Source organism: Elaeis guineensis, chromosome 8 (genome assembly GCF_000442705.2).
Source record: "Elaeis guineensis isolate ETL-2024a chromosome 8, EG11, whole genome shotgun sequence".
NCBI classification, from domain to species: domain Eukaryota; kingdom Viridiplantae; phylum Streptophyta; class Magnoliopsida; order Arecales; family Arecaceae; genus Elaeis; species Elaeis guineensis.
This window is the reverse complement of record NC_026000.2, coordinates 133,738,812-133,799,759: the sequence shown is the minus strand read 5'-3', so window position 1 is coordinate 133,799,759 and position 60,948 is coordinate 133,738,812. Positions and strand designations below refer to the sequence as shown.

Sequence of the window (60,948 nt, the reverse complement as noted above, 5' to 3'; positions counted from 1 at the left end):
AAGAAATCAAAAAGTTTGAGGGCCTTTAAATAGATTATAAAAGAAAGTATTCTAGTTTGATTTTTATTCGGGTTTCTGAGTGATTTTGGGACTTTGAATCGAAGAAGGAATAGAACTCTTTCAGGATTCTTTCCATATTTTTTTTTTGATCTTTTGACTACTCGGAGATTTGTGCGATTAAGGATTAGGTTGTTACATCTACCCTTCTTTTATTTCTTCCTTCTCTTAAACAAATCCATGTTCCAGACCGAGCCTGAACTCGGCCCGAAGTCGGCTCGGCTTGATGGGCCTCAGCGCCCAAGCCCCATTTAAATATAGGTTGGTGGCTACTTTTTTTCTTTCTTCGGAGATCATCTGCCTCTTTCCTCGCTTGCGTTCTCCTCGTTGCGGCAAGAAATGGATCGGCCCTCCTCCAGTGGAGAAAACGGGCTACTACGACCGCCTCTCGTCGTGGCTCCGCCCACGCCTCCCCGAGCCTAAGACCATCCACCTCCGCAGCAGCCGCCGCTGGCGCCTCCACAGGTCGGGAGGCAGCGGAAAGCTGCATAAAAAAAAAAAAGCACCGTCCGCTGGCCCAGAAGCCCGCGCCCAGCGGCAACGGACTGATCTTATGCCCAGAGAACCGTCGCCCCACCTTCAAGAACCGTCGCCATCGCCTGCCCGCTCCGCCGCATCCTGCTCCGCCACCGATCCCGTCTGCAGTCTCCGCCGCCGCCGTCTCGGCTGCCCTAACTCCGCCGCCGCCATCGTCTGCAGTACTGCCCCTGACTCCGCCGCCGCCCTCGTCTGCAGTCCTGCCCCTGACTATTTTGGAATCCGGGAGTCGGATTACTAAAGGGATGTTAGGTCTGCTAGTTAAAACTCCTCAAGATTGTGAAGCTCTAGCCATCCAGATCGTCGTCACCATTTCGTCCACAAAAAGATCGTCGTCACCGTTCTTTACGGAGAGAATTGAGGACTATGGAGGAGGAATCTCAGAGATTTCTGATAAGCAATCCCCAAGTCCTCAATTCTCTCCGTAAAGAACGGGATTTCCACTTCTGAGATCGTTGGTCTTCCTGTGCAAGATGAATACGATTGTTGTATCTCTCTTGGGAAGATGAAGAGGATTGCTGAGATCGATGAAGACGATTCCCCTCCACCGGGGAGGATCGGATGTGCATTTGAATTTGGTGCAACCGAGAGCAATTTGTCATGACTTGTGAGCTAGTTTACCAAGATTTTTTTTCAAAAAAACTTGTACCAAAACCTATCTACTTTGTTTCTTTTAGCATATATTCAAAACTATCCTTTTTCCTCAATTACTTTTTTTTTTTTATATACTAAATTTTTGGAAATATTGGTCAAATTATTTGCTACAGATTAGCCGGGCCACCTTCCGATCTAGTAATTACTGGTTCTAGTAGTTCACATTTTTCTAGCCAATCATTCCAACTGTCCACCGTAATTTTTGTTCAAAGATTTGAGAGACACATTTATCCTCTTACGTGAATGGACTAGTAAATGTAATTCGTTAATCATTTTTTGGAAAATTTTGGTCATCTATGACTTAATTACAGATGGTTCTTGGATTTGATGTGGTACCTTCTAGGCCAATATTCCTTCATGGCCTGTATCATATAGAATCTTGAATCTCATATTCGTGCATCATAAAATTTTCAGTGTTTCTAATCATACAGACTTGTTGATGATGAGTTCAGATTGGAAAAGTATTTGCTTTCTAGCATATAATCTGTAGAATTTTTGTTTCAAAAATTTTTGTGACTTATTTTTTATAACTTGGCTTTCTTCAATTTGAGGATCGTTCTTCTTTTTTTGGTTTATGTAAGCCTTATTTTGATACGAGAGATCGTTTATTGAAGCACTTTTGATCATATAATACAAACCTCCTAACCTCCATTTTCTATTTGTGCCTCAAACCAACTAGATATAACAAAACAGTAATTGGTTTTGCTTTATTAGCATCGTTCTATTTCAAAAGGAAAAATTCATTAATTACTTTGTAATCAAAGCATGTTAGCAGATGCAAGTTCAGATTATTGTTTTAGTAACTTGGTTACTTATAAGATTATTTTCTGTAATTTCAACTGTCAGTGATCATTAAGTTATATGTAATGGATGATTTAGTCATACCAAACAATTATTCTTTTCTTAGAATTCCTCAAATAATATTCTTTGGTTTCCATTAGAGTCCATCTCTTCGAATATTGTTTAATAAAATTGTCCACACTGGGGTGGCCTTCCATTCTTTACGAACAGGAAATCAACAATTTCCAAATGCATACGGCCAAAGTGTACATATATCTCTCATATATCATTGCTATTTATTTACCTCCATTCATGTGGAGGTAATCCATTCATGGTGTTAAATGGAATATTCTGCTTGCTCAGCCTGAGACGCAGAAGGATTATCTCATTTGAGATGGTAATGATGATCCAGCTTTCAATTTTTTGGAATGATAGTATGATACATAGAATGGTTGCTTTTAACTGTTAGCAAGTACCTGGTTTTGGAACATCTGCATGGTGACTTATCTCTGAATGCTAGCTTCTTCACTTCTTTGTGCTCTTGATATTACTGCACTGGCAAAGGCACTGGATTTTCATGAAGGGTTTTTGATTGTTCATTGTAAAGGTTCTGCTGGAACTCCATGTGCTAACTTGTTGTGTGACAAATTTGACATGTAATGGTAGTGCAACCTTTTTGATGAATGCATGGTGGTCGTTATTGTCAATTCTCAATTGGTAAGTGTGTGCTGCATTGCAAAGGGGAAGATTTCTTTTGCCACTTGCTTTGTCCAAGATGCAAGTGTTTGCCAGCTCCACTTTCTTAGATAAACTTTCTGCACAAATTAGGGCGGCATGATCAAAATTTAGCATCAAAGAAGGAATTTCTAAAGCTACTGAAATTCTACTTGTCTAGACTAAAGGAACGAAACTAAAAAAGAAAATAAGAATAAAAAATCTTTCAACTAAGGACTGATTATTGAACCCTAGCTCGTAGCATCCTTCATGATTTTCTTTCTATCATAAGATTAAAAATGCATAAAAACTTACATTCTAAAATCAATGATTCTACATTGCATCATATGTTCCGTGTATGTGTTAGTCTCACAAAGGCTTATCATGTTGCTTTTTTTAATTCAATGAGCAATTGATGACAAAGTCCCATTTCTAGTCATATGTCTTTGCCAATATTTTTTCTTACAAGTTGTAGGACAGTTCCATATAGATGTGTTTTAGACCCTAATCTTGCTTTAGACATATATTCAAGTCCAAGGTTTGCTATCTCGGTACTGAATCCTATATCGATACAATCCTATTATAATATCGGTATGCAGTTTGGTACAGTACCATAGTGTTGGTATAGTACAAGATGCTGTACCAGTATGGTACGGTATGCCCCATATTTGGTGGTACTAGGTTGGTACGGCAGACCTTGTTGAAGTCCATGATGGATGCTGTAAAATGATGAGCTTTAGTTAAGGATCCTAAGATATGAATAAAATTCATGCATATTGCATGAATCACAGCTATGTTATTCTCTTTTTATATAGAGAGATCCTCATAAACAACTTCTAGGACATCATTTTTTTGGTAACCATGGTTGATTTCGATTTTTCTAATGGAGGTTGAACCTTCTTATTAGAAGTTCATCTTCTTGGAATATTCCCCCCCAACTTTGTTAGGTTTCTTGCATATGTTTCATTCCTGAGCTGGATATCTGATCTCATGTGGTTTCAGATGAATCACTACGACTAAAGTGAATTTTTGTGTTAGATAACATCGGTCTTGCATCATGTACTATGCATAGATAATGAATTAGAAATCACCTTTGACATGCTAAACATCTAATCATGCTGGGAGCATAAATTTGTTTTTATTACATTATAGAGTTTTAGATTTCACCTAGATAAGTTTGATCATGTGATCCTTGATGTTGCAGCAAAAAATGTGCCATTTTACCTGATGATGATCATTGATATGTATCAATTGTTATAAGTGCCTCTCTATGTACTTTTGATGGTTCAGTCTTCCATTACATTCACTTCTTTTCATGACCAAATCCTCTATGATCAAATTTCCATCTATTAGTTCTGTAACAATTAGATAGTCTTCTCTTAGTTTAGTCACAATTTAGTCATACATTTGTATCGTCAGCTGTCCACTTCTTTCCCATTGCTTGGCCTAAAAGGTCTGTCTTTCTCGATTGCATGCATGCCTCCATGATGTAGATAGCTTCGCTATGATTTTAGTTTGATGAAAGGATCAAAGTACACTGAGTACAAGTTGGGGATTGGGTCAATACAGTAACAGTACAATACCATGCTACCACTTGGCATTTTTGTGGTGCCATTTGCAGTATCAGTACCCAAGTTTTTCTCCTTTTCCAGTTTTCATGCTGTTCTGGGGCTGTTATTAGGGCTAAGGTTAGTTTAGGGTCTAAAAGTGCAGTACATTGAATTTATGGTGTTGATATAGGGACGGGCACTGTTTTTCTGAGGTTCTTTACCCATAAATCATAAGCATATAAAAAACCGAAAGCACACTCAAAAAATACAGCATGTTGTATGTTGATGCATAATCTACAAGAATTCAAAATTCATGCCGCACTTGGAGAATTTGGTAAGGGCTTCTCTTTAATTTGGTGATTTTTAGCCACCTTTTCATGGGAAGGAAATTACAGTCATGAGCATTTTTCCTTGATCATGACCTCTTCTAGGCCTGGAGTCAACTGGATCCACATTGAATTGGCCAAATTTGAGCTCTTCTAATCTTTCTTTACTCTTTCTCCCTGTTTGAATGCATAATGCAAAAACCAAAAACAGAAAACAAGAGTAAAAAGTAGAAAAAGAAGCTGAGGTTCTTTTGAATCGATATGGGTTGGTATCTAGTGGAACTTGCAGGTGCCAGTCTGTATTGTACAGTTTGGGATGGGCCAATTCGATTAGGAACTAAGTACCATTGTCATTCCATGGCTCGTTCCCTACTGGTTTGGTACAGTTATCCAGTATGAACCAGATTTGCAATCATCTTTGATGACAATCGATCATTTAGATCAAACCTGAAAAGGGCTTGCATTTGATTTTGTCCCATACTAGAAACGGTTGGTTGGGGAATTTGATCAAATCTATCATCGGACATTAGAAAGAGGAGTTAGGCCCTTAAACCTATTCTATGCATGAACATCAAAATCCACCGTACTTTGATGTAAAAGAGAATATTATAATTTTTTCATTACATTCATTAGATCTTTAGATGGCTTTACATCTACATATATTAACCATAATGATTTGAAGCACACAAAACCAGAACGTCATCTAAACCATTTAGTTAGCTTAGTCGTAGTCCTTCAACTGAATGATGACTATGGAAGGCAAAAAGGAGAAGATATTTATATATCTTCTCTCTTGGCAAAACTTAAAGGATTTCATAAGTTGCTTTAAGCATGATGCTTTTAATACAACATGAAAGGTATATTTTATCGAGGCACTTCATGTACGTATATACATATACATGTATATATATGTGTGTGTACACATATAATAAAGAAGATGAATAAATTTTTGAATCTTGTTAGTCATCAAGCTCGAAGTTACAGTTACATCTGCTCGTAGAGGATTTGTTTGAATATAAATGCAAACATATAGACTCACTAATTCAGTCATTGATATACTTATTCTTGTAGTTATTAAATCTGCTAAATCTTATGTTTCACTAAGCACTAAAATATATATATATGCTGAAGTTCTAGCTACCATGGGTACCATTCGCAGATGGATGCTGATGATCACTTCGTGAAAGAAAAAAAAAACAGTTATCATTCTTTCAAAAATTATCCTTTTAAATTTTGTCTCTGATAGTTGTTTATTTTATTTGTCTCTGTTTTGCCACGTACTATACAATAAGTTCTGCAGATTATAAAGCCTCTACCAGATTCATCTGCTAAACATGGTGATTCCATACCAAATGGAACGATCATATGAATGCAACATATGAGAACTCGAAAATGGCTGCATAGCCACTTGCATGCATCACCCATAACTGGTAATTTGGAGGTGAGTGAAGTTTTGAATCTTTTTTTTATGTCTTCCTTTGCGACTTGAGGAATATATGCTTATCATGATCTTCATATCAGTTTAATTTGATTGAGACAATTGTTATGAATGTAATTATTCCAGTTTCCCTATATCATTATCAATTGATAACGGTTCTCATCTTGTCCTACACCATTCTTCATGGTCTAAAATGTCCAAAGTGGCAATGATTAAGGTTTTTCAGATGTTTTGGAGGCTAATTACGTGCATATGGAATGATCACTCAAGAAATGATCTTCACAAATTGAAGAAGAGTTTGTTTCATCTATGGTCAGGAACTATCTGAAGTTCTGAACCGCTTGAATTTTAGTCCACATGTATTTTAAAATATATAGAACTTGATGAATGGTGCAGATTATCAATTTGGATGGTTCACCATGTTGTCCATTTTCCTCCTTGTTGATGTAAGTTGGCATACTTAGAAATATCAACCAAAATGTTCCTATATATTGGTTGAGATGTTTGCAAATGCTGGCAAATCAAATATAAGTCAAGATCAATTTGACATGCTGATAAACTTAACCTTTATTTTGGCAATATAAATATTTTCTATATGACAAATTTTTAATTGTATAAGTTGTTGGCAATATCTTGGTGATTCTGGTTTTTTAACTAAGATAGAAGCAAACTTTACCATTTCTCTTATATCACTGATTTAATGAGAACAAGAACTATGATCTGATTATATCCAAGAAGCTTTGGATCATAAAATTGTAAAAAGGACTATGTTATGAAATTCAATGAAAATGATTTAATAAAACAAGGTGATATAACTATGTTTGACCTCCATTTTCTAATTTTCTAATCAGATGAATGAAATGGACTTGAACATTTAGAACATAGTGTAAAATGATGAAAGTCATCCGCTTTAAATACAAGTGATCTTGGGTTTTTTTGATTCAGTTGGCCAATGTGGATTGCCAAGACTTGGACTTCAACAACCTTGCAACAGACAGGAATGCTCAGATCTCTTGCCTTTTCATTTTTCTTTTTCCCCCAATATATTGTGAAGCTTTTCGCTTTATCAACAAACTTCCTTAATTTGATTCTTTCTAGTAAATACATCAGTGCACCATAGCTACCATTTGCACCAGCTTAATAAATGATTTGGATGCCAAAGGAAACTATTGTGCTGTGGCTCTTGTTTTTCAGAAGTCTTGCTTGTAAAGCAACAATGGCTCTTTTGACTTTTGAATGATTAGTTGACTTCTTTAAATATGGAGAGGAGGGCTGCGAACACGATCTCAAACTTTGACTTTAAAAACTAGGTTATATTAGATCGTACCTTGCAATTTGAAGCTTCTTGGATGCTTAATAGTTTAGATGTATCAACATTGAGCTGCTTGTGGTTCATAATACCATATACAGTTAAGATACAGATTTAGTCAATCAAATCATACCTTGCTAACAGCTTGGGTGCTGATCTGACTTGTAAGAAAGACCATGCTGATTAGTCCCAGTGAACTCAGTAATATGGAACATCACAAGGACTTGATGTAATGTAAGTCGATCCAACATTTCATGCATTGAATGACTACATATAACAAGTGCCTCATATATCAGTTTGGCTTTTTGCTATTTCAGATACAGGCCACTATATGATTTTATTAACTATGTTGGTTTTGTGCAACCTTGATTCATATTCTTTTCAGTTCAAGCAGAGCGGATGCTTTTCCAGCACCACCTTTTTGTCTTAATTGAGACCATTGATATGCTATAAGTGAATCCTTTGATTTTGTAGACATATGTTTATGTTGCACCATTAGCATTCGTTCGATGCTCATTCATGTGATTGCTGTGATGAATTATCAAGTACACCTACATTATCCGAAGAAGTTTAAATTAATCGAGAATGGTCAACTGCTCAGGGGTGTATTTGGTGTTGGTGATAGAACCAGTTATTTCATTTGTATAATGGAGTTCATGTTTATGTTGATTCATGTTAGTTCTGATGATGATGTTAATATTGATGTGGTACCACTTATCATGCTTGAACCTATCAAGTCATATCATATTGTTATGATTAACTATTTCATTAGATTGGTCTTGCATTTCTTTCCAATTGAGTTGAAATGTTGTTCTTGAACTTATTGAACATTGGTAAACAATCACACGTATTTCTAGATACATGCAAGTACTCATTTTTCCATTTACGTGCTTGTTTACTAGAATTGGGAGTGGATGCAGGTGTGTGGAAGCCAATCTTTTAAAAAGTTTCGAAGTGCAGAAGAGCTTAGAAAATGGGTGCAATAGCAAGTTTCAAGAGAGGTCCTATAGTGGGTACAATGTCCTAGATCGAAGTTTTTTGGCTCCTAGATATGTCTAATCACTCTACAGAAAGAATTGGCAATTGCTGTCAAATCCTGTTTCTGTTTGTCCATGCGATGCCATGAAGCTTGAATGTATCAGTGCGAACTGGGTGATCGACTGTTCCTAGTGCTAATTGTATGTATCAAAGGAATTACTGCACTAGAGATTTTGTTTTATTCATAGTTATATATAAATGAAAAGACACCAGCTAATATGTAGAAGACTTGAGAATAAAGAAAAATCTTAGACTTGAGAATAAAGAAAAATCTTTCTCAAAGATTCCAAAGTTAAGGATGTCAATAAACAGGAAGGCATGGAAGTAAGTCTGTTTACTGGGAAAGATTCATAAACAACAGACGTTATTCCATCTGTTTGTGATTGGGTGGGTGCTTCTTAAAGAAAATATATTTGGAAGCATGGTATTCCAGCCTACAGATCAGATGGTTGACAATAATGTTTACAGTGTAGGGTTTGTGGGTCCAGTTCCTGCTTGGAAGGTGGATTCTACCTGCAGAGCTGACATGGTAGGACTAAAATTTTGTCTGCAGATGGTCGAGGATGTCATTCCTAAATTTGGTCTGAGAACGTTACAGATTCAGTTGTTGAGCTAACAACAGGCGCTTAGAACTCACCAATCTTGACATTTCTTAAATATATGCCTTTATTTTCTTACTGGAACAGCATATAGAATTTTAAAATTTTTTTAACAAAACTAACCTTAGATAATTGATAATTGCTCTTCTGATGAAAACTCCATGGCATGTTGATGCTGTGCTTTCCATTCTGGATTTGTATGTTTTCAGTTTTCTGTATTCCTATCATTCCCTTTCAAATCCTGCACCTTTTGGATTGTCACAACTCATAATTCCAGGAACTAATTTTCCTGACACTTATTTTACCATACCTGTAGGTTAGCTGTTTTGGAGGTGATAGAGAGTCAGATACTGGAGATTACCGGCGGTGAGAAACTGCTTTTGACCTAAAAGGATTTGACTAGCATTTAACTCATGCATCAAAATGGCTTATCCTGTTTGGTCCTGGCCTTCTCCTTTCAGGCTTGAAATTGAGGGGAATGGGAAAACATGGAGGCAAGACCAGAAAATAAGACTGCAACATGTTGATACTGGTGGTTATCTACACAGTCATAACAAGAAATACTCTCGTATAGCCGGTGGGCAGCAGGAGGTAAAGTGATATTTTAGGTTTCTTTGTCATCATGTCTTTTAAATCCTATTTGTGTCTGCATGGCCAGACAGCCCAGTAGGATCCGATTAAGTACATTGGTGGCTCCGTCGACACACATATTATAGCAGATAGCTTGATAAAAATTTTAAACTTATATTAATCTCATATTTAGTTGATTATATATATATTTTTATTAACTTAATTTTATTATCTACTTATTATAGACACGGTAGTTGGATCATATATCAGGATAGCTGTAGTTTTGAGAGGCCATACACCAATCTAGGAGGATCGATGATTACCTAGATTCTAGGTCCGAATGAATCATGATAATTTAAAATATTATTTATTAAGTTTTTATATATACTGATATATATATAACGGCATTAATAATTTTTTAAACTATATAGGTGGATCATGTGGAGTATGTTGTAGCACGGCACTATGAGGACTAGTCCTCTAAGTCCCTCCTTGATCTCAAAGGATGGCTCAGGGCCATTGAAGGAGTGAGTAGGAGCCGAATCATAGGATTCAGATATAGCTTCGACTCTCTAACAACTTGCTGGTCTTCGACATCTTCTTTTCAAAACTCGATGACCCAGATATGGGATGATGTACATATTGAAGAGGTCATGTAGAGGCTTTTTTATCAGCGATCTTAGAGTTTTCGAGATGTCGTTTGCGAGACCATTGTTGAGATTTTACAATATCCACATCTGTATAATCAGTTAAGCTCGTTGTTATAACTATCATAGTAGGTAAGTCAAGTAGTATTAATAAAATTTTTTACTTATTTTAAATTTTTATATTTAGAAACTTCACATAGTTAGGCTTGAGTTGGAAAAAGAGGACTTAGGGGTCAAAAATCAATCTATCCATTCAATGGATAGAATGAATATATAGATATATCCGTATCATCGAATGGGATATGTAGGAATAATTCGTTTGAGAATTGGAGGAGCATATCGAAATATATCTCTCCGTACCGATTTAAGCTTCAAGCAGAAGAAAAGAGATATCTAGAGGGTTAAAATTTTATTTAACCATTCGATAGATGGATTGAAGATGTTTATAGTTATAAAATCGAATGAAATATGTAGGAATAATCCGTTCGAGAATCGAAAGAGTATATCGGAATATATCTATCCGTGTCTGTTTATACTTCAAGTAGGAGGGAGGGGGTATTCAGAAGATCAAAATTCAATCCAACCATTTGATGGACTGGTTGAAGGTGTTTATAGTTCGTATGATCGAATAGAATGTGTAGAAATAATTCGTTCAAAAAAATTGAAGGAGTATATCAAAACATAACCCTCTATAAAAGGTTTAAGCTTAAAGTGCATCAATTACTTTAATTTTATGATTTCAATTAATTTAGTTTTAAGATTATTAATAATATTTTATTTTTTTATTACAGGATGTTGGGACATCTGACTCTCATCCACTTACTGCCGATGATGTACAGGAGGAGGAAGAGAATCTTTGTGGATTTTTTTTTAGTTTTGATATAATATATTTAATTTTGATGTTTGAATAATGTTATCTTGTAGAATTAGATAATTTATATTTTTTATATAATATTAGTTTTTTTATTTATGATGATGATAGTTGATTATTAGTTGTTATGGTATCTGTAAATATATGTTGGTTGCTAATTTAATTATAGTAAATTTTAATAAGTATATTTTTTATAATTTTTTAAAAAAATATTATCAGCGACGGCTAAATCCATCACTAATACTGTTACTAAATATTAGCGATGGCTGCAGCTTATTAGTGATGGCTTCAGCAATCACTAATATATTTTTTTAATTTAAATTATAAAAAAATTTAAAAATTATTATAAGTAATGAACATGACGTCGCTAATTATTATCACTAATACTTTATTAGCGATGATTTTTTCTACTATCACTAATAATAATCTTCAGTTCAAATTTTTTTTTTTATGGCTTATTGGCAATGGTGTGCCATCACTAATACTTTTTTGCAATTAGCGATGGCATTTAGCCTTAACTAATAAGTAATTTTCTTGTAGTGCTAGGGCTTTCAAGGAATTATGGGTGCCAGGTGATCGAGAGGAATGCGGTTCGAGAGAGAATGGAAAGATAATGGGTCTGGTTGGTTCTGACCCATTAACCTGTAATCCATATCGGGATAAATATGTCATTTCATGATTTTTGTTGGTTTTAATTTAAATAAATATATTTTTAGTTAATGGTGTTAGCGATACCATTATGTGGAGGGTATTTATGTAAAAATAGAGTTTTATAAGAGTATATATGTTAATATGAATTTTAAGAAGATATTCATATAAATTTGAATATTTGATAGGGTTTGCACATAAAAAATCTCTTAAAAAACTGATCATTTTCCTTAAAAAAATTGGTCTTTTATAGACTGTACTCCACCAAAGGACTGGAACTTAGAGCAGCAGGCGCTGAATTTGCTTGACTAGTATTGGTGTCTTATTTTGGTTTTGCACTCATTTTGTTTTTCAGATGGTTCTGAACTTGTTTAAAGATAATAAAACTCTTTTCCTATTTTGGTTTCTCTCTTATCATGGCATTTCTCTATATTTTGAATCTTAAAAATCAGTTGGCAGTTATGATTAGACTTGATGTTTCTCTCTTGGGCCCAGATCAAGAGCATAACAAATGCTATAAGTCGGCGAGGCAGACCATACAAGCATACGAGGCTATTGATCAAATTATTATAATAATTTCAAAGCAATGATAAAAGCCTTCAATCCTCAAAAATTAATTTATAAATATTATAATAAATCAGTTTCATCGAGGAATAACCCAAGACAATCTAAGATATTAAATTTCAAATATTACTAATATTCAATCTAAACAAAAAATCTTTAAAACTATGCTAAACTAATAAAAAAACCAAATAACATGGATGACCAAGGCAGCTAGATTTGCTAATTGCTCCAAAGAATTTAGCATGCTCGTCCAAGTCCCAAGCAAGCAAGTCATGAATCAGAATCTGAAAAATGAAAAAAAAAAAAAGGAATAATGAGCTCAACCAACCCAATAAGCAACATAATACATCAAAATTAAGTCTAAGCATGACAGGAGATAGTAGATCAAATAAAATTTATAACATGTTATTAATTGAGTATATCAAAATTCAAAGAATAATATTCTTTTTATTTTTCAAAAGTGTGTTTTCAGAAATTGATATCAAATCCAAAATCAAGCTATGAGTACATAATAACCTAATGGCATGAATTAGATAATAAATACAGGATGCATGAATGTGTCAGATAATGAAAAACTGATACTATTATTTTAATCACTGATGGCTTAATATCAAAATAAATTTTTTAATTATAAATTGATAGGGCCAACGAATAATCTTTACTGGCAGAGCCAGATCATAATCATGCCGAGAATACATAGCTACAAAAATAATTTCACAAGTCACCCAGTTAACTTTCCAAATTCGATGCTCAATGCTAATCTGGTATTGAAAAATAAGTTATTCATAGAAATAATAAATACATATTACATATTCTTGTTTCAAGAAAAAATAGCATATGCTTGATCCATTTTCAAGATCATTTCTTCTAACAATTTTAAAAAAAAAATATTATGAAGCAGCATTTGCCATACCGTGCTGAACCGGTCGGTACACCCTGTATGGTACTGAACCGGTAGAGAACCGGCACGATTCGATCAGTAAATCTGGTACACCGACGGTATGAAAAAAAAAATAATAAGAAAAAAGAGAGAGGAGGAGAGAGAGAGAGGTGGGAGCCGTCGGAGGGCTTTCGAGTCCCGTATCGTCCGATAGAATTTTCAAGAGAGTGAGAAAGAGAGAGAGAGCGCTCGGAGAGGGGGAGAGACCTATCAGACGGACGTCGCCTCCGTCACGAGGCCTCCGGTGGCCGGCGAGCCGATGCCGACGGCTTGAGGGCGGTCGAGCAGGCAAAGTCCCTCCGCGGCTCCTCCTCTTTCTTCTTTTTCGAAACAGATGACTTTTGTTTCATTTTTTTTTTGATTTTAAACTCATGAAGTCGGCAACTGGGTTACCGACTTAATTTTTTTTTAAAATAAAAATCATGAAGCCGGCAAACTGTTTGCCAGCTTCACTTAAAATTATCTTTTTAAAAAAATCTCGTGAAATAGGGGCGACGCCCCTGTTTCACGTCCGCGACATCGGGTGCGCGGATTGCACCCTTCGGCGGCTAAGACGGCCAGGCGGAGGCCGTCCGGCGGCCCCGCCGGCTCCTTCCCCTCTCTCTTTTTCTTTCTTCCTCCTCTCTCTATTTCTCTCTTTTTCTCTCTTTGTCTTCTTCCGGTTCGGGTCTGCTTGCCTTTGTTGGTTTGGTACGGTACGAAACCGTACCGAACCGTACGTCGGTCGGCCGATACGGCCGGCGGCACCGGTTCAACATATCTTGTTATGAAGTGTTAAGTTATTTACCTTTGTTACGGAGAAATCCAAGTGTAGTGTTTACTAATCTACACTTCAATCTAGCAAATCAAATATGCCTATTCAAGATTGTTGAAATTTAATTAATTTAATGTCAATGTCTTAGAAGTCCAATAGAGGTATGTTAGGGCCATGGCTTTAGCTCAAATCAAGATATATTAAGGATAGGCCAGTTAGGTGGCGAAGCTTGATGGTTCAAATCGATCAGTCTGAGTAGTTTCATCTCATCAAGGATCAAGCTAAGATATAGATAAGTTATCGCAATCAAGGATGGCTAAATCTAGTAGGATCTGATAAGAGTCGGGATGAAGAAACAATCCATTGCCCAGCTATTAAGATAGTTTAAGATTTCTCACTAGGGTTGATCCATAATATAGAGAGTCCCATTAGTGGGGTCCATAAGTCATGAAGAGAAAAGAGAGAGACTACGAGGGTGGAATATGACTATCTGGATTGATCCGAAGAAGATAAACTCAACTAGTCAAAATCACTTATGACTTAGATGACTCAATAAAGGTCAATAGTATTCGAATTCTAGAAATACTTAACAAGAGTCATGATAAAGGGTTGGCATGCAGCTCGGATACTATAGAGTTTCAGAGACTCCATGCTATTATTCACTTGAATCCATAGCAAAGGGAGGGATGACTTTGAATTGGGATTCCTAGGTCTACTTAGAGAAAGAGGAAGAAGAGAAAGAAAGAAGAGACCTTCATCTCTCTTAGAGGAGGGAGGGGAAGCTTGGATCATTGGAGATAGTATTAGGAGGCATGGTTTGTGGCCAATGATTGATAGCTAGTCGTGGTGATTGGTCGAAAGGAAAACAAGGAGATAAAGACCAAAACATAGGGAACAAAGATTCTTTTTTTTTTTTTTTGACCTTTAATCATTCACTAGTGACCAAAGAACTTGGCCAAGCATCTAGTTTCCAAAGGGAGTGCCGGTGGTTGGAAAAAAAAATATATCAGAAAAATAGGGTATATGAACAAGATTTTTTCTTGGTTAATTTCTAGCCAATTTGTCAACGAAATTCAGATAGAAAGGAATCCTATCATTGAGGAAAAAGAAGAGCAAGGAGAACCAGGTATAGATCAGGGTGGTCACTCTTGCCTGCACAAGGTGATGACTCAGGCCTCTACTTGACATGGAAGGATGAACCAGTGGTGTGGGCATCAGCTTGGAAACCCTAGAATGAGGTTCACATCTCATTTCAAAAACCAATCAAATCTCAAAATGAAACCATGGTTATCAAGTGTTTCATTTTTTTTTCTTTTTTTTGTTCCCTTTCCAACGCCCTCATTGTTTATATCCTTAGGATTCGGTCGTCTTTATAACTTGATTTTCTGGCAGCTATAATGAATGGAAACTGGCAAAAATAAAGAAAAAAGGGAGAAAGAAGAGAGATAGATCATGGTGGAGGACCATGGAGGGAGGGATTCCTATTTATAGTAGATTTTTTAGGATTCAACTCGAATTCAGTAATCTTAGGAGTTTTTTTTCTTTCTAAAATTGTCAGAGAAGAAGACTCTTATCAAAGAGTTCTTTTCCCAAATAATACGAAAAAAAAACTTTTTTACCAAAATATATCAAAACGAAACTTATTTACCAAACTAATGCAAAAGGGAAAAACGCCATTTTGAATGGCGTTTTTTCCCCTTCCACGTCAGCCCCTATTTCCACGCTGGCATCGCCCGAAGGAAAAAAAAAAAAAACATCAAAAAACGCCATATCAAATGGCGTCTTTAAAAACGCCATTTTGAATGGCGTTTTTAAAAACGCCATTCAAAATGGCGTTTTTCAATTTTCCCACCGGAAAAAATCGTGGGAAAATAGAAAATTTTGTTTTTTAAACTTTGGAATTAGTAAATAAATTAAAAAATTAATTTGGATTGAAATTTAAAATATAAAGATTTTAATTTGTAATTAATTTAAAAAAGCATAAGAAAAAAAAATTATTATAGAAAATAAAAAAAAGAGAAAGAAATATGAAAGAAATAAAAATTTGAAATTTAATTGAAAAACATCATTCGAAATATTTATCTTAAAAAATTTTTTAAAAAAAATTTGAAGTAATCAAAGAAAAAGAATTTTAATTAAAAATTAAAAAAAAATAAATTTTAAAGATTAATTGAAATAAAAATATTATTTCAAATTACTTTCCGAAATTAGAAATTAATTTTTTTAAAAAAATTAAAAAAATTTGTAAAAATAGGGTTAAAAAATTTTATAAAAACATAAAGAATTGAAAAAAATAGAAATTATAATTGTAATTGAAGAACAAAGTTTATATTTTTAATTTTAAGAAATAAGAATTATAATTATAAATAAAATTAAAAATTATATTTTAAATAACTAAATTAATTTAAATATAAAACGCCATTTTGAATGGAAAATTAGAAAATTTTGTTTTTTAAAATTTGAAATTAGTAAATAAATTAAAATTTTAATTTTGATTGAAATTTAAAATATAAAGATTTGAATTTGTAATTCATTAGAAAAATTAATTTAGATTTTTTATTTCAAATTTTTTTTAAAAGATGTCAAAAAAAATCTTAAGAAATAAAAAAAAAATTATCATAGAAAATAAAAAAAAGGAGAGAAAGAAATATGAAAAAAATAAAAATATTATTTCAAATTACTTTCGGAAATTAAAATTAATTTATTTTAAAAAGATTCAAAAAATTTTTAAAAAGAGGGTTAAAAATTTTTATAAAAACATAAAGAATTGAAAGAAATAGAAATTATAATTGAAATTGAAGAACAAAGTTTATAATTTTTAATTTTAAAAAATAAGAAATATAATTGTAAATAAAATTAAAAATTTTATTTTAAATAACTAAATAAATTTAAATATAAATTTTTAAAGTATTTTTTAAATAAAAGAAAAAAAATACTAATAGAATATAAAAAAGATAAAAATGGAAAAAAATTAAAATTAAAATTTAAAAATATAGAAATTATAAAGTAGATTAGAAAAAATATATCATAAAATAATAAAATTAAATTGAATTAATTACAATTTTTTTGTTAGGGTATTTTATAAATGTGACTTAAAAAAAGTAAATTTGAAATAAATTTTGATAAAAAAATACATTAAAAAGTTAAAAAATTATGAAAAGTTAAAAAAGTTGAAAAGTGAAAATTTTTAAAAAGTCAACAAAAATAACAATTATAAATTTATAACCAAAAAAAAAAATTAATGTTTAATTGAAATAAAAATATTTTTTAAATATATTTTATAAGAATAAAATTAATTTAATTAAAATAATTTTCAAATAAAATTTAAAAATGACCTAAAAAAATTTCATAAAAAGATAAAGAATTGAAAAAAATAAAAATTTTTAAATAATCAAAGAACAAGCATTATAATTCAAAATTTAAAAGAAATAAAATTTTAAATATTAATTGAAATAAATATATTATTTCAAATTACTTTCGGAAATTTAAAAGTAAATTTATTAAAAAGATTCAAAATTTTTTTAAAAATAGGGTTAAAAAATTTTATAAAAATATAAAGAATTGAAAAAAAATAGAAATTATAATTGTAATTGAAGAACAAAGTTTATAATTTTTAATTTTAATAAATAAGAATTATAATTGTAAATGAAATTAAAAATTATATTTTAAATAACAAAATTAATTTAAATATAAATTTTTAAAAATTATTTTAAATAAAAGAAAAAGAAATACTAGTAGAATATAAAAAAGATAAAAATAAAAAAAAATAAAAATTAAAATTTAAAAATATAGAAATTATAAATTAGATTAGAAAAAATATATCATAAAAGAATAAAATAAAATTAAATTAATTACATTTTCTTTGTTAGGATATTTTATCAATGTGACTTAAAAAAATAAGAAATAAAAATTAAAATTGTAATTGAAATTAAAAATAATATTTTAATTAATAAATTAAATTAAACATTATTATTTAAAAAAATAATTTAAATGAAGAAAAAAAAATGGGTGGAAAAATTAAATTTTAATTTGAATTAAAATTTGATAAAAAAAAAATACAGTGTAAAGTTAAAAATTGAGAAAAAATATGGAATAAGATATTTATAAAAAAATATTTTTTTAATTAAAAGAAATAAAAAAAAAAGGGGGGAAAACGCCATAGAGAATGGCGTTTTCCCCTCCCAGATCCCTTTTCCCCTCTCCTTCTTCCTTCTCCCTTCTCCTTCTCCTCTTCTCCCTTCTCCCTTCTCCCTTCTTGATCTTCTCCGGCGTCTCTCCGACGGCACGGCGGCACGGCGGCACGGCGGCGAGGTCTCGGCGGCGGTGAGTTCTTCCTGCCTCTCTCTCCATCTTCCTCTTTCTCTCTCCCTCTTCCCCTCTCTCTCTTTCTCTCATCCTGGTGGCGGGGCCCGCGTCCCGGCGGCGGGCCGCGCGTCCCGGCGGCGGGCCGCGCGTCCCGGCGGCGGGCCGCGCGTCCCGGCGGTGGCTCCCGGCCCCCTCTCCTCTCTCTCTTCCTCTCTCTCTCTCTCTTCCTCTCTCTCTCCCTTCTCCGTGGCCGCCGGCCACAGACTGGCGGCGGCGGGCCGCGCGTCCCGGCGGCGGGCCGCGCGCCCCGGCTGTGGGTCCCGCGTCCCGGCGGTGGCCCCGGCCCCCTCCTCTCTCTCTTCCTCTCTTCCTCTCTCTCTCTCCCTTCTCCTTGGCCGCCGGCCACAGACGGCCGGCGGCGGGCCGCGCGTCCCGGCGGCGGGTCCCGCGTCCCGGGGGCGGGTCCCGCGTCCCGGCGGTGGCCCCCGGCCCCCTCCTCTCTCTCTTCCTCTCTCTCTCTCTTCCTCTCTCTCTCTCCCTTCTCCTTGGCCGCCGGCCACAGACGGCCGGCGGCGGGCCGCGCGTCCCGGCGGCGGGTCCCGCGTCCTGGCGGCGGGTCCCGCGTCCCGGCGGTGGCCCCCGGCCCCCTTCTCTCTCTCTCTCTCTTCCTCTCTCTCTCCCTTCTCCTTGGCCGCCGCCCACAGTCGGCCGGCGGCGGGCCGCGCGTCCCGGCTGCGGGCCGCGCGTCCCGGCGGCGGGCCGCGCGTCTCGGCGGTGGCCCCCGGCCCCCTCCTCTCTCTCTCTTCCTCTCTCCCTCTCTTCTCCTTGGCCGCCGGCCGTCTGGGCCGCGCGTCCCGGCGGTGGCCCCCGGCTCCCTCCTCTCTCTCTTCTTCTCTCTCTCCCTTCTCCGTGGCCGCCGGCCACATACCGCCGGCGGCGGGCCGCGCGCCCCGGCGGCGGGTCCCGCGTCCCGGCGGTGGTCCCCGGCCCCCTCCTCTCTCTTCCTCTCTCTCTCTTCCTCTCTCTCTCTCCCTTCTTCTTGGCCGCCGGCCACAGACTCCCGGCGGCGGGCCCCGCGTCCCGGCGGCGGGTCCCGCGTCCCGCGTCCCGGCGGTGGCCCCCGGCCCCCTCCTTTCTCTCTCTCTCTTCCTCTCTCTCTCCCTTCTCCTTGGCCGCCGGCCACAGACGGCCGGCGGCGGGCCCCGCATCCCGGCGGCGGGCCCCGCGTCCCGGCGGTGGCCTCCGGCCCCCTCCTCTCTCTCTCTCCCTTCTCCTTGGCCGCCGGCCACAGACGGCCGGCGGCGGGCCGCTCGTCCCGGCGGCGGGTCCCGCATCCTGGCGACCGGTCCCGCGTCCCGGCGGTGGCCCCCGGTCCCCTTCTCTCTCTCTTCCTCTCTCTCTCCCTTCTCCTTGGCCGCCGCCCACAGTCGGCCGGCGGTGGACCGAGGCCCCCTCCTCTCTCTCTTCCTCTCTCTCTCCCTTCTCCTTGGCCGCCGGCCACAGACGGTCGGCGGCGGGCCATTCTTCCCGGCGGCGAGCCACGCATCCCGATGGTGGGCCCGGCCCCAGCCCCGGTGGCCAGGGCGGGATTGTATTTGAATTTTCGTGTTTAATATGTTGGGATGAACTGAATTTTGTGTTTAAGTTGTATTGTGTGATAATATTGTATTTAAAAAAAAATTAAAATATATTATCTATTTTTTTTAATACATCTGTGATAATATTGCTTGAGACAGCGTATTATGGCTTACGATCCACGATATCCCGGTCCCCGAGACAGCAGCATTCTTACATTGCAGGAGCACCATCGATCACAGACTATTTTAGATGGCGGCGTAAGCATTACAATCTTATTTACTTTTTAAATTTTTATTTTAAAAATCATGTACGATATCTAATTAGTATATTTTCTTGCAGGAGTCCAGACATCTTCGTCTACGACGATCCGATGCAGATTTCTGGAGGACAGAGGATATCCCAGATAGAGTGTTAGATTATTTACGATATCTGGGATTTTATGGAGTATATCGGATCGGTCGTATACAGATGGATGTTGGTCTTATTACTGCTATGCTTGAGAGATGGCGTCCAGAGACACACACATTTCATCTTCCATTTGGTGAGGCGACCATCAGTTTACAGGATGTCAGCATCCTTACTGGACTACCAGTTGATGGAGATCCAGTTACCGGAGTTGATCCCACACTTTCCATTCCGGAGTGGCAGGCTTTGTGCTTGCGGTTGTTAGGGTTTGAGCCCGACGCACATTTTTTTGATCATTCACGACTCAGGATTGAGTGTTTAGATGATCGTTATCGTCATTTTCATATTGCGGATGATGCACCAGAGGAGATGGTGCAGCAGTATGTTAGGGGTCAGGTGCTGCGATTGTTAGGTGGTGTCTTGTTACCTGATACTTCATCGAATAAGATGAAGTTGATGTTTTTGCCATTATTAGAGGATTTAGATTTCGCTCGTCGACTCAGTTGGGGCAGTGCAGTACTAGCTTGTCTATACCGAGCTATGTGTCGGGGTTCCTATGCTGATCAGAGCGAGATTGGCGGTTATCTTGTATTATTACAGGTACGTGAATTAAAATTTTTAATTTTTAATATTTAATTATATTTTACATTCGATATATCATTTATTTAATTTTTAAATTTTGCAGATTTGGGTATGGGAGCGTATGCCGACTATCAGTCCATTACGACGACAGTTGCTTGAGATGCCATCAGAGCAGCAGGATCCTGATGTTCCATTCAGACTAGACGGACCATTAGGATACAGGTATCGAAATATTTTTTTTTATTTAAATTTTATTATTTTAAATTTATTTAATATTAGTACACTGTGAAACAGATGGAACGTTGCATTCAACGTTCATCACGTATCGACAAGAGTGGCACGGGTTTATAGATGCCAGTTGGATACATTAGTTGATACATCTAGACGGGTAAATTTTGAATTTTTTACAAATATCAATTTACAGTATTCATAATCTATTATAATTTTATATTAATTTTTTTTATTTTAATTATATTATATCAGTTTTTGTGGAAGCCATATACAGATGGGATATTGGCTATACTGCCGCAGATGTGTACAGTTGGACACGACATATGGACTGCTAGGGTGCCACTTATTTGTTTTGATGTGGTAGAGTGGCATCTTCCCGATCGTGTCCTGCGGCAGTTTGGTCAGACTCAGGACATTCCAGAGCAGTTTGATACCAGCCAGGGACTTCATCGTATTGATCGACGAGGGAGAGCTCGTATCGACTGGCGTATCAGACATGCACAGTACATCGATATTTGGGATGCACGTCGAGATCACATTGTTCATGGTGATCCTATTTTGAGAGGCCGTTCATATACTGATGACTACATGGCTTGGTTTTTTAGCATTACGGTGCGAGTCATTGGACAGTCTCAGTATGCAGTTTCTGGATACGAGGGCGAGAGTTCTACTGTACGTCTTTTGGTAAGATTACGAAAATTATTTCATGTTATTTGTGTTATATTTTTGTTTTATATTGTACACTATACTGATTGTTTTATACTAACAGTTCTATTTTTATTTTATAGACTGATTCTGTGTCGGATCTTGTGTTGGACACTCGTCGTGCTTTATCTACGACTGATGAGGACGAGCGGATTCAGATACTGCGGGAGATGGAGAGAACAGGTTCCGGAGCATTGGAGGCGATTGGTGTTGATCCACATACCTGTGCGCCTTGGTATGGAGCAGTTCGGGCGCCAGATATGAGTTATACGCCGTCACCATATGCTTCACATATGCCATCACCGCATATTCCGCATATGTCATCATTCGATGCTGCACAGATGCCACCGCCTTTTCATCCACAGATGGCAGCGTCTTCTTCGTCCTACATCCCCCAGATGCCATCACCGGGTACCAGTTGGCCACATGAGTATGATACTTTTTTTTCAGGTCCATCCGTGTATCCAGATGAGAGAGTTGAACGGGTCTCTCAGTCCGTAGATGATCCGACAGCATCAGTTATTCCTGAGCAGCATGATCAGCAGATCTCCTCTACTGATATAGGAGAGGAGCCATCACAGCAGGAGCAGCCGGCGAGGACCTTCCTGAGAAGGTCCAAGCGACCACGGGCGCCGCGACGTCCTTGTGGGACTTAGTCTTTGTTGTATTTGTATTTAGTATTTTTACATTTTTGTTGTACTATTTTTTTTGATATATTTAACATTTTGATTCTATTGAATAATATTAAATATTGATTTTATTTTATATTATTTAATTTTAAATTATTGGATATTATGATTTGTGCATATGGATACACATACTCGAATGTGTCTCAGAACATTAGGAGAGAAAATGTTATGTCGGCGGGCCGTACTTCTCGGGGCCGAGCCCCGCATCTCGATGGCCACGGCGGGCCCCCGCGTCCCGACGGCGGTCCTCAGCCCCCGTCTCTCCCGGCGGTGGGCTCCGTCTCGATTGGTTGTGAGTCCAGAGCAGTTTGATACCAGTCAGGGACTTCATCGTATTGATCGACGAGGGAGAGTTCGTATCGACTGGCGTATCAGACATGCACAGTACATCGATATTTGGGATGCACGTCGAGATCACATTGTTCATGGTGATTCTATTTTGAGAGGCCGTTCATATACTGATGACTACATGACTTGATTTTTTAGCATTACGGTGCGAGTCATTGGACAGTCTCAGTATGCAGTTTCTGGATACGAGGGCGAGAGTTCTACTATACGTCTTTTGGTAAGATTATGAAAATTACTTCATGTTATTTGTGTTATATTTTTGTTTTATATTGTACACTATACTGATTGTTTTATACTAACTGTTCTATTTTTATTTTATAGACTTATTCTATGTCGGATCTCGTGTTGGACGCTCGTCGTGCTTTATCTACGACTGATGAGGACGAGCGGATTCAGATACTGCGGGAGATGGAGAGAACAGGTTTCAGAACATTGGTGGTGATTGGTGTTGATCCACATACCTGTGCGCTTTGGTATGGAGCAGTTCGGGCGCCAGATATGAGTTATACGCCGTCACCATATGCTTCACATATGCCATCACCGCATATGTCATCATTTGATGCTGCACAGATGCCACCGCCTTTTCATCTACAGATGGCAGCGTCTTCTTCTTCGTACATCCCCCAGATGCCATCCCCATATATCAAATGTTGCTCTTTGAATTGAATTTTAGAAAAAATAAGTCTATTTTTAAGTAAAGAAAAGGAATACGTAATAGAATGCTAAAAAGATAAAAATAAAAGAAAACTGAAATTATAATTTGAAATGATAAAATTTTTAAAATAAATTTTAAACAAAATATCATAAAAAAAATATTAAAATAATAATAAAATAGGAATTATAATTATAAATTTTAAAAAAAATTAATTTTAATTTAAATTAGAAAATATCATTTAAATTATTATTTTTATTATTTAATTAAATTTATTTATTAAAAAATTACAAATAGATAAGTAAAGATATTAAAAAAAATAAAAAATAAAAAAAAGAGAAAACGCCATTCTCTCCCCTCCCCAAACCCATTTTTCCCCTCCTTCTCCCTTCTCCTTCTCCCTTCTCGATCTTCTCCTTCTTCCTTTACAAATTTAAGTAAGGGAAAAGAATACATAATATATCATAAAAATGAAAGAAAACTAATATTATATTTTTAAATTATAAAAATTACAAATTAAATTAAAAAATATATCATAAAAAAAGTAAATAAAAGATAAAAAATGGTAATAAAATAGAAATTATAATTTAAAACAAAAAATTATCTTTAATTTAAATTAAAAATTATCATTCAAATTACTATCCTCATTAAAAAAATTAATAAATTAAAACAAATAATTAAACAAATTATGAAAAAAAATTTAAAAAATTTAGAAAAAAGAAAAAGAATAAAAAAACACCGAAGGAAACGGCGTTTTCTCCTTTCTCCCCTTCTTCTCTCCTTCTCCCTCTTCTTCTTTCTCCCTCTTCTCCCTACTCCGGCGTCTCTCCGACAGCACGACGGTGAGCTGCCTCCTCTCTCCCTCTTCCTCTATTTATAAAATTTAAAAAATAAAAATTACCAGAAAAAAAGTCAAGGGATCGACTCACAGAGTGTCGCAGTCAAAAATTTTGCATGCCGTTAAACTCTTTTAGCCATGAGTCGATTCATGGGGTCGACTAAAAAATATAAATCTACTTTTCTTACAATTTTTTATATTATGTATTTGTAATCTTTTAATAAATAAATTAAATTAAATAATGAAAATGATAATTTAAATGATAATTTTTAATTTAAATTAAAATTAAATTTCTTTAAAATTTATAATTATAATTCTTATTTTATTGTTATTTTTTTATTTTCCTATGATACTTTTTTTTATTTATTTTAAAATAGTTATCATTTGAAATTATAATTTCATTTCTCTTCCATTTTTTTCTTTTTAGCATTCTATTACGTATTCTTTTTCTTTAATTAAAAAATTATTATTTTTTCTAAAGTTCAATTTACAAAAATTTTTTTCCACATTTTTCCTTATTTTTTAACTTTACACTGGATTTATTTTTTGATCAAAATTTAATTCAAATTAAATTTTCCTCCCTTTTTTTCTTTATTTAAAATATTTTTTAAATAATAATATTTAAATTAATTTAGTTATAAATTAAATTTTCCTCCCTTTTTTTCCTTACAATTACAATTTCTATTTTTTTCAATTCTTTATCTTTTTATAAATTTTTTAAGGTCATTTTTAAATTTTTTTTAAAAATTTTTGTTCTTATTTCTTAAAATTAAAAAATAAAAAATTTGTTATTCAATTACAATTATAATTTCTATTTTTTTTCAATTCTTTGTTTTTTTATAAAATTTTTTTAGCCTATTTTTAAAATTTTTTTGAATCTTTTTTTAATTTATTATTTTTTATTTGAGAAAGTAATTTGAAATAATATTTTAATTTCAATTTATATTTAAAATTTTATTCTTTTTTATTTTTACATTATAATTCTTTTTTTTTATTTTTTAAAAATTTTATAATTTTTAATTTTCTTAAAAATTTTGAAGACAAGTATTTCGAATGATGTTTTTCAATTTAATTTCAAATTTTTATTTCTTTCATATTTTTTTCTCTTTTTTTATTTTCTATGATAATTTTTTTTAATTTTTTAAGATTTTTTTGGACATCTTTTAAAAAAAATTTGAAATAAAAAATCTAAATTAATTTTTTTAATGAATTACAAATTCAAATCTTTATATTTTAAAATTCAATCAAATTAAAATTTTTAATTTATTTATTAATTTCAAATTTTAAAAAACAAAATTTTCCATTTTCCCACGATTTTTTCCTTTATTTTTGGGTGGGAAAATTGGAAAACGCCATTTTTAATGGCGTTTTTAAAAACGCCATTCAAAATGGCGTTTTTAAAAGCGCCATTTGGAATGGCGTTTTTAAAAGCGCCATTCCGAATGGCGTTTCTTCCTTTTTTTTTTTTTTTTTTGGACGATGCCACCGTGGAAATGGGGAGTGACGTGGCGGGGGGAAAAACGCCATTCAAAATGGCGTTTTTCCCTCTCACATCACTTTGGTAAATAAGTTTGGTTTGAATATATTTTGGTAAAAAAGTTTTTTTTTTGTATTATTCGGGAAAAGAGCTCCTTATCAAAAGTCTTTCATTTCTCCAATGCATGCAACACGCAAGCCAAGCCAATGAATTAGCTTCTTTGGTCTGGGCCAACTAAAAGAACAGGCTGATCCAATATGAGGCTTTGCCTCACACCCTCAATTTTATAAATATGAGAAGTTGACAATCTAAAGAGCACTCATAATTTTAATCTTCTCAAAATCTTTTGGCAATAATATAAGGTCAACAAAATAAGCTTAACTTTATGCAAAGTAAAATAAAGAATGTCCTTATAAGTATGGTCAAATTATTTCTACCATTATTGTTGTTGGAAATCTTTCTTCTAAAATATTAAAAATCTCTTAATAAAACTATATTATTTTATCTTTTATTTGATTAATGGCTTTTTGCATACACTGAGTAAATAAATTAAGTTTTGATATTATCTGGTTCTTGTCCACGTAATGGAAGGTACCTTTTTTAGAATAGAATTCATGTGAGGTGCAAAGAGATATCACGGATTGCTAAATTCAGATACATTAAAAACTAGCAATTTTGATTGAAATAATATTGCTCAATTCGAGATAATGCTTAATGAGTACACTTTAGTTCACTCAATTAATATGGATGAGAAATAAGATCCCTTTCTTATTTTTTTCTATTTATAGACATAATAAAAATATGAGTTTGATTGGATGCATCTTTAATAATATGCTACACGAGAAATAATCGAACGTATGTGCATAGAATTTCAAGAAAGAAGAGAGAAATTAAAAAATAAGATATTATCTAATTAGCAAATTAAGTTTTTTGACGGTCTAAGATCAGAATTTATATTTAAGTAGATTTATGTTTAGATTTTTCGATTAACATGTTATTAACAAACCAACTGTTATCTCTACTATAGGTCCTATATCATACTGTTTGAAATACTAATCATCGCCATTTGATACAAAGTGAAATAGTAATAAAAAATAACCAAAAAATTGGAGGAAATATTTTTTTTTTTTGCTACTTCTGATTCATTCACTTAACAAAGCGAACAGAAAATAAAGAAGATAAGGAGAAAGGTACCTCGCCAATCGGACCTAGATCCGATATTCATACTGCAACTTCAGACGCGCCCGATGAAGGCCGTCGATGAAGCTGGTCACCTTGTTGATCAGGTGATCGTGGTTCTGGACCAGGGGATCAAGGTTCTCTAAAGGAATATCGGTCTGGAGGTTGATCAGGCGGACTAGGCGCAGGTAAGCAAAGCTCCGGTCCAGGGGATCAAGGTTCTCGAAAGGGATACCGGTGGGTCCGACGATCAGGCTCTTGGTGTTATTCAAGAGATCGAGGGTCCTCGTGACATTTTTTATCTTGTCATCGAGCACGCGCGCAAGGAGGGATTCCTGCGGCTTGTTCGACGTCCTCGCGATCGTGGCTTCTGAGGCCGGTGGCTGGAGGATTGGAGTGTTCGAGGAGGAGGCGGGGATCAGGGATTGGGACTGGGTTCGCCGGTAGCAGTCCTCCTGATCGTTGATCAAGAGAGTCGGCAGATCCGAAGGGGTTGTCGGTGATGGGGGCATCAGATCCGGAGGTGGCGTTTGGGGAGGAGGTGGGGAGCAGGGATTGGGACTGGGTTCGCCGGTGGCAGGTGCAGGGAAGACGGACAGAAGCGGTTGTCCAAGAAAATCGGTAAAAATGGTGAGAAAGAAGAGAGATGGTCGTTGTAGAGGGTCACGGAGGGGATGTTTATACTGGATTTCCTGGGTTCCCCCTAGGAATCCGCTTCCTTCCTGGACTCGTCGAGAAGAAGAAGACTCCCATTGGGAGTCTTCTATTTCTCCGGCGCGTGCAACGTGCGTATCATATGCCGGGGAGGATCCAAGGGGACCGATCCACGTGGAATACTCGGCGTAAGAAATTGGGACGGAAAGGCGATGAAACCGTGATGGAAGACCTCGTTGTGTTGCACAGAAGAACAAGCCTCGCATTCTACTCTGGAACAACAGTAACATGTGGTTGAGGCAACCAAATATCTACAGGTAATTACTGTGACTTGTAGTTTTTACAAGATGCCGAAGAAGTTCATGTCTCACCACGTCCTCTTCAATCCATTACCCGGCCTCATTTTCCAAAGTGAAAATTCGGTTCCTTCTTCTTCTAAATATAGTAGATCTATGAAAGAACTAAACATTACTTTTGATTTTTGACTCCAATATAATTTCTGCATTCTTAAATTTTTGTGGCACTTCTGCAGCAACTTCATTAGTTGCCTATGATCCTAGAAAGGCCTTCTTGTTTAGATCCCAATTTTTTGTTGATAAGAGGAGGAGTCCACTTGTTTTTCTGTGCATCATCTCAGCTGCGATAATCTAAATTTAAATCTCTATCTTTATCGGAGTTTATACTGGTAATGGCTTGTTTGCTAAATTGGTCCCTGAAAGTACGGCTAAAAATTATTTAGATCCCAATCTTTCAAAAGTTACAGCATCATCCAGACATTATAAATCCGATTCATTTAAGCTATTATCGTCAATTTTCGGTCACCAATTGAACAGAATACAATTTTTTTTGTGATGTGGCAAGAAGAGGCTCTTAAGACATAGCAGAAAGAAATGGTTGGGAGAAAAAATTGCCATATTAGTGGATTATTGGGAAAAAATTCTAATCAAAATAAGAGAGAAGGATATTCTGACATGCAAAAGAAAAAGGAAAAAATAAAAAAATGAAGGAAACTTTAGTTTGGGAGAGAATAAAACAAATTGATTTAAAAAATGATAAAATTTATATTTTAAATTTATTATTATTATTATTATTATTATTTTTTGTATTATAGGACATCAAAGAAACTAAGTGGAAAGATGAGCAATTAACTCACAATCAAAATGCGAAGAACTTCCATCGGAATTTAAGTATCTATTTTTATTGGAGTTTACAAGATTGAGATATTTGGAAATAGCCATCCGCTGTTATGCAGCCATTGCCTGTACCTTTCTTTTTTGTCAAGGGAAAAAAACAGTGATTAAACAAATAGATATTTGTACACACGCTTGATTTCGGTTCGCATAGCATTAAAGGGATCACATGGTGGTGGTCTTCCTTGATTAGAGCGGTCCCTTATAACCGGCTGCCTTCTATATCTCTTTTTTATTATTGTTTTGTTGTTCAGATGTTGAAAGGAATATACCTGATTGCTGTAGATGAGCTTGACTCTTAGGGTTCAATGTATATCACAGAATGTGGTGCTTTTTTTTTTTTTTTTTTTTTGCAGATATTGAAGGGAATATACATGACTGCTATAGATAAGCTTGATTCTTGTAGAGTTTGATGTACATCATAGAATGCAGCGCTTGTCAAGAAAGCACAGCACTCCATCCATTCAAATCTCCTCCATTGAAATTTTAAGTAGTGATAGCTTGTTTAATGGTTTTTTTTCCCTTTGTTGATCAGACTGAAATTCTTATGGGATTTGGAGGATACAGATGTAGTGTCTCTCATCTTTATACAAAATTCCTTTTGCATTATCAATTCTCCCTTTATTCTGGTTTTTTTTTGATGGCCACTCAATTTATATAAGTAGAAGAATTTCTTTCAAGGTGGATTGATTTTCTGCCATGATCTCATGTATGTTTTTTGTGTGTTTTGCTTCGCTAACTTCAGTCACTGATATGACTTGAGTTGCATGTTGAACCATTTTAAGATGTGGACTTCCTTATGGATTAAGTTGACTTATCATCTAAACTATCAAGATTTGACAAATTAGGTAAATTTATGCAAACGAGAATTCTTTTTATGTTGTAGTGATTATAACATGTTTAAGGACTTTGAGATTTCCCCCCTAGTGGGTTGAATAGTCAACTCTCTCACTATCTACTTCATTGGTTCATGATTTTATCATTATTTAGATCAAATTGCTAAAGCATATAAGTTCCTGTTTCCTTTTCCTTTTTTATATTTTACCTATCCATTTTCGAGTTCGGAATTGTCTGTATCATATTCATGAATCTGAGGACCATGCTGGTTGATCTCATAAAGTGGACATGTTCACTTTGATGAAGGTCTGATAAGTCAGTGATAATTCATAACCTTAGAACTTTAAAGAGTCCAACGCCACAGGCAGGCACACGTGAAATGCTGATACCTATAACTCTGCACCATTTTGATATTCAGATATAAATCTGTTGCTGCTTAAATCGGTTAGAGTCGAAAGATGGACAACTGAAAATCTCGCGTGGTGGTGCTGGCGCTGGAGTCACTCGTAAAATAAGTTCCAAATCGGAGGTTGTGGCTTCGGCGAGGATCCTCCAACATTCAAGTCAGAAAAGCAAAGACCAAAAGAGCAGCAATGGATTCTCTGAAAGGGATTTGATTAAACTTATCTAGATCCTCGGGGCTCTGGTTGTTCATATAGATAAATATCGGACATTCGGGTTATTAGCTGTGAGATTGTACGATCTCAAGATTGTTGGACCATTGGACATGCCAAACTGAGCGAGATAATTCAGCCCTTATCACTCCTGCGAGATCAGTGAAGATGGTTATGCCAAATCTTATCTATTCGAGATAGATAGCTGTCGTACACGTTAAAGAAATAAGTCGGTTGAGTAGCTCATACACAGATCAGATCTTGAAAATACCTCAGCTCAGCATGGAGATGGATTTTTTAGCTCATACGGCGGTCAGCGGTCATATTGATGACCCAAGAACTTGACATGTGTTGTGATATAGTACTGATCTAAGATGTTCGTGGTAACCAATGTAACATTACTCTCCTACTCTTGAGTCTGAGGATCAGGCGAAAGAAGTACTGCAAAAAAAATGCTTTGGATTCAATGTCATGCATTTCTGCCTTTATACTTGCTTCTGCTACATTTAAAGCAGGTGACGTTAGCCTAATGCGACTAACGCGAACGGACGTAACTGATGGGACCACTTAGACGATGATCACTTCGAGGTTTTAATCATTTTGCGGCGGCTTTTCATTTTCTCGCTCTTTTAAATTTGCACTTCGAAGGCAGAAGTAGCCATAGATCTGCAGAGGTAGCCACAGATCTTTTTGTGCTGCTTGTCCGTCATGATTTCTTGGAGTGAGATGGATTCACAGTGCATGAAGAGACTTGAGCAAATTTTGGCTCGTAGGAGACAGGTCGTGGTTCTGGTTGCTTTAGAAATCGTGATGCAGGATTTTCTAGAGAAAGTTCCGACCGATGGGGTGCCGATGGAGATGGCATCAGAGATGAGCATCGAGGGATGTTCTAAAAAAGATCCAATTAAGAAAATACAGATGGAAGAGGTGATCGACAACTCAGATAAAGATCTAACCACGACAATGAAGACTGGGGGATCTTTAGAGATGGCGATTCTTACTGAGCACTTTCTTGCATCCATTGCTCATGCAAGACTCTCAGATCCGACGCCTCGTGCTCCATCCATAAGAGAGATCCTCCAATCCACGGTAGAATACTTGAGGAACCTCCTACCATCAGCCAAAAGGTTATTCCTCAACAAACAAAGGAGGGAGAAGCGATCTGCTGATGCCTTAAGATCTCTTGCACATGTGGGTCAATGTTTGGCAAGCCTCGTTAGTTCTAACCTCGATATTCCGAGGATGGAGAAAGAAAAGATCAATTTGCTGAAGTACCGGTTAGAATATCTTGAGAGGGATAATACTGAGCTGGTCAAGGAGCTCAGCCTTACAGAGGAGGCTTTTCAAGAGGTCCAGGAGTCGATTCTCTGTCTGGACGAAGAACTACGGCAAGCCGAAAGACTGATCGAGGCCCTCAAACAATAGAAATCTAGGGCCAACAGAAAGGTTGAAGACCTCGAGGGGAGGATTAAAATCCTTAAGAGGCAGAGGTCTGAAGCTGAGAGAAACTGTCAACGGATCTGTGACGACCTGAAACATCTGAGGTCACTTAAAGTGAGAAGAGATTTTCTGTCTTGAAACTCACTCTCAAATGAGCTCTAGTGGTGGTTCATCCAAAAGGATCAGAATCTCCGAAAGGACGAGCCTCGGAGAGAGAGCTCTTCCAGAGGACAGATGCTCCACTTTTAGAAGAGTTTAGACCTATTTGGAGTCGCTCTCGAGAGTCCAGAAGATCGGATCGAAGATGGAGAATCTGAAGAAGAGGTTGAAAGAGAAAAAGATAAATCATAAGTTTCTCTGGGGCAAATTTATAGATCAGGGGATTTTACTCAAACACACTAAAAGCAGGAGAAAGCAGCTGAAGAAAGAAGGGGCTAAGATTATAGCCCAAGCTTGTAAAGCGAAGTTTTTCGTGGGCTTCGAAAAGTGCAAGTCTATTGTCTAGGTGCACCTTCCTCCTGACCTCCTCAAGCAACTTCAAGTCGATTGCCTGGACGAAGATTTACAAACAGTGTCGTCGGATAACTGGTCAAGGTTTATAATGACGTCCCATTTTCCAATGAGGTGGATAAGATCGATGCAGTCATCAGATCGTAGGCATCGTCAGTATCGAGGAATACCATCCCGCAGATGACCGTCCCAACAATCCCCCTAAGGAGTGATTTATTTCCTCTCCTTTTTTTTTTATTCTTTGTGATCCAAGGTTCTTGGTCTTGTAATAGAATCTCCACAGGAACAGATGTATTCTTCTTCTTTTGATGAATAAGAATTATACTTTCAAATATGTGAGTCAAAGTCTTTAACACATGCTCGGCCTTTGGCTATTACAAAACTTGATTAGAGTAAATAGTTCAGGTGAATACTTGGCCTATATTGTGCTTCAAGCAAGACACAAGCCGAGCTGAAGTTAGGGTGAAAATCTGAGCTGGCTTTAGCTGTCGTATAGATTTTGAAGAGACCGAAATTTGAATTGCATCCACATGGGATGACTTGGAGCATGTCTACACATATTCCTCTGAAAATGGCGTAAAGTGCGATTCACCTACCATTAGTATTAACTACCATATCGGTGGCAGCAATCACATCCATTCACAGTCTTCACGTGTCGCACATATGCCAATTTTCTGTCGATGCACATTTCCTACAATTAATGCGTCGATGGGAGGTGGCTTTTGGAGGTCCCATTGAGGTCAAAGGTTATTTAAAATCCTTAGACAAAATGAGATGTAGACCTTGCAAAGTTCTGGTTTTCTCCTTTCACTACGAGTTCTTTTCTTCATCTCTTCGTGGCTTTTCTGCATGAGAGAGAGAAGTGGCCACCATGGAGCCTGACTTTATGTTGCTGAGCTTCAGATCAGAGTTGGAGCGGGACATAATCGTGCTGCACGAGCAATATCAAATACCTCCCGCATTTCAATTTGAAGTCCCGGGACCAGGTGATCAAGTCTACCATCCGCCTTCAGGATGTATGGGCTTTTACGAGTGCTTTTGAGCTAGGTTGAGGCTTCATCTCCATCTTTTTTTTTTATGATGCTCCTTTAATATTTTGAGATATCACCGTATATGGTGGTACCGAATGCATGGCGGCATATCTGCAACTTCACCACATTATGAATGCTGGCTGGGATTGTACCAAATATCATATTCTTCTATTTTCTCTTCAGCCTCAAGCAGCACCCAGACTTGCACGGATGGTGGTATGTGACTCTCTGAAAGAAGAAGGATGGCTTTCGTCTAATATTTCTGGACATGCCTTCCATCGTGCGCGGTTGGAAGCCGAGGTTTCTTTTCGTCTCGCAGACATCAAACAAATACTAAAATTTTTCCACCTGGGGTGAATCCGGGAGGCTGCACTGAAGGAACCTTCAACGGATAAGAGCTTGGAGCAGGAGATGGCAGCTCTGCAGAGCTTCAAGATTTCGAAGTTGAAAGAGCTGCCGTTGGCTCAGGTGTTGTTTAATATCAGGATTGGTTAAGTCGCTCCTCAAGGCATGTGAGTCGGCTATTTTGGCCTTAAATCTTCTAGCTTTGTTCGTCTTATAATGTGATCAATATGATCGCAGAGCTAGATGTTGGGAAGAACTCGAGCTCGCCAAAGAAAAAGAGAAAAATCTTGTGGAAAAGAGATGGCAAGCCCGCCACTAGGTGGAGCCTTTGGGCCAAAGTCGGGAATTCTGCACAATTGACTTTGGAGATCAGAGAGTCTGAACCTTCTCATCCAGAAGGCCATGAAATTACATGGATGAAAAGTGGCTCACCTACTACCTTAGCTACTGCAAACGACTGGGTGAGTCGTGCAGATCAAGTTTTGGAGGAGGTGATTCTGAGCCTACTTGCTTCTCCCACCTCACCGACCCGACTAACTTCACGTGCTGTCAAATCCTCTTTGGGTGAGGCACCAGCCAAGGTTGCCGGTGCATCTGAAACTACGCCAGCTGGACTGAAGTTTGAGACCTCGACGTTGAGGGATCCCATGTTGGCGAGCAAGCTACTCTTCAGACTGCTTCTTCCTGCTAACGCAAACAAGCTGCTGAGCATTCTTCGAAAAGAGATGAGGAGAGGAGACATGGATTGCCTCATCTAGGTATATTGGGGCTTTCTCATTTATCACTTACGTATACTCATTTATTAGTTATAAGTTTTTCTTTACTTGCCAACTTACATATTACTTGAATGGGTACATTGAAAGCTCCTGTGAACTGGCCAAAGAGATGAAAAAGTCTAGACTTGAAGCTGATATACTCAGAAGAGTGAAAGAGAAGGCCGAGAAGGAAGTTGGAGAAGTCTCCGTAAAAGCCGACGCCATTGAGAGGAGAGCCGAAGATGTCGAAGCGGCATTGAGGAAAGTTGTTAAGGAGAATTCTTGGCTACTGGGCAAGGCAACGAACTTCGAAGCTCAGGCGAAGAGGAATACGGCTGCTTGCGAGAAGAACTCTCATCTGCAAAAAGAAATAAAAAAGCTGAAAGCCCGATTGGGGGTGGAGGAAAAGCGAACAGCCGAGGTCGCTTTTAAAGCTGTGGAGGACTTTTGGGCCTCAGAAGAATATAAAGAAGAAAGAGCTAAGTATTTCGCCAATACTTATGACGTCAGAAGGCAGTTTATCCGAGTCTGAGTTGCTGCCAAATATCCGGATCTGGATTTGAATTTCTTAGATGAAATCTGAGATCCTACCATGATGGATGTCTCAGCGATCGGTACCTCAGCTCCAGGCAATGTACTATAATTTCTGTATTTCTTTTTTTCATATTTTAGGGTTATTGTAAGAAAATTTTGAAAGGAATAAAATGAGTAGAATCTTTTGTTATACTTCTGCTTTGTGAACTTATACCGATCTGAGGCAATTTAAGTAAATGATAACCTCTTATTGCTCCCTTAAATGTGGGTGATTATGGAGAATAGTGATCAATGACTCATCCAATAAGGCCACACTATGGAGATTGTATGGGGTCTATGAAGATGCACCACGTGGGCACGTTTTGTTTTGTGAAGTATTGTAGGAATTTATTCCCACCTTGGACAAGGCACATCATTAACTGCTTGGTCATTAACTCCTGGGAAGCACCAATTGGCAATTGGTGTGGCTGCTAGTACTTATAAATAGGGAGCCAGGAAGCAAAAGGATCTCTACTTCATCTTCTGTGGCAGGAAGTCTCCTTCTTCGTCTGCTGCTATGTCGTCGCATTCAAATCTGCCATCGTTAGAATTAATTAAAAATCGGGTGAGAGAGCAGAATGCATTGCAAGGGATGCCTGCCGGAGGTACTTAGCCCGTGAAAAGGAGAGGGCTAAGTGGGCCAGCATATCCACTTCTCATAGGGCTCTTCTTCCTTTGCCTCCTGTGATTAGGCTTCCCCATCAGTTTGAGCACATCTCGCTTGTAGTTTGGGAGCACTGCATCGTAGAGTTCCGAGATTCTATGGCATTCAGGAGGAAAATGCTTGATGTCGCCGTCGTCACCTTCATCCAGGGCTTTGATGATTGTTAGGCCCATTTACTAAGGATAATGCCATATTTAGAACTTCAAGGCATACAGGCTGGTGGTATTGACGAAGAGGTGGAGACCTCGATGGATGAAGATTGAATCAGCTCATCTGGATGTTGAGGAGGTAAAATCCTCAATGGACGAAGATCGAACCAGCTCACCTGGCCGATCTGATGCTCTGTCGATTGCAGTGGGGCGTCCCTCCTGATCTCCTCTTATTTTCTTCTCCATCTTTTGCTGTCCTTTTCTTCTTTTGCTATCCTCCTCTTCTTCCTCTTTCCTTTCTTATTTTCTTCTCTTGTTCGCAAGGTGGTACATGAAGCAACCATCCTCTAAAGTATTCAAAACACCAGCTTTTTTTTTTTGTAAAATGCTTGGAGCACTGGGCTTTTCTTTGTAAAGATTTTAATGAATCAAAAGAAATATTTTGTTTTGAAAGTCATTGCTTCATTTTCAACTTTAAATTTATATCTATGGACTTTGTGAATTTTACTCAATTTGTAAACAATAGCACAGATAAGCACTCAGATCAGTATGAGAAAATGCTCAATGCTCAGCTCAGTATGAGTAAGGTTTTGGGTTGCTCAGCTTTAGCATAGATATACTTGGGACAACTTTGATTGAAGTGAACATATTTAGAGCAGTTTAGCACAACTTGAATGTAATCCGACCGTTCATGAATCTGAGGCATCATAACAATTATCTCAACACTAACCTCCTACTCCTGAGTCGAGATAATGCTTCAAGCGAAAGGAGTACTTGTTGAGGTAATGCCTCTGGCTGTAAGTTATTCGTCTTTTTATTCTTCTTCTGAAGAGGCTGTGTGCTGGTGGCGAGCTTGTGCCTATCGCATCTAGGGCTCTTCAGTGGCATTCTGAGGGTCTGATTAGTTATCTCTTTGGAGGTTTTTTAAGGATCTCTCTCTGCTTGTGCGACTCGGGCTTTACAGGAGTCTGATAAGTTAGCCCCATCTTGGAGTCGTCGAGGTCTTCTCGAGGGTCTAATAAGTTAGCCTACACGAGTGGTATTGTGTGCTTGCGATGATCTTGTGTCTATGACATCTAGTACTTCTCATCTTCGTGCGAGAGGTAGTATGTGCCAGCGGTGAGCTTGTGCCTATAGCATCTTGCACTCTCGACGATATTCTGAAGATCTAATTAGTTATCTCTCCAAAGATTTTCTAAGGGTCTCCCTCTGCTTCTTGCACGACTCGGGCTCTCCAGGGGTCTGATAAGTTAGCCTCACCTCAGAGTCGTCGAGATCTTCTCGAGGGTCTGGTAAGTTAGCCCTCCAGAGGTTTCCTAAGGATCTCTCTCCGCTTCTTGTGCGACTCGGGCTTTGTAGGGGTCTGATAAGTTAGCCCCACCTCAGAGTCGTTGAGATATTCTCAAAGGTCTGGTAAGTTAGTCCTCCAGAGATTCTTTAAGAGTCTCCCTCTGTTTCTCGTACGATTTGGGCTCTGCAGGGATTTGATAAGTTAGCCCCATCTCGGAATCGTCGAGGTCTTTTTGAGGATCTGGTAAGTTAGCTCTCACAAATGGCATAATGTACATACAGTAATCTTGTACCTACGACATCTAGCACTTCTCATTTTTTTGCGAGAGGTACTGTGTCAGCAGCGAGCTTGTGCCTATAGCATCTTACACTTTTGATGGCATTCTGAGGGTTTGATTAGTTATCCTTCCGCTTCTCATGCTACTCGGGCTCTATAGGGGTCTGATAAGTTAGCACCACCTTGAAGTCACTGGATTTTCTCGAGGATCTGGTAAGTTAGCCCTCAGGAGATTCCTTAAGGGTCTTCCGCCGCTTCTCATGCAACTCGGGCTTTGTAGGGGTCTGGTAAGTTAACTCTGCCTCGGAGTCATCAAGGTCTTCTCGAGGGTCTGGTAAGTTATCCCTCACATTAGTTGACTGTAGTTATAGTTCAGGTTCTTGAGTAGGAGGAGGCAACTCTTGGAGAACTCTGGTGCCAATCACAAATTGATGGCCCTGCAAATTTTATTTTCATAGAAAATAGTTATATCATTGGTAATATATGCTGAGGTTTATCGAGTTCCATTATCTTGAAAATGGAGTCTCGTCGAGTTACTTTAGCCTATAAGTTCTTGTATGCCACTTCATCCACTCGGTAAGGACCTTCAATTAGGCGATAGCCTTCCTTTTAATGCCTGCTCGGTAGGCTGTGAGACTTTTGGCTTGCTGCAACATTAGATCACCAGATCAAAGTTGGTCATCAGGCAAAAAAATCCATATTTTTCTATAAAAAATTAATTAGTCGGTGTTTAGTTACCACATCTAGATATAAGTCGATTTTCACCATTCGATTCAGATTCTCCTTTCTCAGCGAGATATTTAAAATATCTTCGGTTGGGATGGTGTTGTAAGCTTAGGAACTTTTTCTGATCTAGATGATCCTCCAGTAATTATGTGGATTTCTTCCCCAATGGATCGCTTTTCTTCCATCATTTTTCCTCTAACCTGCTGCCATTCCTGTTGTGTTGGTGTTTGCTGCGGCTGAGGCTGAGAGAGAGGCTATTGAAGTAGAGGGGGTAGCTGCTGAACTCTCGAAGCTCGATGTTGAAGGGCCGCTCTTCGGACAAAATGATTCAGCCGTCCCTGCCTGACAAGCCTCTCAATCTGGTTGCTGGTGGCAGTCTTCAGTATCGTGATCTTGATCATGATGGTAAAAGGAGTATCTATTCGGATCTCGACGGCATTTCGATCTTATTCTCATCAGCTAGGTCTCAGATAACTCGGGCCATACTTGTAACAACACCTCTCTCCAAGGAACATTCAGGGGCGTGTAGCTATCATACTGCCTAGGAGGTGATGGTTGCCGAATCCTTCTCGGAGCACTGCAGAATCGATGATTTCAACCCCTATTATTTCGCCTCGAGGGCGGGGATCGAGAGCGCTGGCGTCTTTTCTCCTCTCATCTTGGATGACGCTCTTTATTGGGTCCTGATGCGGTCAAACCGGCAGGAGTATTATTGGCAAAGGCCTTTTTCATGCAAGCGTACTTCTCCACACGGACAAGCATATCCGGGAGATTCCGAAGATAAGTCTTAACTAATGATTTTTTTCAAATCATTCTTCAGGAGACCGCTCATCATTACGGCCATCGTGGTCGACTGGTCTAGATTTTGGACCTCTAGGGTCACGTTGAATCTGTTCATAAAAGAGCGAATTGACTCACCCTCTTTTTGCTTAATGGTATGGAGATATCGGACCGCTTCTGCTGTCGCTGGCTACTGATAAAATGATCGATGAAAAATCGGCACAAGTCTTCAAAGAAATGGATAGACACCGGCCTCAAACTCAAGTACCATTGTCGAGCAGCCCTCTTAAGAGTTGGAGGAAATGCTCGATAGAAGATTGCATTCGATGCTTTCTGAAAGAGCATGGATACCTTGAAAGTCTCCACATGATCGATGGGGTCGGTGGTCCTGTCGTAGATCTTCAGCTGAGGTAGTTTGAAGTGCAGGGGGAGTGGTTCCTACACAATTCTCAGGACGAAAGATGGCTAGCTATTATACTCTTCGTAGGAGAGCACCGAGGAGCCATTATTGTTGAGGGCCTTTTTAATTTTCTAGCCCAACTACTGATCGAGTTCCTGGAACTGTCTTTCAAAGTCAACTTCATGGACGGTACCAGCCTTAGAGCGCAGAGGAGATCGACGTTCGGGGGTTGAGTTATGGCTCGACTGTGGGCTTGGAGATTGCCGCCTAGCCGGATGTTGGGCCCTAAGGCGATTTTGATGAGTTAATCTCTTCTCCGAACTTCGAGGAGGCGCCTGTGGCTCTCGTTGAGGTGGTGGTTGCGAAGTTGCAGTCAAAACAAGATTTTGTGGCAGCACTGCTGTGGAAGGTACAGACGGCACCATCGAGAGAACTATTTGACGCACCGCCGTAAAGGGTGCAGAGACAGCCTGAGGAGGCTGCAGTGCCATTTGAAAGGATACGAGAAAGGTCTAGATCGTTTGAACTACGATCGTCAGATGTTGAACTTGCTGGAAGAGCTAACCGAATTGGTCGATCGTGACTGATGCCGGCAGGACTGGTTGAATCGATGGAGGAACAATCGATTGAATCGACGGAGGGATTTTTGGTGCCAGCAGCTGAACTTGATTATCAATCTAATTGGTCGCCTGTCGGAAAGCAGCGTTATTGGAAAGTTGGGAAGATATCCGTCATAGAGCCATGAATGCAAATGTAGGTCTTTCCTTTATCTGTTGCTACTTAAATCGCTCGGGGTCGGAAGACGGACACCTGAAAATCTCGCATGGCGATGCTGGCAGTGGAGTCACTTGCAAAACAAGTCTCAAATCGGAGGTTGTGGCTTCGTCGAGGATCCTCCGATACTCCAGTCAAAAAAGCAGAAAACAAATGAGCAACAACAGATTTTCTAAGAGAAATTCGATTGAACTTACCTAGATCCTTGGGGCTCTAGTTGTTTATATAGATGAATGTTGGATAGCTAGGTTGTTAGTTGTGAGATTGCATGATCTCGAAATTGCCGGACTGTTGGACATGCCAAACTAGACGAGATAATTCAGTCCTTAATCGCTCCCGCGAGATCAGGGAAGATGGTTACGTCAAATCTTATCTATTTAGGATAGACAGTTGTCATGCATATAGAAGAGATAAGTCGGCTGAACAGTTCATACATAGGTCAGACCTCGAAGATGCCTTAGCTTAGTATGGAGATGGACTCCTCAACTCATACGGCGGTTAGTAGTCGTATTAATGATCCGAGAACTTGACATGTGTTGTGATATAGCACTGATTTGAGGTGCTCGCGGTAACCACCGTAACAAAACCCATCTTTCATGAGTATATAGCTATTATTCATTTGTTAAGCCTGCATCACTTAACTGGAGGTTACTTGGTGATTAATCAACCCTAAACAGAGGCTACTTTTATCATCTTCATCTTATTTTGTGCTATTCTTTCTTTTGCCAACATCTTCCCCTTCCTCAACAATCTTCTATATTCTGCAACGGTGAGATCTTTAGTTCTTGTAATGCCTATCTATCCCAGCTAATTTCCAAACCTCCATTCAATCCTCTTATTTGCTGATGCTGTCCACCCTCATTATTTGCTTCATCTCTCAATATGTATTCCCTTGTATCAGCGCATATGAAACACTTCCTCACCATATAGTCCTTCCTTGTATGCATAAAATTTAGTGTCAAGTGGAAACGTTGTTGGGGGAAATCTTCAATTTTTTGCTGCTAGATTCAAGGTAAAAGGGATTGTTCTTTTTAGTTTGCAAACATTCTGGTTAGCCATGTTTCGCATTCCTAGAGTCATCCTGAAGTACTAGAACTACCTTCAATAACTTTGTAGAATGCCTCTACTTATATCCAATAGTAAGTTTGAAGAGGCTTAGGAAGAATGAAAACTGAAATGCTGCATCTTTTTTTTGCAAGGGACATGCATCACTAACAATAAATACTTACAATCAAGGTATGCTGAATCGGTACCGCCGGCCGTTTCGGCCGACCGGCGGTATGGTTCGATATGGTTTCATACCGTACCGAACCGAACCGACGATCCAAATCGGAAGAAAAAAAGAGAGAAATAGAGAGAGAAAGAGGAAGAAAAAAAAAGAGGGAGGGGAAGGAGCCGGCGGGGCCGCCGGACGGCCTCCGACTGGCCATCGTGGCCGCCGGAGGGCGCAGTGTACGCGTGCGGGGCCGTAGGCGTGAAATAGGGGCATCGCCCCTGTTTCGCAAATTTTTTTAAAAAATATAGTTTTAAGTGCTTCACAATTTTTTTTTAAAAAAAAAATTCTTAAGTCGGCAACCCAGTGTCGACTACATAAGTTTAAAATAAAAAAAAAGAAAAAATCGAAACAGACGTCGTCTGTTTAGAAAAAGAAGAAGGGGGCGGAGCCGCGGAGGGGCTCTGCCTGCTCAACCACCCTCAGGCCATCGGCGTCGGCTCGCCGGCCACCGGGAGCCTTGCAATGGAGGCACCGTCTGTTTAGTAGGTTCCCCGCCCCCCTCCGAGCACTCTCTCTCTCTTTCTTGCTCTCTTGAAAGTTCTATCGGGTGATATGGGGCTCGGAAGCCCTCCGACGGCCGCAGCCGGCCACTGTCGGCCTCCGGCAGCTCCCACCTCCCTCCCTCCCCTCCTCTCTCTCTCTTTTTCTCACTTTTCGTTCTTTTTTCTTCGGTACCGCTGGTGTACCGATTTTACTGGCAGAATCGTGTCGGTTTCCCGTCGATTCGGTACGAGACTGGGTGTACCGACCAGTTCGGCATGGTACGGCAAATCTTGCTTATAATCATCATGAATCACGAACAAATATGTTTGAAGCAGAAGCTTTGGGGATATCTCAGCAGCAGTATGACTATTACCAGGAGACGGTTCCAAAAATATTTTTCCACGGGAGAATTTTCTTCTCTTGTGTTGTCCTCCTTGTCCAAGGCCAAAGAGATCACTTCAGATGTTCCTTTGTCTGATGATGAAGGTTGTTGGAACCATATAAATAGCATAGGTTGGAGGCAAGTGAGTGCTCTTCACACTCTAGCTACAACCTCTTCAGATGCTCCTGATTATGCATCAGTCTGCCTTGCTCCTGTTCGATCTTGAGGATTTGTTGTCTCAAAAGCTCCTGATCATACATATCCTGCTGATTCCAGATCTCTGATTATGCGTCAGTCTTCTCTTGATCACCAATGAGTCGAATGATGATTGAAAATGTTCATCTGCTGTTGACTAAAGGCAAAGAACTTGCCACTGTCCTTGATGTTGAGATTGTAGAGAACGAGGTAAAATGGGATTATACGTTGGTTGAGTACATCTTAGGAGCAAAAATCCATCTTATTGCCAACTTTTGCTAGAAGAACCTTTGTCATCACCGGATACATTCAGCAGAGAAAATGTTTTCTCCTTTTTTTCCCTCTTTCAGTCGAGTTGGCAATGATGCTGATTGCGAGGGTTGGGTTTCCGGCTCTGCACTTTTAAATGGGAGGCTAATAATATGCAGCAAAATGGAATTGAATTCACAAAGAAACATGCATGCAACTATTCTTGTTTGGATTTGTTCTTTGTGAAATTGGTATTATGCTGTTTCTTTGTGAACCCTACTGTGACTTATTAGCCTACCACTTTCACAAAGAAGGGTTGGCATAAATGCAACTATCATACACAGTAAATGAGTTCACAAAGAAACATAAATTCAACTATTATGCATTCAACCACTACTTTAGAGGGAAAATATATTGATACCCTACTGTGAAAAGGGTGGGCCTGTCCAAAGTATTAAGCTGGATGGAAATTTCTGCTGCAGTGATCCTCTGAAATTGGTATGGCTTGCTCTTCCCAAATGAAAATTCAGTATAAAAGAAAGTGGAGAATGAGTGGTTGCATTACAGGTGCTGGAAGAGAATTTTTTAATACACACACACACATACATACATATATATATTGTGTGCATGCTTTTGTTTATTTATCCTGCTCTGCCACATGGACTCTTAAAGAAACCACAGAGGACAGTCATCAAGAACCTCATGTCGGGGATTTATAAATTGGTAACCATAGCAACATATGCATATGCTAACTGCAAAAAATGATCTGCATGACGATGGAAGTTTTCGTGACTTGGCTGTTCCTTCCATGACTCATTTATATAGTTCCAATAGTTTACAAGAATAGTTCTTCAATGAATTCTTATGATGTATTACGCATAAAGAAAACTGTGAAAATAAATGGCACTATGCTTTTTTATCTTGTATGGAGAAGTCTGTAGTTCAATGCCATCATATGGTCATAAATCAAGCCAAAAATGTGATAATACATAATTGATATCAGATTAGACACTAGAGATGTTTCACAAATATGAAACATTAAGATTTATTGTTGAAGTCTCTTGAATCAATCCAGAAATTAGATTTGGAATCCGTGCAGCAATCTGATTTAGAACAGTTATCTGGTGATTTATCGGAAACAACCTGAACCAAGTGTAGCCTTGACATCTTCCACTTGAGTCTCTCCTATGAAATATGATGCCTTGACAGACCTACAAAACTATATCAACCTTCAACTGTTGATTGAAATTCCATGTCAACTATATCCAAACGTCCTAGTGTCCTCACACATAATAATGATGATTGGGACAGAGTGGTGGGTAGTGTACTGCTTATAGAGCTTTAGAAAATTTAGTCTACCAAGTTTAAAAGCAAGAGAACCATTGCTGAACATAAAAAGAATGCTGCTGATTTAAGTTGGTACCGAACAGTCAGCTAGAGTTCTTTTAATTTTGAGCAGGCCAGTGGAGATTCTTGTTTCTCGTCCTTCTCGATAATTCATTAATATTTGTCAATATCTAGCAGCTATGGTTCTGGCTAATGTGGAATAAAAATGTGGAAGGTCACCATTCTAAAGTTGTTAAGTGTAAGCTATGGTCTGCGTTGATTAACATCTGATACCCTTTCTATTCCATGGACTATTGTAGAAGTCTGTACAGTTTGTTATTTTCCTGTGTAGATTGGATGAAAGCCTGTTTCCTTGGCAATTAAAGGATGTCAATCAATGCATTGCTATATGTGAACCTACAGACGTTAGTTTTTGGGCTATACTTGCTTTTGGAATAATAATTCTTCTGTACGAGGAACATTGATGGTAGACAACAGAGTTCTTTCATCTTTGTTATGTGGATTGCCTAAGAGTTCTTCCCCAAGTGCATGCAGAATATCTTAATTCTAGCTGTAGCTATCGCTTTCTTTTACTGAAGTTTATCTAATACCACTACATTGAGTCAATCCTTTACAACTTTAAATTGGACTCATTTAGATTCTCTCTGCTACTGAAGAGCACATGTTGGTTAGGGCCTATGCCTATCCTGGTTATCAAGTGGTAGTGAGACAGAAAAATTTTAAATACTCTAATGAGATGGAAAAGAGATATAGTTGCTTCTCAGAAAAAATGAGTCGAGCTTCATCCAGTCCAAGCTTCATGTGATACCAAGCCTCTGTTGCAGATATGAATCAATATATTCTTGCATGAAAGTCTCTTATGTAACTGATGGCATTCTATGCGACTAATATGTTCCATACCTGTCATGTGCTAGCTACTCTTGATTTGAATAATTCATGGCCTTCATGTGAATAAGGTTTGTTTTGAGGGCAATAATGTAGGGGTATCGCTTCTTAGCTTTTTTGTTTAAATGGTTCGAGCGTCATGTATTTAACTGATGTGTAACTTATTCGTAATTTAATTGATCTGACTCATCTTTGGTAATAAAAATAAAAAGATCTTTTGAAAGAGGTTAAGCATAAGCATGATCTCATGTTGACCCCATAGAGATATTTTGTTTTCTGATTTTTTTAGATATATCAGGATGGTATGAACGTCGGATGTTGATCTTTTCCTTGTTTTCTCTTTGTTCTATTTTTTTATGAAAAAAATAATATGCTTGAGTTGATAATTTGCTGTCATTTATTATTAAATGGACATGAAAATCATGAATTTTATATTAAATTATATTGTAAGTCAGCAAAATTTTAATATCAAGATTAATGAATTGTATAATGATCTAGCGAGACATCAATTCAGAAAAGTTGGTAGTTGCTGCATGTAAGAAAACGAACGTATATTGCACCAATATTAGGTGGTAGACACTAGGGCTGGAAATTGGGAAGGCAGATCCAAAAATACCAACCTGGACCCCATCTTAAAAATACCAATCTGACTCAAAATTGGGCTGTGTTCAGGCAAAGGTATTAAGAAACCCAAGCCAACCTAATATAACCTGAGGATTCTGTATTTGAACCAACCCAAGTTTGAACCCTGAAGTGAAAAAAATTGAGGTTGGAAGGGTTTGGGTTGAGGAGCTTCATTAATGGCTGGGTCTGGTTAGGGTCTAGACAGATATTTTAGAGTATCGGATCGGGTCTGGGCCGACCTCTAACATGACCTAGCTTAGCTAATTTCTACCCCTACTAGACACCCAAATGTCAACTAATGTAAGGGAGACCATTATATCTTACATCATCCGCATCTTCCGATGTCATGCTAGTATTTATTAGGACTTGAGCCAAGATATGTTTGAAGAGCTTTATATACATTAATAGACCATGATAATATTTCAGTAGTAGTCGAGGCATCAATAACCTTCACAATACAATCTTGCTGGCTACATCTCTCAAAGCATTTGATAATTTTTGTTGCTGCCAGCGAAATGATCTGACCTAGGCTGCTGAGCTGGAGTTAGAAAGGAGAGAAGTAGTGGTCTTCAGAGGGTTTGGCCGAGATCTCCGAGATGCATGCAAGTCAGCACCTAGTCCTCGATCGATCTTTCTTATCAGACTATGCAAAACCATCAAAAATAGAGAAGTCCTCGTGCCTGATGAGGGATTCTTGGTGGTAAATCCTTCGATATTTAAGTCGGTCTTCCACAGAAGCAAATAAAAGATGTCTGACCTTATGAGTTGGATTTGTGGTGATCGAGATCGAGTATAAGGAGGAATAAAATGTAGATGGAGGAATTGAGTCTAGAAGTTTGGCAGATGTTGAGTGGTTCAGGAGGCATTCTGATGGAATAAGAGATGCTCAAGTTTGGTGAGAGAGATGAATCTAGTTCTTATGATCTTTGTCTTCGAGAGCTGGGCATGCAGAGCAAGAGTTCATTTATCGGAGGGTCCAAAGAACTTAGAGTTTGTAAATGAAGGTGGGTATCCGTCATTTTAAGGTTGCACCGTTTCTTCCCCCTAGGAACTGCAGAGGCATGCTTGGGTGGTTAGAAAATAATAGCTTACATGTTCTAAGTTTATTGGAGTTGAGTAATGGAGGTGCATAGTTGATAGTCTATCATCCAGCGAATGGAAGGATCTGGAATTCCTTTGATGCATTTGTGGGAGTCTACATGGCTGTGATTTGTTGGCTATTCAGGCACCTATCTATAGGGACATGCATAGAGCTACTATTGGGGTTCTAGCATTACGGTGGATGGAGTTGTATCAATTTTCATTGTCATCCTTTAATGTCGCCTAAATATGATCTACTAATCACGAGTTCATATGTGCCAATGAGGAAAATCTATTTCAGTTGGGCTTATATTTTTAGACTAATCCAGATAAGGAAAGCCAGGAGAAGAGTCCAACTCCAGTGCGAAAAAAATTCTGCATATGTATAAAAGGGCTTAATGTATTAGATATATATCTTATATTATTTTATACAATACTCTGCACTATCTATTGCTGTTCTTCAAAGTCTTGTCTGACTTAAGTATTAGAGGGTTCCCGATCGAATTAGCTTCAACGACCTTTTTTTCTTCCTTTTGTGTATAGACTAGTAAGTTACCCATGCTATGCAGTGGGGTGAAATTAAACAATGAAAAAAAAATTTGATAAGTATGAAACGATAATTTAAAAGAGATAATAATTTTCAGTTGGAATTATATTATTTAGCAGCAAAAAAAACATCTAGGTTCTATATGTTTTTTTGGCAGCATACTGCCATTCAATAAAAAATGGATCGTGTTATCTGATGTCATAATCAACAATTTTAGACATCATTTGTGACACATATAATGTTGTCACATATGACTGGTTTTGTTTACTGTAAAGTGAAAGAATAGGAAAAATAGCATCAACCTTCATTCACAAGGCTTCTTCACCCAACTTGCAACAAGAGCATATTGAAATTTTAGTGGAATATTATTGAAATGTAAAAATTTTGCAATGCAATGAAAATCAAAATTGAGGGAAAAAATACATATATAACTATCAAAATTAGAGTACCTCGGTCTCAATTTTTTCGACGACAAGATTATTAGCATCTTTTTATACGAATAATGTGATTAATATGATTTTTTGGCTTAAAAGAATAAGAAGCTGATACATAATAAACAAATGTTATTGGATCGTGCTTGGTAATTTTGGCTATAAGGATGCTAATTTTTCCTATAAGGATATGTACACAAAATGAGGATGCATGGAACTCCTATCCATAACAAGCGCATAATTTGTTCTATGCGCCCATCTTCTTAAATATCCCGGCCCATTCTCTCTCCCATTTCTTCTAACCTATCGCTTCGTCCCCTCCACCCATCACCTATCAATCTCCCAACTGCCTACTCTGGATTGAATCTACGCTGCGGCCCCTCCCACCAGGTAGATCCTGCCCCTATAGGATGATCCCACCACCCGAGGATGCACAACAGAGAGGCTGAAGCCCACAGCTACGAATCCGGCCTCCTCTCTACTGACGTAGAAGCACGCTGTTGGTAAGATGTGCTAGTGCTAGCTCTCTGCTAGTTTGGTTCCATCTTTGATCTCATTCCTTTTCCTCTTTCATGGATTCAATCTCCCCTCTTTTTTTTCTTCCACAAATATCTCTTTCTATTTTTTCTTGGCCCTCTTCTTCATCATCTCTATCTCCATGAATCCAACCTTAGACCTAGCTCTAACCCCAACCGAGACCTCTTCAACCCCATCACCATCTCCATCTCTTTGGATCAAATCCTAAGATCTAGCTGTCTCAACCCGAAACCCTCGCCAACACCCTGACGCGAACCACAATGCTAGCTGTGACCCTCCCCACCTCCATCTCAATCCTAGCCATAACCCTAAGAAGAACCCTTTTTATCCCTATCCTATTCCTCCGCTGTCCTGAGCTCCCTCTTTGAAACCCTAACCCAAATTATAGCTAGAACCCTCACCCACCGCCACCACCACTTCCTTGGGGAAAACCCCAATCCTAATCAAAAACCTCAGTGTCAACCCTCACCCTCTCCACCACCATCCATATCCTCCTAATTCGAACCCTCACCATCCCTGGCCCTTCCCAATCAAAAACCTCAATTCTCTCCACCACCATCTCTACCCACATCATCCAAACCCTAAACCAACCCAAACCCATTTGGCCCAACTGTCAATGGCAACCTTAATCACAAACCCAACTCAGAACCTCAGGTTAAACCAAACCCTATTAATAAACCTAATCCTAACCCAGCCATCCAGCCTGATCCAAACCCAGTTAAGAGAATCTAACCCGAAACATAATCAACATCTGACAATTTGGATCCGAAGGGCTGAATTTGTTGGGCCGGCTAATAGAACCTAAGGTGTTCTATTTATATCCAAAATACTTTAACAGTTCTATCCAAATCTGAAACCCTTAATTAAGTCTTTTGGATCCAAATGCGATCCAAAATGTAGAACATACCAAGAGATGGGGCCTGTTGAACCTTAGTAGTTACCACTTCGATCCCTTTTTTCTTCTCTTTTTCTTTCCTTCACACCACCATAGAGGTCTCCTAAAAACACCATCTATGATATTTTTCTAGGAAAGAAAGGCTGCTACATGTAGCAAATTTCCCAAATGCTAGTCAACAGTGGCCACATAGCTATGTTGATATCTTCCACATGATGCAACATGGGATGGGGAGGGTTGCTGAAAGATATAGCAGCCCCTATAGTTCTGATGGCAAAACATAGAGGAACCTCACCTCATTTTGTTCTGAAATCTCCTCTTCCTCAAATAATGTACCAAGAGGAATGGACGCACCTGTAGCAACCACCTAATATACAATCTCATGAGTTGGAAAAGAAGGGGAGAAATATAGGCAAACAAATCTACTAGTACAGTGCAAAAAAAAAAAAAAAAAAATCACTTGAAAGATCTTGTCTTTCACATGCCTGTTGCCTACTACCTAGAGAGGAATATTTATAATCCCCTCTCCCTCAATGGCCGTTGAAAATTGGATCATGTCACCTACTCTAATCGAACAATCCCCTCCATCGGTTGGAAAAGAAATATTCAGCAGTCCTGATTCTCGATCAAATAGAGCATCATGTAGCAGTTGCAAAATGTCACTCCTCTGAGGATTACTTCATTCAAAGTAGTCCAATCCGATAATTAATGAGTAGATCCCATCTCACATCATCTTAAATGGAGGTATCTGGGAAGAAGCAAGTGGTTTCACAGCACGTATCTCTTTTCTTCTTTTTTTTTTTTTTAGATAAATGTAATGCTACTACTAATCGTTTGTAGATTGCAATAGGTTCGACTATAATTTTTTTATTATTTTTTTTAATCTGTGGAACACAGTGGCTTCAACCATAATTTTTTCATCATTTCCTTCCCATTTTTTAATTATTTATTGAAGGCATTGGGTTTGGCCGCTATTTTCCTCATCATTTCATTTGTTTTTTTAATTATTTGTTGGACGGGATGGGTTCAGCTGTAAAATTTTATTTGAGAACCATCGGATGCTTGACACATGACATCTCATACTATACACATGTGGCAATATGAATGTGCAACACTTGTCGCTTTGAGAGAGTATTGGCTTCTTCTTTAATATATTTGTATAGATCAGTATCTCTCTATGGTAGATCAGTACTTCCACCTTTATAGCAGTTGATCGATATTTTTCAAGCCTTCCAAATCAACAAACTCGATTTGGATGCCACCACCCGAACATGCAGAAGTCTAGTGCTTCTCAACATCAACATGAGACCCTGCTAAATGACAATCAACATAAGTTGAAGAGTAAGACTGAAGGAGGCCTATTTGTGGAACCTGCTTTTATGGATGTAAAGTGAAAGATAAGTTAAGAATCATGGTATTTGACTTCCAGATGGGAATTTGAAAAAAATTGTATGAAAATATAGAAAAAGAGAGGGAGATACATCTGTGGTGTGGTTAAGAAATGACCAAGTTGATTGATGTTGATGGTATTCCATCGATCATGGGAAGCCAGATTTGATAGCACAAGGATTAATATTCTTTCATCCGAAGCATGCAAATTAATGAAGAAATGGTGGTCCATATCATTGAGGAATAAATAATAAGAAAGTGAGGAATGATAATAGGATGTGGGTCCTAAAATTCGTAGGGGCAGAGAGGCAGTCCTGGAACTATCAGGAAATCCTAGGAGCATTTAACTTCTCAGGATGGCCATGGCCCCTGCCCCCTCCCCTGCTGGCTCCAGCATTCACAAACTGCTTGGTTTTAGTTTGCTAAATCTACTTCGTATAGTTACTAGGACTTGGCTTGTCTCTATGGTTCATAAACCTTACAAGAACGTTTACCATCTGATGTCAGCATATGACACATGATCATGACAAGTGTCTTTACTTGTGGGTCAATGAAGAAAAGGTTCGATCAGTTTAGGTTGCTAGAATGGTGCAAAAATTGCAGCAGCAAGACATTTTGATCTCAGAAAACTATGTTGCACAAGCTGTAACTAAGACTGATTTGTAAGCTAGGAAATGATCGAGGAATAGGATGCACTCTAATGGATTCCCTGTGTGAACTTGGATAGGAGTACTGTACTGGTAAAGCGAACGCAACTCAGCTATAATGCTTGTTAGGTATAAAATATCCTCCGACCGAAGTTTGTAAAGGACCGATCCTTCCAGGACTTTTCCGGCTTCCGACCTTGTGTGGCGTCTCTCTGAACCCCCTCGACCGTCCGAGCTTCCAGACTTCTCCGACAATGGGCTTCTCTGTTCATCTACCGGGCCGCTCCAAAAGCTCTCTAAGCTTCACTATCAGCCGACCTTCTACAGTGATCAACTATTCTTCGAATCCCTTTCAGACTTCTTTCGGCCGCGGACGACCCTACTCCGAGCTTCTTCTGGACTTCGTTAATATCCGAGCTTCTCCGACGGCAAGATTTCTACGGTAACCAGACTCCATCCAAGTTTCTACGAAGGTCGACCACCTTCCGGATTTCATCCGAGATCCTACGAGAACCGAATTTCGGCCGAACTCCTACTACGAGCGGCCTACTCCGAACTTCTACTACGAGTGGTCTACTCCGGATCTCTACCATAAGCGAATTCCATCCGAGCTTCTACTATAAACAAATTTCTTCTGAACTTCTATTACAGGCAGACTTCAGCCGAGCTCCTACAATGGACGGATCCCAGACGAGCTTCTACGACGGGATAGGATCCACCGGCCAGGTCACTACTCCGAGCTCCCACGACAACCGATCTTCGATCGAGCCTCTATAATAAGCGATCTTCTTTCAACCTTCTACAAGAACCAGACTCCGTCCGAACTTCCATAGTGGATGGATATCGGACGAGCTTCTACAACGGACAGACTCTACCAGCGGACGAACCTCCCCAACGCCATCCGAAGTCCACCGCTGGCCGACCCTCCGTCGGATTCTCCATGAAACCGGACTTCTCCGACGGATAATCTTCGGACGAGCTTCCACAACAGGTAAATCCCAGACGGACCTCTCTAGCAGTCGGACTCCTACCGGACTTCACCAACAGAAAGTCTCCATCCAAGCTTCTACAACAGATGACTCCCGCCTGTAGCATCAGCATCCGAGGCATCCGACGATGGTAGACTCACCAGCAACCTCGAAAACATCCGAGCTTCTCCTATATCGACGGGATAGAGAGCCGTTCCGCTCCATCAGACATCCCAGCCGAGCTCCAGTCGACAGATCTGAACTCTCTGGCAAGTCACGACAATGGCCACTACCCTACTCCACTCTCCAGGCTCCACCACTCTCTGACAAGTCGCGACAACGGACACCACTTCACTCTCCGTAACAAACTCCACGTGGCCCCGAACGACCCCTGACGCTACTACTCTCCGTAACAAACTCTGCGCGGCTCTGAACGGCCCACTACCAGACGATTACAGATGTCGCTGTCAATCAGTTACGCTCTCCTTCTATAAAAAGGGACCCCCAGATACATTCTTCTCTAAGCTCTAAACTTTATCTCGAGACTCTGCTAAAATTTCTCCTCGAGTACTCAATTTCTGTTGAAGCAGAGTACTGACTTGAGCATCGAAGGGTCTTGCTGGAGCACCCCCAACTCCGGTTTAGACTTCCCTTGCAGGTCCCGACGGCGGACGCGGTCGCCTCGACTCTAGCTTCTCCGGCTTCGACGGAATTCTGCACCAACAGAATTGGGACGCGATCGCCTCGACTCCAGCTTCTCCGGCTTCGGTGGAATTCTACACCAACAGAATTGGCGCTAGAGGAAGGGCTCTGTGTCTTCGTAGTACCCTTATTCTTAAAGGAGTGCTCAACGGGACTGTCTCCGATCATCTTCTCCGACATCCTCTTCTCCTTCTCCTTCTAGATCTCCACCTGATACCTCCCCGAAAGGCATCCACCAGACGATCCACAGCCTCCGCAGCCAGATCTCAGCGAGCTCCGCAAGATCTAGCCTCGTCTCCAGTTTCTCAGGCTCCTCCTCCTCCGGCAACGACAGTCGGCATGGAGCAGTTCGACCTGCTGGTTCAGCAGGTCAGAGGCCTCACCGAAGTAGTGCAGGTCATGCAGCAGCAGCCGCAGGCATCAGTGCGGCTGGAAAGAGCATCGCCGGAGTTCCAAAATTCGACAACCGGGTGGGTCACTTGGGCAAGTCGCCTTGTCTTCTCCAAAAAAGGGAAGCAGAAGGCGGAGAGCCTACCATCCGACCACGATTCCACTCCCGGAGGATCCCTATCTCTACTCCGCCAAAAGACCTTCGAGACTCACAGTTGAGAGGACCTCCTGGATCGAAGGCTCCAGGAGACGAACTGGCGAGTCGAAGAGCTCCGCCACGCTCTCCTTGTTTACAGTAAAGGCATATGTACTGATCCTCCTTTCTCTCAAACAATCATCAACACCATCTCTAGAGGGCCCCGGAAAGGAGCGGTCAGTGGACCGGCCGGACCGCTCAAGCGACAAAGAACTGAAGGATCTATAACCTTTACTGAAAAAGATGCTCGAGAGATCCAATTCTCCAATAATGATGTGATTGTAGTTTCTTTAAATATCGCTAATTATGATGTACGCCGCATTCTTGCTGATAGTGGAAGCTCGATCGATATTTTATTTTATGATGCATTCTCAAAAATGTCCATCCCTGATGGTCGGTTAGGACCGATTGGCTTTCCGTTGGTAGGGTTTACTGGCGATGCAGTGCCAGTGGAGGGAGTAATAACTTTGACTGTAGCTGCAGGTCGGTATCCGAAACAATCTAGATCGCTAATGGATTTTCTAGTAGTGAGGGCGCCGTCTGCCTACAACGCAATCCTCGGCCGACCTGGCCTTAACGCTCTCCGAGCTGTAGTATCGACCTACCATTTGAAATTAAAATTTTCTACTAGCCAGAGGGTCGGAGAAGTCAGGGGAGATCAAGCCCTGGCGAGACATTGCTACAATATAGCCCTTCAGAGAAAGGGACAGTCCGACCCTTGCCCGGTTGATGGATTGGACACTCGCGACGACCTTGCTGAAGAACGGGGTGAGCCAATTGAAGATCTTGTCTCAATTCCTTTGAATGATGGAAACAAAGAGCATGTGGTGAAGATCGGCTCCAACTTGGGAAAAGAGGTGCGAGCACAGCTTATCAATTTTCTGCAAAAGAATGCCGATATTTTTGCTTGGGCTCCGACGAACATGCCAGGGATCGATGCTGAAGTTATGGAGCACCACCTGGCTGTTGATCCCAGGCACCGGCCGACGAAGGAAAAAGTTCGAAGTCATGCGTCGGAAAGACGCGTCGGAAAGACAAATGGCAATAGCTGAGGAAGTTGATAAACTCCTGAAAGTCGGGTTCATCAGAGAGGTCAACTATCCGAGCTGGGTTTCCAATGTGGTCCTGGTTAACAAGGCGAACGGTAAATGGAGGATGTGCATAGACTTCAAAAAGCTGAATAAAGCCTGCCAGAAGGACAGTTATCCTCTGCCCAGAATCGACCAATTGGTGGATGCAACCTCGGGCCACGAGTTTTTCACTTTTATGGATGCATTCTCCGGCTACAATCAAATCAGGATGGCACCAAAGGATGAAGAAAAAACTGCTTTTATTACTAATCGTGGCCTTTATTGTTACAGGGTCATGCCTTTTGGCCTAAAAAATGCAGGGGCGACCTATCAACGGCTGGTAAACAAGATCTTCAAAGAACAGATCGGCCGCAACATGGAGGTCTACGTGGACGATATGTTCGTAAAAAGTAAATCCTCGATGAACCACGTCGCTGACCTTGAGGAGACCTTCAGCGCCCTCCGAAAATACAAGATGAAGCTGACACAGCCAAGTGCGCTTTTGGAGTAACCTCAGAAAAATTTTTGGGCTTTATGGTATCGGGGCGCGGGATCGAGGCAAATCCAAAAAAGATTCGCGCCATCCAGGAAATGACCGCTCCGAAGTCAATAAAGGAAGTTCAGTGTCTTACTGGGAGAATAGCGGCTCTAAATCGCTTCGTCTCAAGATCGGTCGAGCGGTGCCTGCCTTTCTTTCAGACCCTCAAGCAGCCGAAGAATTTCTGTTGGACCTCTGGATGTCAGCAAGCGTTCGAAGAGCTGAAGAACTACCTCGGCTCGTCTCCACTATTGGCAAAGCCCGAGCCTGGAGAGGAGTTATTCCTGCACCTGACGGTCTCTCCTGTGGCCCTTGTAGCGGTTCTGATTAAGGAAGAAGTAGAAATTCAACGGCCGATCTACTACATAAGTCGAATATTGAGAGACGCCGAAATCAGGTATACTAAGTTAGAGAAACTAACTTACGCCTTGTTGGTTGTAGCTCGAAGGCTCTGACCTTACTTTCAAGGACACACCATAACACTGCTCACCGACCAGCCGATCAAGGTGGTTCTGCATCGAGCGGATGCCTCTGGGAGGATAGCGAAGTGGGCAGTCGAGCTCACGGAGTTCGACATCGATTACCGACCTCGATCGATGATAAAAGCTCAGATATTAGCAGACTTCGTGGTGGAATGCACTATTCCGAAAAAGGCCAAGCTTGGACGAGATGAAGCCGATAACCCAGGGCTCCAGCCGAACTCTCCTGAAGAAAGAACAGATCTCCCTGATGGTTTTTGGGCCCTCTACGTGGACGGTTCCTCCAACACGTCAAGCGCAGGCGCAGGCCTGGTCTTGGTCAATCCAGATGAAATTATCGCGGAGTATGCGCTGCGCTTCGAATTTTCTGCGATAAATAATAAAGCAGAATATGAAGCTCTGATTGCGGGACTAAGGATCGCCAAAGAATTAGAAGTAGATCGGCTTCAAGCCTATAGTGACTCTCAATTAGTAGTGGGACAGGTCAGCAAAAATTACGAAGCTCGGGAGGATAGTATGGCCAAGTATCTAGAAAAGGTAAAAGAGATCATCCCTACTTCGGCAGCTTTGATATCAGGCAGATCCCAAGAACAGATAATGTCAGGGCCGACCTTCTCTCCAAGTTGGCTACACTGGTCCCGGCCGAACTGCCCAAGGAAGTCTTCTTCGAAGTTCTGAAGTGCCCAAGCATGGAAGAATCACAGCTTGTGATGGAGATCAGCCATGAACCCAGTTGGATCGACCCACTGGTTGCATACCTCAAGGATGGGGTTCTTCCTCCTGATGCAAAAGAAGCTCAGAAGTTTAGAAACTAGACCTCCCGATATATCCTTTACGAAGGCAAGCTATACAAGAGGTCGTACTCTTTGCCCCTCCTGAAATATCTCCGGCCCTCTAAAGTCAACTTCGCCTTGAGGGAGGTACATGAGGGAGTCTGTGGAAGTCACCTGGGGGCTAGATCTTTATCCCACAAACTGCTCCGACAAGGCTACTACTGGCCTACCATGTACCACGACTCCGTCGAATATGTCAGAAGGTGTGATCGGTGTCAGAGATATGCAAATATCCAAAGGAAACCTGCCTCCGAACTTACACCATTGAGTGCCCCATGGCCGTTTGCACAATGGAAAATGGATATCCTCGGATCTTTTTCCATGGCATCCGGACAGCGGAAGTTTCTCCTGGTAGCAATAGACTATTTCACCAAGTGGGTCGAAGCTGAGCCTTTGACAAAAATCACAGAAGCTAAAGTGCAGGACTTCGTCTGGAAGTCAATTGTCTGTAGGTTCGGCTTACCCAGAACCCTCATTACCGATAATGGGCGGCAATTTATTGGGCAATTTATTGGAGCAAGGTTTGCTGAATTTTGTGAGGACCTAAATATCTCCCATAACTTCACTTCGGTAGCCCATTCGCAGGCAAATGGTGAGGCCGAGGTGACTAACAAGACTCTGTTGCAAGGAATCAAGGCGAGACTTGAAAAAGCAAAAGAAACTTGGGTAGATGAGCTTTATCATGTGCTGTGGGCATACCGAACTACTCAGAGATTGCCCACAGGGGAGACCCCCTTTGCCTTGACCTTTGGGACAGAAGCCGTGATCCCGATTGAACTCAAGCTTCCGTCGGTGCGAGTCGTGGCATTCGACGAGCAGCACAATCCATAGGATCTCAAGGCCAACCTCAACTTGTTAGAAGAAAAACGAAAGACAGCTCAAGTTCGGATGGTGGCTTACAAGCAGAAAGTAGCCCGTTACTACAATTCCTGGGTCAAAAGCAAAGCCTTCAGAGTGGAGGACCTGGTACTTCGGCGAGCCGCCATCTCACAACCTCAGAATCAAGAAAAACTTACCCCGAACTGGGAAAGCCCATATGAAGTCAAGGAGATAGTCCGGCCCGGAACGTACTATCTAAAAGAGCTCGAAGGAGCAGACCTTCCGCGATCATGGAATTCAAAAATCTGCGGATGTATTACCAATAACTTTGCCTTAAATAAAAGTTTCATATCTGCGTATTTTTTCTTTTAGTATGAGCTTATAACGACAGGAAGTAACCCCCTCATACAATCAAAGTTAAGCGTGTTAGGAACAGGAGGAGAACCTCATCTTAACATGAACAAAATCGAAGGCCTGGTTACTCAAAGATCGGATGGGAGGAGAGGCTCTTGTAATGACCCTTATGTGCCCCCACAGCCTTGTTAGGAACAGAAGGAGAATCTCATCCTAACATGAGCAAAGTCGAAGGTCCGGTTACTCAAAGAACGGATGGGGGGAGAGGCCCTTGCAACGGCCCTTATGTGCCCCCACAGCCTTGTTAGGAACAGGAGGAGAACCTCGTCCTAACATGAGCAAAGTTGAAGGCCCGGTTACTCAAAGATCGGATGGGGGGACCCTTGCAACGGTCCTTATGTACCCCCACAGCCTTGTTATGAACAGAAGGAGAACCTCATCCTAACATGAGCAAAGTCGAAGGTCCGGTTACTCAAAGATCGGATGGGGAGAGAGGCCCTTGCAACGGCCCTTATGTGCCCCCACAGCCTTGTTAGGAACAGGAGGAGAACCTCATCCTAATATGAGCAAAGTCGAAGGCCCGGTTATTCAAAGATCGGATGGGGGGAGAGGCCCTTGCAACGACCCTTATGTGTCCCCACAGCCTTGTTAGGAACAGGAGGAGAACCTCGTCCTAACATGAGCAAAGTCGAAGACCCGGTTACTTAAAGATCGAATGAGGGGAGAGGCCCTCGCAGCGGCCCTTACGTGCCCCCACAGCCCCGTTAGGAACAGAAGGAGAACCTCGTCCTAACATGAGCTGAAACTGGCTGTTGGGAATAAGAGGAGACCTCGTCCTGACGCAAATAAAGATCCAGTCGATCAAGATCGGACGAAGAGGAGAACCTTCTCAATGGTTCCTCTACGCTCTCACGATCCCGTTAAGAGCAGAGGGAAAACCCTCACTCGAGTACAAAAAAAAAAAGAGGGAGATGAAAAGGGAAAGCGACAAACTACACCAGCGATAAGTGAAAAATAAACTACATCGAAGATCCAAGGGACCTCATCTCAGCGAGGAAGGATATTCCTATCAAAAAACTCTCAGTCGCTAAAAGAAAACTCGACACAGGCCAAGGAGAAATCGACCTCCTCAAAATAATAAGAAGTTTGGATCCAAATGGCCTCGAAAAGACCTACGATCACGAGCAAAAAAGGCAAATCAACATGACGACGATCGGAAACCTTCAAACAACGTCGGCATCGAACAAGATAAAAGATAAAAGAAGTTCGGTAAACAATGATCCAAAGCAAGAATAGACGAGGAATCACAAACAACACCGACGCCAAATAAGACGGAAGATAAAAGAAGTTCGGTAAACAACAATTTAATGCAAGAATGGATAAGGTAATGGAAAATCTCCTTTTCATTTCATTAATGAAACGTACATTACAAAGCCTCGAAGGTCAAAAAAGAGAAACAACAAGAAAGAAAAGGAACACAAGGCAAAAGAGCTCCAAGGAAGCTCAGTACCATCAGACTTCGAGCTCTCGATTTCAGCCTTCGTCGAGGATTGCTTTAAGTACCCGACTTCTTCTTTCAGTCCCCCTGTGAATTAACAATTACTCTAGCATTATCTTTAAAGTACATATAGACGCCATCCTTTTTGTGCCATGGCTTCCGCTGCCTCACAATGACGGCAGGCATGACCTTCTTTCTGAGATCGGATTTTCCTTTCTTTCTGACTTCTTCTTCCAGTTCCTCCTTGGCTTCCCCCTTCCGCAGGATCGGAAAGTACTCACGCTCGAAGATGTGCCACAAGCGCGGGCTCTGGGCGATCAAGGTGAAACACGGCCAGATCTGTCTCTTCTACCCTCGCCTCCTTCTCCAACCCGAAAGTTGTAGCACCTTCCCTCTTGTGGGTTTTGAGACTCTTGGCTGACATCCAAGCCGCGTCCGCATCCATATCTGCAACGAAGGAGGGACCGAAGAAACTCCCGTGCAAAGTGAGATCCCCAAAAGAAGGAGGTGGGTTTAAATAGGCGACGGGGTCTGGTGCAATAATGATTGCAGGACTCCTCTGGCCAGTCTGTAACCGCCGCGTGGCCCACTCACTGTGGCAAGCAGCTGAAGGTGGCCGACAGTTGGTAAAACCATTATTGCACTGTACCTGGGGCAGCGCTCCAGTGGAAATTCTGAAAAAATCTTTTCGGATCGCCTTGATTTGAAAAGACTCCGGCACCAGCGCGCTAAGCGCCAAAATATCTGAAAACCACCGAGTGTGGAGATCGGAGGGGGGCAGCTTCGGTCGTGAGAATTTCTCCGTACTTCCTTCATTCGGAACCCGAACTTGGAAGTAGGGGGATTGGTGTTAGATATAAAATACCCCCCGACTGAAGTTTGTAAAGGACCGACCCTTCCAGGACTTTTTCGACTTCCGACCTTGTGTGGCATCTCTCTGAACCCCCTCGACCGTCCGAGCTTCCGGACTTCTCCGATAATGGGCTTCTCCGTTCATCTACCGGGCCGCTCCAAAGGCTCTCTAAGCTTCACTATCAGCCGACCTTCTACAGTGATCAACTATTCTTCGAATCCCTTCCAGACTTCTTCCAACCGTGGATGACCCTACTTTGAGCTTCTTTTGGACTTTGTCAATATCCGAGCTTCTCCGACGGTGAGATTTCTACGGTAACCAGACTCCATCCAAGTTTCTACGATGGTCGACTGTCTTTCGGATTCCATCCGAGCTCCTACGAGAATCGAATTTCGACTGAACTCCTACTACGAGTGGCCTACTCCGAACTTCTACTACGAGCGGTCTACTCCGGATCTCTACCGTAAGCGAATTTCATCCAAGCTTCTACTATAAATAAATTTCTTCCGAACTTCTATTACAGACAGACTTCAGCCGAGCTCCTACAGTGGACGGATCCTAGACGAGCCTCTACGATGGGATAGGATCCACCGGTCAGGTCACTACTCCGAGCTCCCACGACAATCGATCTTCGACCGAGCCTCTATAATAAGCGATCTTCTTTCAGCCTTGTACAAGAACCAGACTCTGTCTGAACTTTCATAGCGGATGGATATCGGACGAGCTTCTACAACGGACAGACTCCACCAGTGGATGAACCTCCCCAATGCCATCCGAAGTCCACCACTGGCCGACCCTCCGTCGAATTCTCCATGAAATCGGACTTCTCCGGCGGATAATCTTCGGACGAGCTTCCACAACAGGCTAATCTCAGACAGACCTCTCTAGCAGTCGGACTCCTACCGGACTTCACCAACAGAAAGTCTCCATCCGAGCTTCTACAGCAGATGACTCCCGCCTGTAGCATCAGCGTCCGAGGCATCCGACGACGGTAGACTCACCAGCAACCTCAAAAACATCCGAGCTTCTCCTAGATCGACGGGATAGAGAGCCGTTCTGCTCCATCAGACATCCCAGTCGAGCTCCAGCCGACAGATCTGAACTCTCTGGCAAGTCACGACAATGGCCACTACCCTACTCCACTCTCCAGGCTCTACCACTCTCTGACAAGTCGCGACAACGGACACCACTCCACTCTCCGTAACAAACTCCACGTGGCCCCGAACGATCCCTGACGCCACTACTCTCCGTAACAAACTCTGTGCGGCTCTGAATGGCCCACTATCA

At 40.1% G+C, this 60,948-nt stretch overlaps 2 protein-coding genes and 1 long non-coding RNA gene across 5 annotated transcripts; all 3 read left to right on the top strand.

Annotated features, from left to right (window-relative positions):
• Positions 1-353: 353 nt before the first annotated feature.
• LOC140850845 (stromal cell-derived factor 2-like protein) lies at positions 354-11,810 on the top strand. Of its 3 annotated transcripts, none has more exons than XM_073242424.1 (5): positions 354-6,059; positions 8,286-8,543; positions 9,319-9,368; positions 9,464-9,593; positions 11,011-11,810. In XM_073242424.1, the coding sequence occupies exons 2-5, from the start codon at positions 8,499-8,501 to the stop codon at positions 11,128-11,130; spliced, it is 345 nt and encodes a 114-aa protein (XP_073098525.1). In that variant the 5' UTR covers positions 354-6,059; positions 8,286-8,498; the 3' UTR covers positions 11,131-11,810. The 3 variants fall into 3 exon arrangements, with proteins under 3 accessions (XP_073098525.1, XP_073098524.1, XP_073098523.1); XM_073242423.1 differs by having other exon boundaries at positions 7,002-8,543; XM_073242422.1 differs by lacking the exon at positions 8,286-8,543.
• Positions 11,811-18,184: 6,374 nt separating this feature from the next.
• Positions 18,185-22,567, top strand: LOC140859737 (serine/threonine-protein phosphatase 7 long form homolog). The gene is made up of 7 exons (XM_073262182.1): positions 18,185-18,319; positions 20,038-20,136; positions 20,219-20,884; positions 20,970-21,088; positions 21,161-21,254; positions 21,350-21,781; positions 21,886-22,567. The coding sequence occupies exons 2-7, from the start codon at positions 20,044-20,046 to the stop codon at positions 22,456-22,458; spliced, it is 1,977 nt and encodes a 658-aa protein (XP_073118283.1). The 5' UTR covers positions 18,185-18,319; positions 20,038-20,043; the 3' UTR covers positions 22,459-22,567.
• A 4,454-nt stretch (positions 22,568-27,021) lies between these two features.
• On the top strand, positions 27,022-29,442 carry LOC140859620 (uncharacterized). Its single transcript, XR_012143161.1, has 2 exons — positions 27,022-27,956; positions 29,186-29,442. It is a non-coding gene; the product is annotated as an uncharacterized lncRNA (long non-coding RNA).
• Positions 29,443-60,948: the final 31,506 nt, after the last annotated feature.

Excerpts from the sequence above, each read along its gene's own strand:
- LOC140859737 (XM_073262182.1), top strand. The coding sequence starts at position 20,044 with ATGGCTTACGATCCACGATATCCCGGTCCCCGAGACAGCAGCATTCTT. Across the intron at positions 20,137-20,218 it reads AGACTATTTTAGATGGCGGC|GAGTCCAGACATCTTCGTCT; the intron begins GTAAGCATTACA and ends ATTTTCTTGCAG. Across the intron at positions 21,089-21,160 it reads GACGGACCATTAGGATACAG|ATGGAACGTTGCATTCAACG; the intron begins GTATCGAAATAT and ends ACTGTGAAACAG.
- LOC140850845 (XM_073242422.1), top strand. The coding sequence starts at position 5,988 with ATGCAACATATGAGAACTCGAAAATGGCTGCATAGCCACTTGCATGCA. Across the intron at positions 6,060-9,318 it reads CCATAACTGGTAATTTGGAG|GTTAGCTGTTTTGGAGGTGA; the intron begins GTGAGTGAAGTT and ends CCATACCTGTAG. Across the intron at positions 9,594-11,010 it reads TAGCCGGTGGGCAGCAGGAG|GATGTTGGGACATCTGACTC; the intron begins GTAAAGTGATAT and ends TTTTTATTACAG.